Source organism: Dromiciops gliroides, chromosome 1 (assembly GCF_019393635.1).
Source record: "Dromiciops gliroides isolate mDroGli1 chromosome 1, mDroGli1.pri, whole genome shotgun sequence".
NCBI classification, from domain to species: domain Eukaryota; kingdom Metazoa; phylum Chordata; class Mammalia; order Microbiotheria; family Microbiotheriidae; genus Dromiciops; species Dromiciops gliroides.
Genome location: NC_057861.1, coordinates 222,734,295 through 222,806,383, shown reverse-complemented (window position 1 = coordinate 222,806,383; position 72,089 = coordinate 222,734,295).

The following is a 72,089-nucleotide window of genomic DNA, read 5'->3' as shown; positions in this document are numbered from 1 at the left end:
GGAGGGAGGAATTGAGGGTGGGAAGAAAATTTGGAACTCAAAATCTTACAAAAGTGAATGTTGAAAACAATCTTTACATGTAATTGGAAAAAAATGAAATGTCTGGTAAAGAAAAAAAAAAGATATAGTTTCCCTGCTTATCCCTTTTAATTAGGTCTATTTTTGCTTTTCCTTTGCTGGAGATCATGATTTGATTTCAACCCCTGCTTTTTAAAATTCAGCTGAAGCATAATAGATTCTGTTCTAGCCCTTCATTTTAATTCTATGTGTCTCTGTTTCAAGTGTGTTTCTTGTAAACAATGTGCTGTTGGATTCTGGTTTCTAATTTAGTTTTTTATTTGCTTCCATTTCATGGGCAAGTTCATTCCATTCACAGTCATGATCACTAACTATACATTTCCCTCTATCCTGTTTTCATTCTCTCTTTTTATTCTGTCCCTCCTCTAAAGTCTGTTTTGCTTCTGACCATTGCCTTCTTTTATCTGCCTTCCTTTTTATCAACCCTCTCTTTCTCTTATCCTCTTTCCCTTCTACTTTCCTGATGGGTAATATAGATATCTATACCAAATAGTGTGTGTGTGTGTGTATTCTTCCTTCTTTGAACCAATTTAGATATAAGTGAAGTTCAAGTGTTGTTTGCCTCTGTCATCTTCCCCTCCACTATAAAAGCTCCTCCTCGGGCACCTCTTTTATGTGAGACAATTTCCCCATTCTTCCTCTCCCTTTCTTCTTCTCCCAGCACATCCCTCTTTCTTACCTATTGATTTTTTTCATCAGCCTAACATAATCAACTCACTCCTGCACTCTCTTTTTATGTAGAATCTTTTTACTTTCCCTAATTATGATAAAATTCTTAGAAGAGATTTTATATACATACATACATATATATCTTTCCACATAAAAAGGTAAACAGTTTTATTTTATTGAATTCTTATGATTTCCCTTTCATGTTTACCTTTTTATGCTTTTCTTGAATCTTATATTTGAAAGTCAAAATTCTCTATTCAGCTCTGGGTTTTGCATCAAGAAGTCTTGAAAATCCCCCATTTCATTCAATATCCATTTTTTCTCTTGAAGAAATATACTGAGTTTTTCTGGGTACTTAATTCTTGTTTGTAATCCTAGCTCCTTTGCCTTCTAGAATATTATATTCCATGACCTTTCTTCCATTAATGAGGTTGTTGCTAAATCTTGTGTGATTCTGACTGTAGCTTTACAGTATTTGAATGTTTTTTCTCATTATTTGAAATATATATATATATATATTTTGACCTGGGTTCTCTGGAATTTTGTTATAATATTCTTAGAAGTTTTCATTTTGGTATCTCTTTCAGGTGGTGATTGGTGGATTCTTTCAGTTTCAATTTCACCATCTGGTTGTGGATATCAGGGCAGTTTTCCTTGATAATTTCTTGAAATATAATTTCTAGGCTATTTCTTTGATCATGGCATCCAGGGAATCCAATAATTCTTAAATGATCTCTACTCAATCAATTTTCCAGGTCGGTTGTTCTCCCAATGAGACATCTCACATTTTCTTCTATATTTTTCATTCATCTGACTTCATCTTACTGTTTCTTGATGTCTCATGGACTCATTAGCTTCCACTCACTCAATTTTCACCTTTAAGGAATTATTTTCTTTAGTCCATTTTTGTACCTCCTTTTCCTTTTGGATAATTCTGCTTTGTAAGGAGTTATTTTCACCAGAATTTGGTTAATTCTATTTTTTAAGATGTTATTTTCTTATTTATAACAGCTCTTTTTATGGTGGCTAAGAATTGGAAATCAAAGGAATGCCTGTCAATTGGGGAATGGCTAAACAAGCTGTAGTATATGATGGTGATGGAGTATTATTGTGCTATAAGAAATGACAAGCAGGATAATTTCAGAAAGGCCTGTAAAGACTTGTATGAACTGATGTATAGTGAAGTGAGCAGAACCAAAGAACAATGTGCACAGAGACAGCAATATTATTTGATAAAGAACTGTAAGTAACTAAACTATTCTCAGCAATACAAAGATCCAAGACAATCTCAAAGGACTAATGATGAAGCATACTATCCACCTCCAAAGAAAGAACTGATATTGACTGAACACAGACTGAAGCATGCTATTTTTTGCTTTCTTTCATTTTTTCCTTTTATTCAAGTTTACCTATACAAAATGACTAATATGGTAATATTTTACATAATTGAATGTGTATAACTCACATCTTATTGCTTACTGCCTCAGGGAGGTGGGATGGGAAGGAGGAAAGGAGGGATAAAATTTGGAATTCAAAACTACAAATAAAAATGATTATTATTAAACAAATAAGTAAAAAAGATGTTATTTTCTTCATTATTTTCTGCATCTTTTGCCAAGCTATTACTTGTTTTTTCATAATTATCTTCCTTTGATTTCATTTATTTACTGAATTTTTCCTTTACCACTCTTATTTTTCTCAATAAATACTCCTTTATTTAAAATTTTGAGTTCCAAATTTTATCCTTACTTTCCTCCCTCTCCCTGAGGCACTAAGCAATCAGATATAGATTATACATGTGTAATTATGTAAAACATTACCATATAAGAAGAAAGAAAACTTAAAAGAAAAAAATGAAAGAAAGTTAAAAATAGCATGTTTCAGTCATCGTTCAAACAATATCAGTTCTTTCTTTGGAGGTGGATAGTATGCTTCATCATCAGTCCTTTGGGATTGTCTAGGATCCTTGTATTGCTGAGAATAGTTTAGTCACTCACAGTTCTTTATCAAATAATATTGCTGCCTCTGTGCACATTGTTCTTTGGTTCTGTTCACTTCCCTATACATCAGTTCATACAAGTCTTTACAGGCCTTTCTGAAATCATCCTGCTTGTCATTTCTTATAGCACAATAATCTTCCATCACCATCATATACCAAAGTTTGTTTAGGCATTCCCCAATTGACAGGCATTCCTTTGATTTCCAATTCTTAGCCACTACAAAAAGAGCTGCTATAAATATTTTTGTACAAATAGGTCTTATAGGGGCAGCTAGGTGGCGCAGTGGATAGAGCATCAGCCCTAGAGCCAGGAGGACCTGAGTTCAAATCAGACCTCAGATATTTGACACTTACTAGCTGTGTGAACCTGAGCAAGTCACTTAACCCCAATTGCCTCACAAAAAAAAAAAAAGAAAAAAAGAACAAATAGGTCTTGTACTTTTATTGGGGATGTCTTCGGGATATATACCTAACAGTGGTATTGCTGGATCAAAGGGTATGCCCTTTGGGCATAATTTCAAATTGTTCTCCAGATTGGTTGTATCTTTTTACAACTTCATCATTAGTGTATTAGCATTCCAGTTTTCCCATATCCCCTCCAACAGCCAATATTTTCCTTTTCTTATATTTGCCACTCTGATAGATATGAGGTGACACCTCAGAGTTGTTTTTTAATTTGCATTTCTCTGATGTAGAACATTTTTCATTTTTCATAGATAGTTTTGAATTTTTTGTCTGAAAACTGCCTGTTCAGATCCTTTGACCATTTATCAATTGGGGGATGACTTTGATATTCTGATTTTATTTTAAAATGTATTTAGCTCTTCCAGGAATTTTTGTTGGGCCTGTGTTCAATTCATCTCCCTTCTCCCAACACTGAGGCTTTGCTTGTGGCTATTTGGACTTCATTGTCTTCTTCTGAGTTTGCATGGTCAGGTTATTATTTCTTTGTTTGCTTATTTTTCCACCCTATTTCTTGATTTGGAACTTTATCTTAATGTTGGGCTCATTCTTGGCATTGGGGAGGGAATGGCTCTGTATAAATCTTTTTTTTTTGTGTGTGTGTGTGTGAGGCAATTGGGGTCAAGTGTCTTTCCCAGGGTCACACAGCTAGTAAGTGTCAAGTGTCTGAGACCAGATTTGAACTCAGGTTCTCCTGAATCCAGGGAGGTGCTTTATCTACTGCACCACTTAGCTGCCCCCCCCCAACCGCCTTTTTCTGTATCAATCTTAAGGCTTCTTCTCTCTGCTGTTTTCAGAGCTAGTTCGAGGGATTTGGAAATTTTAGTGCTTCCAAGGTGATGTAATCTGGGAAAAGGTGTGATCACTGTTCTCTTGGTCTATGCTCTAGTTTTTACACAGGATAAGCCCTTTATTCCCTGGGGCTACAAGTGATATTGCCCCTCAGGGCTTCCACTCCCTCTTGAACAGAAGTACTCTCTGCCCTTAAAGTATGACCCAGAAATGGGTGTAGGCAATGGGGTTGCCAAACAGCATCTAGTCTTGTATCCAGTACTAGTACAGGGGCTCCACATAATCTTTCTGACCAGTTTCAGATCCCTTTACTATTTCTACCTTGAGAGCTCCCGAAGCTGTTACTGCCTCTGTCCTCATGACCTAGTCCTACCACTGGTGTTTCATACATGTGGGCTCGAGACCAGCCTCCTTCACCATGTCACACTTCTCTCTTTCCCAACCTCTGATGTTGTCTTGGGCTAGATGAATGTCTCCTTCTGACCTTTTGTTGGCTTTGACATTCCAAAATTTGATTTGAGGAATTATTTTAAAGTTGTTTAGAGGGGAATGTTGGGAGAGGTCAGCTTTCTCAGCTCTGCCATTTTGGTTTTGTCCCTGGAACTTTGAATAGATGAACTTTGACTCCCCAAGGGGAGGAGAAGAGGACTATTGTTTCCATAAGACTTGCCTGCCTCTTTTCAGCCATTGAGTGTTTGTTGCTAGGGGCTAGCAACAGTCATACTCAATCAGGCACAAGAAAGGTAGAAGAGAACAAAAGCATTAACTGAGTCTAATAAATGAAAGAAATATTTTGGAAATGGCATGGTTTTGTTTTCATACTTTTCTTTCTATTTGTGGATTTGTTGATTACTTTAGGAAATTCTAATGCTGCTTCTCATTAACAGCAGAATGCTATTGTATACAAATGTCCAGATTGAAGATAAAATCCATTAACATTCATTCCTGTTATGGTAATAATAACAAGCTTAACATATGAGTACACTGAAACCCTGGCCAATAAATACAGTAAATGTGAAAGAATAGAGCTCAGACTGACCTGGTGGATTTCTTCTGTACATTCCAATGAATTGAATTAGGATCACTTCATTGAGCTTCTCTACCTTGGTTTGAGGCAAGTAGAAGTGACACCATCCACATTTCAGTCACAGTAAATAAGTTGAATGCTGGAGGAAATGGAGAGTTCAATAACTAATACAGGTCTACAGAGTAGGAACACGGACAGAGCAGGTCTGGAAAGGAAGCTGAAAATCCACTTTCCAATACCATAAGTCAACTTTGACTATACTCCCTCTTCACTTTTATCACATTCAAGAAGAAATGGAAACCTTGGCAGGGGGCAGTGGAAAGATCATCTTACAATTCATGATAGATAAAGAGGGGAATGATAGAAAATGTTTGACCCTAGACTTGTGTTAAATAGTGTGAATAGTATGAAGGAAGATGCTATCCATCTCCAGAGAAAGAATTGATAAATGAAAGTGTGCATGGTGTGGTTTTACATATATACACATATACATAAATACTTTTTTGTCAAATGGTGGCCTTCTCTAGTGCAGGGAGGGAAAGAAGGAGGGGGACTTATTGGAACTTAAAATGTAACAAAATTAAATTCAATTATTTTTAAAAGAGCTTGATGGGGCCGCTAGGTGGTGCAGTGGATAAAGCACCAGCCCTGGATTCAGGAGGACCTGAGTTCAAATCCGGCCTCAGACATTTAACACTTCCTAGCTTTGTGACTCTGGGCAAGTCACTTAACCCCAATTGCCTCGCTAAAAAAAAAAAAAAAAAAAAAGGACATGTGCATGAGGTAGAGACAAAGGCAAATAAATAACTTGAGTTTGAGTACAAAGGAGTGATGAAATCCTCTAAGAAAAATGTTAATAAGGTCAATAGCTCAGAACAAGCTAAGGCCTACACTAAGTGCCAAGGACAACAAAATAGAGTGATTTTTTTTAAAGCAATGATGGCAACAAAGGGAGGAATAATAATAGCTAGAAAAAGGAAGATAACAATGGATGTTTGAGAGAACCCTGAATCATCCAATTCCTATATTGCTTCTGTTTTTTTTTTTCCTTACCAAAGAGAAGGATCTTTAGACTGGGAAGAATTTTATTGCTGTCAATAATCTTTGAATAACTCTCATGAATATCTATTTATTTATTTATTCATTCATCCATTTATTTATCCATCTATTCATTCATTCACTCATTTATTCATTTGTTTGTTTAGAACTTTCCCCACCTTACATGCAAAAACAAATTGTAACATTGATTCATTTTTTTTAAGTGAAGCAATTGGGGTTAAGTGACTTGCCCAGGGTCACACAGCTAGTAAGTGTCAAGTGTCTGAGGCCAGATTTGAACTCAGGTACTCCTGATTCCAGGGCCAGTGCTCTATCCACTGCACCACCTAGTTGTTTTTTGTTTGTTTGTTTTTGTTTGTTTTTTTGGTAACATTGATTCTTAAAACTATGTTCCAAATTCTCATCCTTCCTCCCTATTCCTCTATTAAGAACTCAAACAATTCGATATAAGTTATACATGCACAGTCATGCAAAACATAGCAGACAAAAAAGCTTTAGAAAAAGGAACTAACAACAACAAAATATACTTCCATTTGTATTCACATACTATCAGTTCTTTCTCTGTAGATGGATTGCATTTTTCCTAAGTCCTTCAGGGTTGTTGTGGATCATTGCATTGCTGAAAATAACTAAATCATTTGAAGCAGATCATCTAACAATATTGCTGTTATTTTGTATAAAGTACATTTCACTTTGCATTAGCTCTTGTAAGTCTTTCCAGGTTTATCTGATAGCATCCTGCTCATCTTTTTTTTAATGGTAAACTACATTTATATTATACTTTAAAGGGATATTTCCTTTGCAAACTGTCAACTGACGAGATTGATTATTGCAACAACAATAATAGCTAATATTTATATAGTACCTTATACCTGACAAATAATTTTTTTCACAATAGCCCAGCAAAGTACCACCACCACCATCATCTTCTTCTTCTTGCCTCTGCTTCAAATTTTTTCACCAGTTACTATCACTAACTGTGTTTCCTTCCATCCTCTTTGTTCCCCATGATATTTACTCTATTTTCTATCTTTTTTTAGCCTATCCTTTCTCAAAAGTGTTTTGCTTCTGACTACCCCTCCCCAATCTGCCCTCCCTTCCTCTCCCACTTTCCTGCAGGGCAAGATATATTACTATACCCACTTGATTATGTATTTTATTCCCTCTTTGAGTAAATTTTGATGAGAGTAAGACTTATTCACTCCTCCACTCCTCCCCCATCTTCCCCTCCACTCTGTAAGCTTTTTTTTTGCTTCCTTTATGTGAGATACTTTACCCACTCCACCCCTCCTTTTCCCTTTCTCCCAGTACAATCCTCTCACACCTTAATTTTATTTTAAAGATGTCATCATGGGACAGTTAGGTGACACAGTGGACAAAGCACCTGCCCTGGATCCAGGAGGACCGAGCCCAAATCCTGCCTCAGACATAAGACAGTCTCCAACTATGCAACCCTGGGCATGCCCCCCAACCCTGACTGCCCCACAAAAAAGACAAACAAAAATGCTTTCCAGATATCATTCCTTCATAATCAATTCCCACCTGTGCCCTCTTTCTAAATTTATTTCTTTCAGCTGCCCTAATACTGTGAAAGTTCTTATGAGTTAGAAGTATCATCTTCTCATGTAGGAATGTAAACAGTTTAGCCTTTTCACATCCCTCATAATTTCTTTTTCCTCTTTACCTTTTTATACTTCTCTAGGATCTTGTATTTGAAAGACAAATTTTCTGTTCAGTTCAGGTCTTTTCACCATGAATACTTGAGAGTCCTCTTTTTCATTGAAGTCCCATTTTCCCCCTGAAAGATTATACTCAGTTTTGCTGGGTAGGTGACTTTTGGTTGTAATCCCAATTCCTTTACCCTCTGGAATATCATATTTCATGCCCTCTGATTCTTTAATGCAGAAGCTGCTAGATCTTGTGTTATCCTGACTGTGGCTCCACAGTACTTGAATTGTTTCTGTCTGCTTGCAATATTTTCTCCTTGACCTGGGAGCTCTGGAATTTGGCTATAATAATCCTGGGAGGGGCAGCTAGGTGGCACAGTGGATAGAGCACCAGCCCTGGATTCAGGAAGACATGAGTCCAAATCCAGCTTCTGACAGTTGACATTTACTAGCTGTATGACCCTAGGCAAGTCACTTAACCCTCATTGCCCCACCCCCACCCCCAAACAAAACAAAACTATAATATTACTGGGAGTTTTCATTTTGGGATCTCTTTCAGGAGGTGGATTCTTTCAATTTCTATTTTACCTTCTCTTTCTAGAATATCAGGGCAATTTTCCCTGACAATCTCTTGGAAGATGATGTCTAAGCTCTTATTTTGATCATGGTTTTCAGGTAGCCCAATGATTTTCAAATTATCTCTCCTGGATCTATTTTCCAGGTCAGCTGTTTTTCCAAGGAGATATTTCACATTGCCTTCTATTTTTTCATTCATTTGGATTTGCCTTATTGTGTCTTGATTTCTCATAAAGTCATTAGCTTCCATTTGTTCAGTTCTAATTCATAAGAAATTATTTTCTTCAGAGAGCTTTTCCATTTGGTTTTTCAAGCTGTTGACCTTTTTTCATGACTTTCCTGCATCACTCTCATTTTTCAATTTGGCTTTTCAAGCTGTTGACTTTTTTCCATGACTTTCTTGCATCACTCTCATTTCTCTTTCTATTTTTTCCTCTACCTCTCTCACTTTATCTTCAGAGTCCTTTTTGAGTGTTTCCATGGCCTGAGACCAATTCCTATTTTTCTTGGAAGTCTTGGATGTAGGAGCTTTGATTTTGTTATCTTCTTGTGAGGGTGTATTTTGATCTTCTTTGTCACCAAAGAAACTTTCAAAGGTCTGCATTTTTTTCTGTCTGTTATTTTTTTTCTAGGCTATTTCTTGACATTTAACTACTTCTTAAAGTGGGGCCCTATCTCCAGGATGCACTGCCCCAAGCTTCAGGTGGGTCCCAGGTGGATTAATTTAAGGAGAGGCAGATTCTTCACTCCCCTGGCCTGTGCTTTGGTCTGTAAATTGCTCCAGGCTTGCTTGCTCTTTAACCCAGAAACAGAATTCTGTCTCAGTATAGTTGCTAGCTTTGGGCATGGCTGTGCTCCTCTCCCACCTGGTCCCACTAATCAAGACTACTTCCTGGTTCCCAGCATGGGAAAGACAACAGAGTTCTTTCTCAGTGCCAGCAGCGACTCCTGTAATCTCCCTCAGGCCAGCTGCTCAACCCTCTCATCAGACTGTGATCTGGGTTTCAGAAGTAGCCACAGCTGCAGCTGATTCAGAAGCTCCAGAGGTCTCTTTCTTTGGTGCAGTCTGCCTGGGGCTGGATCTGTGTTGGTGCGGCCTGAGTCTGGGATCCATTCTCACCCTGGTACAACAGATCTTTCCTGCTGACCTTCTAATCCGTCTTTGGCTGGGAAATGATCTCACCCCACCCTTTTGTGGGTTCTGCTGATCCCGGAATTGTCTCATGGCATTATTTGGAGGTTTTTGGAGTGATTAGTGTGGGGAGCTCTGAGAGGTTACTGCCTTTCCTCCAATATCTTGGCTCCCCCCCCCCCCGCCCCACATCCCAACTCTCATGAATAAGAGAAATAGTATAAGGATACAAGCAGGCAAATGGCCTGATTTGCTAAAACTATAGGCTAGTAATGTTGACATCTTTAGCAGCATATTAGAATTAATTATTAAATCAAAAGCTTGATAGTTTGATAACTTATAAAGGGTAAAGAGGTCCACATTTTTATCTGGTTATGGTGCCTCTGTTTCCACTATATTCACCTTTGTAGTGGTTCAAGATAAATCCTTTTAAATAGCTAAGAGATTAGCAGGAGGATGAATGGATAGGATAAAGAAAACCCTGTGGTCTTTTCCCTGCAGTGGAAGTAGGGCTTGGAGTTGGTAAGAAAGCAGAAATAGTAGCCGCTTGAGTCCCAAAGAGTTGTCTGGAACCATTACTTTATCTGGCTGGTGAAAAAATGATGGGGTCAATTCAAGGAGAACATCTCAGTGCCACCCTGAGTAGATCATAGGTTCATTGTTCTTGTACTGGGAGGGATCTTAGAGGAAATCTAACTCAAATCCCTCAATTTGAGGAAGCTAGGTGGCACAGTGGATAAAGCACTGGCCCTGGATTCAGGAGGATCTGAGTTCAAATCCTGCTTCAGACACTTGACACTTACTAGCTGTTTGACCCTGGGCAAGTCACTTAACCCTCATTGCCCTGCAAAAACCAAAACAAAACAAATAAAACAAAGCAAAACACCCCCCCCAAAACCCCAAAACCAAAACCCACCGAAACAAAACAAACAATCCCCCCTATTTTATGGATGAAGAAACTGAAGTCTAGAGAGATTAAATGATTTGCCCATCACATAGGTAGTAAGTAGTAGAGATGATAAACATCTACAAATTCATTAACATTTTTGGATCATAGGATTATAGATTCAGAGGTGGAAGGAAGTTTAAAGGTTAGCTGGTCTAAACTTCTCATTTTATTAATGGGTAAACTGAGCTCCAGAGAAGTTAAATGGTATACCTAAGTAGCACCTGGATTTGAATGCAGATCTTCTTATTATAAATGCATTACTCTTTCTATTCTACCATTTTGGTAGTCTTTATGAGGTGAAGACTTTTTTAACAGCATGAAAAATCATCCCCAAATTTATCTGTTATCCTGGGCAAATCCTTTAATATCCCTGACCCTCAGTTGCCTTATCTATCAAGTTAAGGGTGGACTTGGTGACCTCTAAAGTCCCTTCCAAATTTCATTCTATGATACCATGTTTTCCAGAAGTGACCATCTCATCTTGCCTTGAAAATCTATAGTCACTAGCATTTAACCACAAGTATTTATTGAGCACTGACACTGTTCAAAGCACTGTGCTAGGCAACTGGGGGAACACAAACAATAGATAGAGTTTCAAGGGGCAGCTGTGTGGTGCTGTGGATAGAGTGCCAACCCTGGAGTGAAGAAGACCTGAGTTCAAATCTGGCCTCAGACACTTACTATTTCCATGATCCTGGGCAAGTCACTGAACCCAGTTTGCCTCATTTTCCCAATCTATAAAATGAGCTGGAGAAGGAAATGGCAAATCAGTCCAGTATCTTTACCAAGAAAACCCAAAATGGGATCATGGAGAGTTGAACATGACTGAAATGACTGAACAGAAAAGGATTTCAAAGTCCATTCTTGACAATAACACTGAAAGGTTGAATGTAAAAGAGGAAACCTAGTCTCAGAGAGTAATGGTTACTTGCAGTGGTTGCATAGCTAGTAAATGTCAGAGAAGGGATTCCAAGCCAGACCTCCAAATCAAAGTCCAATATTCTCCACTAAACCAAGTTAAGGCAAAGTATTAAATTTCAAGGAGTTTATGACCTAGCTGCAGACTTAAGAAATTTATAACTAAATAATGACAATACAAGTAGTATATGACAATCACCATAAGAAAAAAGTGACCATGAGCCATAATATCAGATTATAATATATAATATAATATCAAATATTATCTGATGATTTCCTCAGATAGTGATAAGAAAAAACATACCTCAAGACATCATCTCTTATTCTTTCCATTTGAAATACCTTAAACAGACAAAAAAGGTAAATTGGAACACAGTAGGGTTGTTACTTCCATTGCTAAGTCTTATAAATATTTCTATCAAAGATAGTTTCTAAAGTAAGCAAGGACCTCACTAGCAGAACCACAGAATCTTAGAGTTGGCAGGAATGCATTGACCACCTAGACCAAGCCATGCCTAAATGAGAATCCCCTCCCCACAAAATATTACCAACATGTACTCATCCAGACTTTGCTTGAAGACCTCTTTTTATTTATTTATTAATTTTTTTTGGTGGGGCAATGAGGGTTAAGTAACTTGCCCAAGGTCACACAGTTTTAAGTGTTAAGTCTCTGAGGCCAGATTTGAACTCAGGTCCTCCTGAATCCAGGGCTGGGGTTTTATCCACTGCACCACCTAGCTGCCCCTTTGAAGACCTCTTGTGACTGCATATGGGGTCATGTAAGTGAATGTGGGGGTTGTAAAAAATTTGGCAACAGTAAAAATTCATGTATACCTATAGGTATACTGGGGGTCACGTAAAAATTGTTTGGGTGAAAAGGGGTCAAGAGTGGAAAAAGTTTAAGGAGCCCTGCTCTAGTGTGTGGAAACACACTTACTTCCCATGACTGAAAAACTTGGCTTGTTAGAATTTTTTCCTTTTTTTTTTTTTTTTTTTTTTTGGTGAGGCAATTGGGGTTAAGTGACTTGTCCAGGGTCACACAGCTAGTAAGTGTCAAGTGTCTGAGGCCGGATTTGAACTCAGGTACTCCTGAATCCAGGGCCAGTGCTCTATCCACTGCACCATCTAGCTGCCCTGAATTTTTTCTTTTACCAAGCCTAAATTTCTCTCCTTACCACCTCCACCTGTTGCTTTGAGTTTTTCCCCTGTGGGGCCAAGCAGAATAAATCTAATTCCTCTTGTATAGGGTAGCCTTTCATATGTTCCAAGTCACCTCTCATGTTCCTTCTAAATCTTATCTTCTTCAGGCTAACCGTTCCCAGTTCATTTAATTGATTATCACATTGCCTGGTCTTGCTTCCTTTGAATCTTATCCAGATTATCCAAGTTATTCCTAAATTCTGGTGCCCCAAACTGAATATAATACTTCAGTTCTCCTGACCAGGGCAGAAGATAGCCAAACTATCACCACCCTAGGTGAGGTGTTTGATAGTATACCTCAGTACAGTCTAAGATTGCATACATTCTTTGTGTGGGGGGGTAACCATATCTAATAGTTGACTCATAGTGATAAGAAAGGGGCTCATGAGCAAGTGGTACACCTGCTTCTCTAAACCAGTAATTTACTACCAGGAATGATGTTATGGCAGGAAGAAAGTATCTGTGCAATAACTAAAATAAATAAGCCTCAAGTAAAAACATTTGGCCATGAAGTATTTGCTCAGAGCTTTGCACCTACATCATTAGGCAAAGTGTCCATAAGTAGTTTTGACAGAGTAAGATGGAATTGAGATTTTCTTTTCTTTTCTTTTTTCTTTTCCCTTCCCTTTTCCCTTCCCTTCCCTTTTCCCTTCCCTTCCCTTCCCTTCCCTTCCCTTTTCCCTTCCCTTTTCCCTTCCCTTTTCCCTTCCCTTTTCCCTTCCCTTCCCTTCCCTCCCCTCCCCTCCCCTCCCCTCCCCTCCCCTCCCCTCCCCTCTCTTCTCTTCTCCTCTCTTTTCTTTTCTTTTCTCTTCTCTTCTCCTCTCCTTCCCTCTCTTCTCTTCTCCTCCCCTCTCTTCCCTCCCCTCCCCTCCCCTCCCCTCCCCTCCCCTCCTCTCCCCTCCTCTCCTCTCCCCTCCCCTCCTATTCCTTTCCCTTTCCTTCTCTTTCTTTATGGTTTTAGAGACATTAAACCAGGTGAACTAAGAGCTATTCTGCACCTAAAAGTGATGCCCCATCTGTGGATCTGATGACTAATGAAAAATGACTACCAATGGGGAATTATTCATAATAATAGTCAACCAATATCTACATTCATCCAAGGGTCACCCATTTTATTTTAGTATGTTAGGAGAGACGACATCATGATTATATTACCTCTGGGTGAAAGCTATTTAATATCTGCCCCCTCACCCCCCAGTTCAGTCCTACTGTTGCCAAGGTTCAAGGCTCATCCTCTTGAAAAGTTTCACCAGTTTCATTAGCTCCAATCCAAGGTATGGGAATTTTTCCTTAAGACTCAGCTGTTGCTGTTGTTTCCTAGGTTTCTTAGCAAACCCCATTGTATTATAACCTTGCCAAGGGCTTCAAGGGAAGGAAAATGGAGACCCAGCCCTTTTCAGGTTTTAAACTTGGCTCTGTCAGGCACACAATGACTTTCCATGGCAAGAATTATTACCTTGGCTGAAGGGTGGCATTCCAGGGCTACTATGACCAAGAAGTCAATATGACCTTACAAATGAGATGAATCAAGCTGTCAAGCCTTGGGACTGGAAAGTCAGCCACCTTAAAATTCAGGCTATATTCAATGCAGATTTTTTAAAAAGGGAGGGTGGGAGCCAGGGACAGGAAAAAAAAATAACTGAATTGTGATATTCTTTCTATCAAATCATACCTGTAATTAAACCCACAACAGGCAATTAAATCCACCTGGGGACAGAGAGCAGCTTTGATATTGAACAGTATGATTAAGGCTGAGATTTAGTATTGCCTACACAAATGTAGGGAGTAAGTGTGAATTTCAACCCAATTAGCCTTTAAAAGCAGACATCAAGCCTCCCTTCTCTCCTCCCCCACCCCCATGCCCTGTTTCCCCTCAGTAAAGAGTCCTATAGAAGGGTATTTGGTTACCAGTTTGATCCTGGAGAGAGTTAATGATCCCCATTTGGCAAGCCTCAAAGCCCTCACATTCCGGCTCAGTGACATTTTAGTAGAAAAGCGATTCTGGTTATTCTTCAAATGCGTGAATTGGCTAATAGAACCTTTTCGTTTACTTAGTGCAGATTAAACAAATCTGGAAATAGAAGGTTCGTTATCCAAAAACTGAAGGGGAGGGGGGCTAGTAAAGGAAGGGAGTGGGGAAGCAGAAGGAGACAAAGGAGAGAGGAGGGAGGAGAGGGTGGGGTTTAACTGGAAGAGTCACAGATGGTGAATTTAACCTTTGCCAGAGTTTTCCTCCATCAAAAAACAAAAAAACAAAAACCACCCCCCCAAAACACAAAACCCCACAACATAATGACTGGCATAGGGAAGAAAAAAGGCAATATACAGTCTGTCAAGTTTCTTATAAGACTGTCCCGCATATATCGGTGATTCACGTATACCAGTGTTGTGGAGATATGTGTGTCATTTTTTCATACATTCGTTCAGATTTTTTTTTTGAGGGGGGCAGGGATGGTCACATATGTACTATTAGTCAGTTTTCTCTAGGGACAAGAAATTGGGAGCAATCTCAGCTGAATAATTCACACGGGCAGCTATAGGGTGGATCTGATGATAGCTTTCATCATTGCTTAGCCTTCTGGTGCTTCCTGGGTAAGGGATCTGGAGAAACACAAGCTGTGATTCTGGATGAATATAGACACCTGCCTTCGAGTGTCCTTATAAGCATAACAACACAAAGCTAGGAAGTTTCAGGACCAATCACTGGCACGTCAACCTCTTTACTGTTCCTCAAATCTTAACCTGTCTCTCCTCTGTACTTGCCTGACTTCCTTTCCTGTTCACCAGGTTTAATCCAAGAAAATAATAGTAATAATAACTAACATGTACATAGAGCCTTAAGGTTTACAAAATGTCTTGCATGGATTATCTCATTTGATTCTCACAATGATATTGCAGATGGGGAAACTGAGTCTGAGAGATATATGACTTGTCCATGGTTATATAGGTAGCAAATATCTAAGGTAGGATTTGAACTGGCCTTCCGTACTTCAAATCCAATGTTCCATTCTTCATGTCACTACATCCTATCCAGGTCCTTTTCCATTTCCATGCTCCATATTTTTCCAACTATACTGACACTGAAGCTATTCTGTACCAGTTGTTGCCTTAGACGGTGATGATTAGGTTTCATTGATTTGTCATTTTAAAGGTCTTCCAATGGCTTCCCTTAAAATGACCCTGTGAAATAGTCAATGAAATTGTATAAAAGATACTTGATAGTCCCTAAGTCCCTCTCCCATCCCTTTCAAGTAGTTTCTGGAAGTAGCCTTGGCCTAACTCAAATGGCCTAGTAGATATGTCACAGAGGAAGGAAGCTGGGAATGGAGAAAGAGCAATGAAAAAGAAGATGAACTATTCTTCTGCACTACTTCCCATACCCCACCCTTACTTCTCATCCCCTCATTACACACAAGATAGGAAGGACCAGGTGGGAGGTTGGGGCAGCTAGATGGCTCAGTGGATAGAGTGCTGGGCCTGGAGTTGGGAAGATCTGAGTTCAAATTTGACCTCAGACACTTACAAGCTATGTGACCCTGGGCACTAAGTCACTTAACCTCTATTTGCTTTAAGCTATCAGAGAAAGAAATAGTAAACCACTCTAGTATCTTTGCCAAGAAAACTCCATGGACAGTATGGTTGGATGGGGTCACGAAGAGTTAGATGTGCCTAAGTGAAAGATACAACATCTTGGGGTGGGGAGGAGATAAATGGGATACATTACTCTCAGTTAGGTGTAGAAAGTAAAGATTTGGTTAAAGCAGGGCAAGTCGAAAATGGTTTCCATTCTCAAAGGAAATCCATAAAAGAAAAGCAGAGAGAAATAGCCCAAGTCATTCTGAACTGGGGAGTCAGCAGGTTCATGAAAGACTCTTGTATATTGAACTAGGTGGGGTTTTGGGCCTGATTATAGCATAAGAGTTTGAAATGTGGTGACCAGCCCAGAAGCATGTTGGCACTCCTTGTAAGAACTGTAACACTTTCCTATTAGAGGGGAAGCAGATAGCAATAGGAGATGGATCATTATAATGGCAAGACAGCAGAGCAGTAGGGACAAAAGACCAGGCAAGCCTGAAGAAGGATCTGGATGGAGCAGCAGTAGGTGCCCAAACTGCCCAAGTTGGAAAAGAGTATGATACATCAGAGATCTCTGGATGAAGGATCAAAGGAAGGACCAGAACCACAATATAAAGAACTTAGCCCAAATCACGCCCTTCACTGATTCTATGAATCATATGGATTGCACCAGTCTGGAGGAGAAGGGTCCAATACTCTAGCAAAGTCCTAACTAGAAATTTTTGTAGTGTGGGGGAGGGACCTCAAACCACACCAGAGACAGGTGGCATAAACACACATCTGTGCCGTGATAAACTGTGTGGCAAATCCTGTGACTTCCTTGTGGAGCTAAGACCCTTTGTGTCATCTCAGTATCAAAAACTTTAGCCCAGCCTCCAGGCCACACTTTAATATATATATATATATATATATATATATATATATATAAATATAAAATTTATATTCTAATTTATTTTTCAAGGTTTGGTTTCTTCCTGCTTTCAATATGGACACTGCCTTCAGCACTTTGTATCCCTGGGATCTGGCACCAACTTTGCATAGCCAGTCTGTCCCCTCTCTGAGCTGGAGCATGAGGGTTTATGGTCTTTCTTTGAGTCCTGAACCCCAAGGCTTCAGCTTGTACCATGGAAGAGCCTCAGGCTCATCCTGTAGCAGGTCCCTGGGAGGTTGGGAGGAATAGCAGAAAAGGTAGTGATTAAAATTGTCTGGGCAGATGAAATCCAGTGAGGGTAAGTATACAACCGGGGTTCTTTTTTGTATGTCATGGACCCCATTGACAATCTGTACTTATGGACACATTTTTAGAAGGTGGTGCAGCAGATAAAGCACTAATGCAGCCTCAGACACTTAAAGCTGTGTGAACCTGGGAAAGTCACTTAACAGCTATTTGCCTCAATTCTTCATCTGTAAAATGGGGATGATAATGGCACCTACCTCCCAGAACTGTTGTGAGGATCAAATGAAATAATATTTGCAAAGCACTTTGAAAAATTTAAAGTGCTATAAAATGTTATTTAAGATTATTAATGCTATTTTTAAAACATAAAATAAAATGTCTAGCATTATAAAGGAAACTAGTTATATTGAAATAAAGATATAAATATTCTTCAAGCTCAAGGACCCTTTGAAATCTATCTATAAGGAATGGTGGGAGGGAAGAAAAAAATGGAAGAAAAAAATTTAGGCAACAAATTATTATTATTATGTATTTAAAAGGATTTGTAGTTCCATGTGCAATCTTTTTTTTTTTTGAGGGGGGGGGATGAGAGTTAAGTGACTTGCCCAGGATCACACAGCTAGCAAGTGTCAAGTGTCTGAGGTCAGATTTGAACTCAGGTCCTCCTGAATCCAGGGCCAGTGCTTTAGCCACTGAGCCACGTAGCTGCTCCCATTTCATGTGCAATCTTAAAAAAAATATACTATATTATGGAAATCCTTATTTTATTCCATATATTAAAAATAAAATAGATAATTTAAAAAAGAAATCTATCCAGACACTTGGGCAGGGGGCTGTCCGTGGATCCCAGGTGAAGAACTTTTGGTAAAAGAAAGAAGTGAGGGCCAACTCCAGAGATTTGGAGTTAGAAGGAATCTTAGATATCTAGTCTAAGCACCTCATTTTACACAAGAAGAAAATGAACTGCAGAAATTTAAAGTGACCTGCCTAAGGTCACACAGCCAGTGATTGAACCCAGACCCTCTGGTGCTAAATCTATTTAGGGAGAAGTGTTGCTGGTAAATGAACAAAAAATGAGGCAGGCAGAAATCCAGGCAATGTGGAAGTTAGCTTTTCTATGACACTGGCAGGTAGGATGTGGAATGAGTCATGTTCAGTGCTCAAAGCCGCTAAATTAGACCTCTGAATTGGATGCTAGAAGCCAGGTCAAGCAACCAGTGACATGTAGGATACCTTTATTCCTCCACTGGGTATGAAAATATCTCAGCTGTAACCTTCTCCAGAGAACAATTTCTGATATGACTGCTGCAAGACAAGAGGAAAATGGACAGGTGTGAAATTACTGCTTACATATGTGTGCTTGGGCATCTGAGCCCACTGCTGGGGAATTGATGGTTAATACAGAAAGCCCCACACTGTCATGACAAAAGTATTTCTACACATTTTTACCACTTCCAGAGTATTTAAATGCTCAGCTGCATAGATCTGGGAGGCAAAGGATAAATCTGTCTTGGAGAAATAATGGAATTTTGGCTTTTAACCCACTCTTCATCCTGTATATTAAGTTTTCTTCTATGACATCATATAGCTATCAATAAAATGAACACAGAATAGCTTTGCTTTGCCATGCCATTCCCGATGATGCTGTGAGATTAATTTTGCACACGGTCATTCCTTAATTGCTACTGCTTGGGTTGCCAGAAAGCATGAATGTTTTTGGACATTCCAACAGCAATTGGTTTAATTTACTAGGGATTTTCAGCGGTTCAACCTTCATATTTTATGTGAGTTCAGAAATAGGGAGGGGAAGGAAAAAGAGGAGAGAACGATGAACTGATTAGGGAATTCTTTAAAGGGGAAAAAGTGAAGAGATTCATGAAATTTGGAGACGGAGAGATCAGTTAGGTCATCATGTCCAGGGCAGTAGGGCTCCCTACAGTATATTCATGAAGGTTTCATCTAGTCCTGCTTTAAATGATTCAGCTAATGTACTTTCCATAATCTGTCTTTGGAAAACTGTCCCACAGTTTCAAAGGTTTCATGATTGGGAAATGTTTTCCTCAAGAGTCAGCTGAACCTTTGCTTACAGCTATTCTCCTTAAAGCATCCCTTTCATCACTGTAAACACTGTGCTTCCTGCTGGGATGGTTTGAGCCTGTGAACTTACATACAGATGGTTATCATTTGCCACTGAACAAATTAGACATGTCATTGTTTGTTAGTTCTCTCTTGCTCTTGAAATTGCTTTCTGTTAATTTGTCTCTTTCTGTGGACACACTGTATCCCCTCAGGATGTAAGCTCTTGGATCGGCAGAGCCAGCTTTGTATCTGTCTTGGTAGCCCCAGTGGTTAGTTCAGTTTCTTTTGCTCAGAAGGATCATGGGAAAATAGATTTAGAGTCGGAGGCAGCTTAATCCTTTAGTCCAACACTGTCATTTTACAGATGAGGAAACTGAGGCCCAGAAAATTAAGTGATTTTTACCTATATCACACCAGTATCATAGGAAGAACCCAGGGTTTGAGCTCAGGTTGTTTTGGCTTTTTACCACACCATGCTAATCTTCTCTAGTCTAGCTTCTTGGAATGATGAGACTCAGAAAGTGAAGGAATTTTAGAGCTCCTTTTCATCATTGTTGTTCAATCTTTTTCAGTTGTGTCTAACTCTGTGGCAAAGATACTGGAGTGGTTTGCCATTTCCTTCTCCAGCTCATTTTACAAATGAGGAAACTGAGGCAAACAGGGTGAAGTGACTTGCCCAGGGTCACATAGCTAGTAAGTGTCTGAGGTCAGTTTTGAACTCAGGAGGATGAGTCTTCCTGACTCCAGGCCAGACACTCTATTCACTGTACCGACTAGCTTCCCCCTTAGAGCTGCTCTTGTCACTCTCAATCCCCACTTTATAGTTGAGGAAGTTTGGTACTCAGAGAAGTTAATTGAATTGTCTAAAGTCACCCAACTAACAAGAACAATAAAAATAATAGTTAGCATTTATACAGTGCTTTAAGGTTTGTAAAGTGCTTTACATATGTTATCTCATGTGATACAGCTACCTTGTGAGGTAGATGCTATAATTTATTTCATTTTACAGATGAGGAAACTGAGGCTGAAAGAGGTTTAAGTGACTTACTTAAGGTCACACAGTTAAGTAAGTGTTTGAGGAAGATCTCCTATCCATCTTCGCTGTGCCACCTACTTAGTAAATGACAGATCCAAGGCATGAAACCCAAGTCATCTGCTTCCAAACCAATGTGGTTCCCACTACACCATGCTGCCTCTTAAAACTTAACTATTTTGGCTGAGTGCCTCTAAATTCCCTTCAACTATCTGATATCCTTCTGACTTCTTTAAAATTCATAAACAGATTCATTATTTTAGCTGAAATTTCATCTATGAGAGATGTGGTTCTCAAATCCCTGCACAGCAACAACAATAACAAAAAAGCTTTGAAGGGTCTGATGAAAGGAAGTCTCCCTTACCGTCAGTGAATGTTTTCTGTATTATTACTTTCCAGTGGGGGCACTTGAGCTATGACTCATCAATGGAGAACAGTTGGGAAATGCATGGATTTGTCAGGAAGGTGTGGAAAGTTAATTGGACCCAGCTCTTGTCAGTTATTCAGAGAACCAATGCATCCCCCCTCAGGTGTGTCTGAGAGAAAAGCACCAGTAGGGAAAGCACTGAAAGTGGAAAGGAGGGTTAGATCAATGGGGCTAATAGGAGATGCTGTCTCTGGCATTTTTTCCAGGAATCATGATGGCTGGTTTTATGGTGAGACCAAGTTAAAATAACGATGATGATGATGATGTGAGTTCAGAATAATATATGTATATGTGTTGATATGCATGTATATATGTGTAATAATATATATGTATATGTGTGTGGTAACATATATAACATATATAGTAACACATACACATTCATATATATATATATATATATATGAATATATAGAAAGAGAAACACACACACACACACACACACACACACCCTGAGAAAGGTTTACAAAGCTCTTTATATATATGAACTTGTTTGATCATCACAATAGCTCCATGAGGTAGGTTTTATTATCTCTGTTTTATAGATGATGAAATTGAAGATTAGAGGTTAAGTGACTTGTCTAAGACCACACAGCTAATAAATGTTTGAGGTAGGATTTGAACTCAAGCCTTTCTGATCGCAAGTCCAATATTTGTTCCACTGTACCATTCTGCCTTACTCTAATAATAGCAAGAGTCAAAGAAGAGCTTTACTTAAGGATAAAATCAGCCTTAAGGGTGGTTGAGGTAGGAAGAATGGGAGACTGTGACCCCTTTGGAAGCATGCCAGCTATTTGTCACCAGTTCATATGATCAAAGAAAAGTATTTCTATTCTTTCACAAATACACACATAGACACAGACACATATATGAACATACATGTCTATCTGTATATTCAGGGGCATGGAACTTTGTGGCCAGGAATAATTCTTAATATAAGCTTTCTGTGTTTTATCATTCTATCAGCTCTGGTTTCCATTTGTCATTTTCTATTTGTTGCTAGTAAAGTCCTGGGGACAGCTGGGTGGTATGGTGGATAGAACACCAGCCCTGAATTCAGGAGTACCTGAGTTCAAATCCCGCCTCAGACACTTGACACGTTTTAGCTGTGTGACCCCGGGCAAGTCACTTACCCCTCATTGCCTTGCAAAAAAAAAAAAGAAAAGAAAAAGAAAAAACAAAACAAAACAAAAACCCCCAAACCATAGACTAGTAAAGTCCTGTTTGCAAAACTTTTGTCATAGTTGATCCAAGGGGAAAGAAAGGTTTTCAATTATCCCTAGGTGGAAAGATTCTGGTTAAGAGAGGCTAGGCAAAGACCAATGATAGTAAAAGGAAGAGAAATAGAGCATGACTTTAATCAATCTGGAGTCTTTAAGAAGTGAGGAAAATCTCAAACAGATTAGCCTGGGGTTCAGCTATCCCATCCTTCTCTCACCCTTCAGTTTGGGGATATTATTTTATAGAAGATCAATGAAGAAGGAGGCTGTCATATTTTATGGAATGCATATGAAAGTGTTGGGATAGAAAGGTATTGTTCCAGAAAGACACCCAGGATGTCTTAGAGCAACCCCTGTCCCAGAATGAACTTGATGCTGGGCTACTAGATTTCTCTGTGACTTCACCAATATGGGTACTCCCTCCAATGGTTCAGGATGCAACCCATCCATACCTTCTCATCCTGTCTAGCTCTTGTCCAGAGCACTGAATTTGGGATTATGACTTTAGATCCAGAATTTGCCTCTGTAACTCACTTCAGCAAGTAATATATCTTATCTGGGTCTCAGATTCCTTATTTGTAAAATGACCATCAACCATCCTTTCAACTCTATATCTAAGATCCTATGGTCATCCCACAAGGATACCACAGAGGATCTATCCAACATGAGATTATCCTTCCTGTAGGTTTTTTTTTTCTTATTAGCTTTGGTGAACAACATTGTAGCTTGTGGGTTATTCTTTACATAGACATTTATTTTTGATTATTCAGATTAATTCAGACCCTATCCTGTTATAGTGGAGATAGCTGTGTTAAATGTAGCTATTTTTCCCACAAAAATTATTCTCAATTACTACCAGTATGTAAACCATGTTAAGCCAGGTCAATTATGCCAGCATAGCCTTCTATAATATACCACGGGTTGGGGCAGCTAGGTGGCACTGTTAAGGGCTAAAATTCTAGCTAGTCTGTCTAAAATATCTAATAAGTGGTCACCAATAAATTATAAGTTTTAGCAAGAGTTAGGCTTTTAAGCATTTATTAAAGAGAATAAGAATTTGGTAAAGAGAGAAGGAAAGGCCTACATTCATCTATCTATTAAAGGGAGAGCACATTTTTAGCTCCGTTCTCCACCAGAGTCCACAGGAAAGAGCATCAGAGCGCCAGGCGCTCCCCCTTCTTCCTTCCACAAGCAAACGTCACTTCCTGACGCCAAAGAAAAGATTCATGGCCTTGTCCTCAAAGACCTTCTCCTCATGGGCGGAGCTCTTCTACAGTAAGTCTCCAGCAGGTGGTATTATTCCAATCATTACAGTGCGGTGTATAGAACATCAGCCCTGGATTTGGGAGGACCTGAGTTCAAATCCAGACTCAGACACAACATTTACTAGCTGTGTGACCCTGGGCAAGTCACTTAAAAGTCATTGCCCTGCCCCCCAAAAATATACCATGGGTAAAGTAGATAGATGACTATCTGATTTTCAGTATTATTTCCCTGCATTCTGTTTCAGCTACTGATTAATTTCTAGACTAGGAATCATGGTGCCATCTACTTAGTCACTTCATTTGGCCTCCTGTTCAAGTTCTAAATGGAGTTCTTTGAGCTTAAAAGTCACCTAAAGAAACATTTTCTACCCTAGGTCATTGGGGTATCTCCTTTCTCATCTCTTCTGTCTCCGATGGGCCAAAATTATATTTCAAGACGTAATGACTTTACTTTCTCCCAAATCCAGATCTCAGGGAGGGTGGAGGGCGGGTGTCAGATTATTCCTACATGTATATCCTGATCCTTGGTATCCTACGATCCTTCAAAATTGTGCCCTACATGCCTGGTTTTGTCCAGTATGAATACTAATGTAAACTTCAGAGCAAAGTGTCTTACCAGATAAGGTGAGCTGGTTATGTGGCAAGGGCAATGTGGATGGACAGCTTGTATGCTGAACCGATCCCCATAGAATAGGAGAAGAATTGGAGAAAGGCCCCAGATGCATGTGGTAGAGCATTGTGCATCACTGACAGAGGACCATGGACAAGATTCATACCTCATAAGAGGGTGCTAAATGGGCTGTAGTCTGTACCTTTGGAGAGAATGCCTACCACAATGAGATGACAGATCCATAAAAGTTATTGAAGTAAGAAACATGTTATTCAAGGTCTTCATTCAACACCTCCTGAAATCTCTGTATAAGCTGATTCAGCCTTGGATTTTTCTGCCACTGTTTTTGGCAGGGGATGAGGGTACTACAGGGCTGGGGGTCTGAAAAATAAGAAAAGCTTCTTTTGCTACTGTGTGTAATACAGAAGAGGGCTCCCTATGCTATACTTCTCATTGGAGGCTAAGTTAACTCTGGTGGGGGTGGTTGATTACACCAGCTTTTCTAATAGGGTATTTAGGGATGCCAGATAGCAATAATGGGGCTGATAGAAAAGTGATTTGGTGTATGCAGAGACCAGCCATCATTTCGGGGTGCACTTGGCGGTATAATGTAGAATGAATTGGCTGGTGGCGATATAGTCTTTGATGAAGGCAGTGGAAGAACATCACAGATGTGGCAGAGAGAGACTGATAGTCATAGGTGGTGGTAACTGTCCCATAGGTATCTGATTTTGGGTCTCCTTCTCTTGTGTCTCACTGAAGCAAGTAAGAAAACAAGCATTTATTAAGTGCCTACTATATGCCAGGCATTGTACCAAGTGCTTTACAAATATCATTTCTTTTGATCCTCATAACAGCTATAGGAGAGAGTTGCTATTCTTATCCCCATTTTATAGTTGAAACTGAGGTAGACAGAGGTTAAGTGACTTTCCTAGGGTTACATGATTAGTTTGTGTCTGAGGCCAGATTTGAACTCAGGTCTTCCTGACTCTAGACCCAGCTCTACCTCCATGCCATGTTTAAGGGTGTTCACAGTTGCATGCTTTGCATTAGGTCCATGGCTTATGCTACTCAAGAGCCTATTGGAATGGTTTTGTAGGGATGACGTACTCACTGGGGCTGTTAGAGGTGTCCTGGCTGGCCCTTCTTTGAGCTTGGAGCCCATAGAGCTCTTTATTATTGAAATCTCCTTCTGTAGACTTTCCAATGAGTACTTTTCCTTGGAGAATTCTTGCTCTTCAAAGTTAAGTATTCCCTGCTTGGAGCTTGACAGCAAGTGAGAGATCATGTTAATCACCCATTATTATTTGTGATTTTAAAACAAGACCTTTAATCATTTTTTAAAAGATGAAAATGTTGCTGACACATTCAGTTCTCAATCCAGCATTGCCTACCAGAGTTAATCTGGGCTCCTGTTTCTAGCTCAGCTTGTTGGAGGTGCCTTTGGAATTGGTGACCTTTCTCTGTAAAGAAAGCTTGCTCCCAATGGCCCATGAAAACTCCACATCCTTCACTGTTTGACACGCATGGTCACTTTCTTTCCCTTGGTGTCCTGCCCAGCCTTCCCACTCACATCCGAAGAGAGTTCTTATCAAATCTCCTTTTTCATCAAGCTTTGGGAGATCCCTGTAGGGCATCAAGGTCAATTGAAAAATGGATCCAAAATAAGTGTCACCTGATATTGCTACTCCCACTTCTGATATGTTTGGCCTTGCTCAAGAGAAATGGAAAGACATTTGAACTAGTGAACACTGTTATTGAGGATTAGATGTTTCCTTTCCCTCCCTTGTTTTTGGACATGATGTGGATGCTAGTGAGAGAACTAGTCCTAATTAGCATTTGCAGTCCCGTGGGATTTGTATGTGGTTGCAGCATCTCATATGACCCGGCCATTCTCTTATTCTGGTTTCATCTCAAAGGCATCTCATTTCTTTAAGTATTCTGTGGTTGTAGCATAGCTAATCCCCATCTCTTTTTAATCATGTGCCTCCTTTCCCACTCCAAACACATTTTAAAACCAGGTTTCTAAAGCTATTCTACATTTTTATTAATTCTCCTTTCAATCCCTTATTCATCCAACATATAGCCATTGAGCATCTAATGAGTGCAAATCACTGGCTAGGCACTGGGGAAAATCCAAAGATTAAGACACAAAACCCTTTTCACATGGAACTTCTTGTCTATGAAGCCTTGGTTGATCATATGAATGTAGGACAGATCTGTGATTTCTCTTGCTTTTGTTGGAACCCTCTCCATCAACAGATAGCACAACCCTTCTGTGACTCTGAGGAAGAATCCTAGAATTTTCTGAGACACACAACAAAGTGACTTGTCTAGGGTCAAAAAACTATTAAGTATCAGAGGTAGAATTTGAATGCAGGTCTTCCTGATTCACAAGTACTGTTCATTATTCCAAAGTGCCTCTCATAATGATTTTGTTGTTGTTGGGGCAGCTAAGTGGCACAGTGGTTAGAGCGCTGAATCTGGACTCAGGAAAATGTATTTTTCCTGCATTCAAATCTGACCTCAGTTACTTACTAGCTATGTCACCCTGGGCAAGTCACTTAATCCTGTTTGCTTTAGTAGCCTCATCTGTAAAACTAGCTAGAGAAGGAAATGGAAAACCACTCTAGTATCTCTGCCAAGAAAACCCCAAATGGGGTCATAAAGAGTAGGACATGACTAACAACATTTTACTGTGCCTCCGACTCCTGTTCCCAAGCCCAACACTTTGTCCATTATTCCTAAAGGCCCTTGATCATATGGCACAGTAAAATGACAGTTTCCTAAATGTCTTTAGTTTTTACATCTTTTTGCTTGGAATTCCCTTAGTACCAAGTCTTCTTTGGTCCTTACTCTGAGATGGTAAACTCTGAAGACCTTTCATTTCAAGAAGGTTATACTGGATTCTCTGAAGTTTTCTTCCAGAAATTCTTCCCCATCTCCTTCTCCTCCTCCTCCCCACCCACAAGCCCAAATTAGATGGTTGCTTAGGCCACTTCTAACTCTCATGTCCTGTGAATCTGTGAGTTCCTTGGCTGAGGTCACACAGCAAGTCCACTGCATTTCTTTCTAAATAACCAACTTCTTTTCATCTAAAAAACAATGCAATTGAAGCCCTGATGATAAATTCCAGATTTGCTTTTTTTCCCTTAATAGTATCTAATTAAATTACATTCTGCTGCATCCTCTGATTTATGCCTTGTTCTGAGGTCAGAATTTTCTGTTTTGTTTTGTAAAGGAATAATTCAAAGTTTCCCATGTTCTTTGCAAGGACAGTCTATTCTCAATGAATTTTATGTGAACCAGATCTCAAAGTATGGGCATAGAAATCTATTTATCTACAGCTGTCAATAGCTTCAAGTACCTAGGGACTTGTTGAGAAATACATTTTAATCTGTAAATTATCATAGTGATGATAAGAAGTCCTGGAGAATGGAAGACGATTATTAGCATGTGGTTAATTTCTTCAGGGTTGCTTAGGGGGCCCCAGAGAGGAAAATGATTTGTGTCTATAGAAAATATACAGTGATAGTGGGAATGAAAAGGGTGAAGAAGATTGAGATGACATTTAGACATGGGAGAGAGATCAAGTCAGAACTGGCTCCTTAGGATCATAGATTCAGAGATGGGAGAGACTTTAGAAACCATCAAGTCTAACCCTCTCATCTTATAGATGAGGACCCTTGAGATCCAGAGGGGTTAGTTGACTTGGCCAAAGTGACACAGGCAACAGAAGTGAGATTTTAAAGCTGTCTGCTGACTCGAGATTTAGTGCTTTTTTTTTTTCCGACCATGTCACTTTGCTTCTCTGTTTGCTCACAGATGATCATAACCCGAGCCTTTTATTGAAAAACTGCCTGTTGGGCTTAGAGTCAAGAGATTTGGGTTCAAATCCTGACAACTTTTACCTATATATGGCGATGGTCAAATCCCTCTCCAAACCTTGGTTTCCTTCTCTGTAAAATGGGGCTATTAATATTTGTACCACCTATTCACACAGCTGATTTGAGGAAACTGCTTTGCAAACCTTAGAGCCTATATAAATATCAGATTTTATAGGTCTAGTGTTTTGGTCCATTGTTTGCTGTGATGGGAAAAGGCTATTTTCTTACTTGGCAAGGTCACATTTATGTATTACAGTTCCTGATTCATGGGAGCAAAATATTCTTGTAGTGAAAACAGCAAACTAGCATTCTTCCCATGGATAGTCAGGAGCTTGGGAGGAAGGCAGCTTCTGCAAGCTCATGGTTATTTTGTGGGCTCACAAGATGGTGGGGGGTGGGAAAGAGAGAAAGCAGCCAGAAAGCCAGAGCTGTCCCGAACTTGGTGTTCACTGTTGAACAACACACCAATTAGCAGTTTTCTAAACAAACCATGAGAACCAGTTATGAGGAGTGCACGGAGAGGGGATGCCAGGAGCTGAAAAACTGATAAATCATTTCAGCTTAGCCTTGGTGCAGAAGAGAACAAGGAACCATTTTTTACTTTATTTGAATATTGTAAATTGAACAATGGCCTTAGTTCTCCTTTGAATCACCCTGGGAATTCCTTAACTGGCCCTGATACTGAGCCAGAAGAGAACCTTGGAACTGAGCTGTTTTAAATGGGTGGGAGAGTTTAAAGGAATATAGAGTTCCCCCACTAAGTGCAAGGTCTGCTCAGGTTTATAAAAATCAGGGTTAGGGATGGATGGGAGTTCTGTATGGTGCCTCCTAGGGGTCTGTGGATTAGAGCAACCCACCACTAGGTGGGCCACTGAGTGCCAATTACCCCAAGACTTATGTAATCAAATTGAAGGTTGTGAAGGCTGACCTTGGCCCAAAGCTTACCCAAGAGAGCAATGAGCAGGGGCAGCCCTGGGTAAAATTGTGAAGTCTGCAGCAAAGGCTGTTCTATTCCATATCTCCCCAATCTGGGCCCTTTATCCTTCTCACAATCTGGAACCTACTCTTCTTTCTACTCCAACAAAACCTGGTCTCCCTGGGTGTGGTGGCCCATGTCTTCAATTCCTGCTACAGGGGAGGCAAAGACTGGTGGATCTCTTGAGCTAAGGAGTTATGAATCGCAGTAAGGCTAAAGCAGTCAGCAGACTAGTTTAAAATCTCACTTCTGTTGCCTGTGTCACTTTGGCCAAGTCAACATACTAAGTGTTACCCCAATATGGTGAGGCTCCAGGAGCAGGGGCACACAAGGCTGCCTAAGGAGGGGTGAACTGGTCCAGCTCAGAAATGGAACAAAGCTTCTGTGTTGACCAGTAGCAGGGATTGTCCCATGCGCGGCTATGATACTTCCAGCCTGGGAAAGATAGGGCAATCCAGTCTCAAAAAACAACAGCAACAAAGCAAAACAAAAACTTGCTCTTCAGAAAGGGGCCTTTATTAGTCACTAACACATGAGTATGAATTTTCTTTCAGCGATAGGGGTTAAGTGATTTGCCCAGAGTCACATGGTTAGCAAGTGTCTGAGGCTGGATTTGGACTTGGGTCCTCTTGACTCCAGGGCCAGTGCTGTATCCACTGCATCACCCAGGTGCCCCTCTGAGTATGAATTTTCTAACTGCTACTTCTCCTCTAGTTATTCTATCCTGGCCTGAGTTACTTGGTCATTTCTCTAGTCTGCTCCCTTTAGGCTACTTTCGGTATCTCCAGGAGTGTGGTCCCAGTTCTGACAAGAAGGAGGTCAGAGGGAGTCTTAGTCATTCTCTTGGAGGTGCCCAAAAGGTAGGGTTAGTTTGGGTGCAAGGGAGGTATCAGAGCTGGGTAGATCCAGGGTCATTAGACAACAGCTGTGAGAAAGATATACTATACTGTATGTAAAAGGTGTCAGGTCTGAAAACTGAGTATGATTAGAACCAAATTAAAATGTACTTGAAAAATGTTTAATAAAAGAAATAAAAATATGATACAACATAATGTTAATTTGTGTTTTTCTAAGTCAGGTCTTGGCCAGCAGTGATCCTTTCTATTTGAGTTTGTTGTTATTCAGTCATGTCCAACTCTTCATGATCTCCTTTGGGGTTTTTTTGCTTTGCCATTTCCTCCTCCCTTCATTTTATAAATGAGGAAACTGAGGCAAACAGGGTTAAAAGATTTCCCCAGGCCATATTTGAACTCAGGTCCTCCTGACTTTGGGCCCAATGCCCTACCCACTGTGTCACTCAGCCACCCCAAGTTTGTCACTACTGTTGTATATATTTCAGCCAATAACCAAGAGACCTCTGATACAGTCAGTTAGCTTTTCACCGGAATGTAGAGGCAAGAGATGTTTCAGATGCATCTGCCCAGGAACTTTGAGGTACCTTTGGACTCTGAAAAAGCCTGTGTCAGTATCACATTCAGACTGGTTCAAGGGGTGTGTTGGTGGTGAGAGGGTGTGTAGGGAACATTTAAGAGGCCCATCGTATTCCAACTGAGCCACAACCTCTGGCCTCCACTAGGAGGCAACATTTTGATACTCTGATTATACTCATTGCTTTGTGACATCACTGATTTGGAACCTGACTCCAACAATGCAGATTTCGACCTATTCATGCCCGCCCATCTGCCCATCTGCCCATCTGCCCATCTTGTGCAACCTTTGTCCATGCGATGGAGGCATTCCTCACTTTTTCCTGATATCAGAGGATGGGGGAGTGAGGGGGCAGGGCCCTGTGGCTCTCTTCCTGTCTTCTCTTGCTCAAGCCACAGTCCAGCCTATTTTTTCTTTCCAGAAGCCCAGTGTGCTCATTGCAGTTAATTTGTTCAATGACTTGTCTTGTTTCCTCTTCCACATTCCAGCGCCCCCTCCAGGTAGACCAGGAGGCAGAATGAAGCTATTACCCTCTCACTTCAAAAGAAATCATTCTTGGGGGGCAGCTAGGTGGCGCAGTGGATAAACCACCGGCCCTGGAGTCAGGAGTACCTGAGTTCAAATCTGGCCTCAGACACTTAACATTTACTAGCTGTGTGACCCTGGGCAAGTCACTTAACCCCAATTGCCTCATTTAAAAAAAGAAAGAAAAAGAAATCATTCCTTTAATCTATTACTGTGAGATTAGGAGGCCAAGCACATTGGCTTGCCTCTGAGTGCTTTCAACATACACTGGTGGAAAACCACAAACAGGCTTTATATGAAAAGTGACTATTAAAAAAAAAAAGCAATCGGCTCTCCCATAGGAAACCATGATACTGATGTTTTCTGTTGATATTGTTTGCATGGATCTATCAGCCAGATTTACCTTGGTAGATTAAATAAATATCCCATTCTTTTATCCTCTCCCCCCTTCATCTTGAAGATAAATGTCAAAATATAATGTTTGTAGCATGATGCTTATAAGATTGCACCAAAACATGTGTTGTCACTTTTTACACAAGTTTTAGTCCTAAAAATGGGAATGTATATTGAATTTTAGCACATCAAATCATTAATCAAATGTTTGAGTACAAGTCACTAAACTAGTCTGTGTGGATGATAACAGAGGAAAATAAGATACTCTGTCCTCATAGAACTTAAAAACTGTGCCAAGGTAGCACTTATTGATAGGATTGTTATACATTGTTATGCACTGGTATCCCTTGAGAAGGTAGCTATGTGGTTCAGTGGATAGAGCATTGGGCCTGGAATCAGGAAGACCTGTGTTCAAATCTAGCCTTAAAAATTTATTAGCTGTTTTGTTTGCCTTAAAGTGCTGGGGAACAGTGCTATGGTCCATGGAGTCAGAGAGTCAGATATGCCTGAACAACTGAACAGCAACAACATCCCTAGAAGGTCTAAAAATCTAGCCGAGGGCCTCCAGTACATTGGATACTTCCTCTAAAAAGGGTTTATGGGAAGACACAGACAGACATGAAAAGGTGGGGGTAGGTTGCAATCCGTACCCTTGGAAGGACCATTCACAGCAATGAAATCAACATTTCAAACTGAAATATTAAAGTATGTTGAATCCTTTTGTAAAGCAAATACTCTCAATTTTCCTATGTTGGATTGCTTAAAGCAGAGCACTTATAAATCTGTAGTTATGGTCCATATATTAAATTTTCTTTCCATTAGTCCAATATTAGTGTAAAGGCAGCAGTAGTTTAACCTGATGCAAAGATAAATCCAAATTTTGCAAAGGAAGAAAAATAGGGTGAATAAGATAAGAAAAGAGCTGTGTACCACAGGAATTCAACATGAGGATTGGATAAAATGACTGAAAATAGGAACTCATTACGGGGAAGTATGGACAACAGGGAGAAATTTTACAGCTCCAAAAACTGAAAATGATCCATAGGTGATATCACAAGGATACAGCATGGAAAAGTGAAAAGATCGCTACCTAAGATCAGAGGACCTGGGTTCAAATCTTCCCTCAGGTTTACAATCTGTATGACTTCAGGCTTACTTAACCCTCCTGAGTCCAAATTTTCTCATCTCTAAAATGAGAAGAAGCTTAGATTATATGGCCCCTGAGGTCCTTTGCTAGATCTATGTTATGAAGAAATCACATGCAGTAAAGATCAGAAGAGGAATGGTATCCCCTGGTGAATGGGGAAATTTTGCCTTGACTTTAGTAAGAGGTAAACTAGACTGGACTGTGTGTATCCAAGGGCATTAAAATAATTGGCAGTTGTGATTGGTGAGCCACTTTCACAAATTTTTGTGAGAATGGCCAATGTGTGTGTAGGTTCTACAGAATTGGAGAAGAGAAAATTGTCCCTATTTTCAAAAAAGGGGAAGAGAATCAATTCTATGCTTGAAAGGCTAATACGTTTTGCCAAATGTCTGGCAAAAGGGAAAAAGGGACTATTTATATTTATAGCAGCTCTTTTTGCAGTGGTAAAGAACTGCACATTGAGGAGATGGTCACCAATAGGGGAATGGTTGAAGAAGTTGTAGTATATAATTGTGATGAAATACTATTGTGTTATGAGATGTATCATATCAAGAAATATCGAGATGCATAATATCTAGAAGAAGAAGGTGACATCCTTCCCCGTTTTTGCCCTGGTCACTGCACATATGGAGCACTGTCGTACTTAATGCCACACTTTAAGGACATTGGTTGGCCATAGAGCACACCTAGTAGGGCAACCAGAATGATAATGATTTTGAGACGTCACAAGATTCCTTGAAAGGAGTAGGGATATTTAGTTAAGAGAAGGGACAATTTTTAGTAATGGAGGGGAATGGGGTATGAAATTTGATTTCAAGTATTTGAAAGGCTGTCTCTTATGTAGAGGAGCAGATGGGTGGCAAGTGGACAGGCTACTGGGTCTGGAGTTAGGAAGACTCATCTTCATGAGTTCAAATCTGGCCTCAGACACTTACTAGCTGTGTGACCCTGGCCATGAAACTTAACCTTATATGTCTCAGTTTCCCCAAGTATAAAATGAACTGGAGAAGGAAATGGTGAACCACTCCATTATCTTTGCCAAGAAAACCCCCAATGGATTCACAGAGTCAGATAAGACTGAAACAACTGAACAACAACAACAACAATAACTATCATGTAGAAAAAAAAATATTAGATTTATTCTGCTTCGGTAGAAGTTGGAAAGAGACATTTAAAACTGAAAGGAAAAAATTCCCAATAGTTAGAGATATCTAAAAGTGGAATGGACTAACTCATGAGGTAATGGATGCTCCCTTACTAAAGGTCTTCATATAAAGGCTAGAATTCAGGGCCAAATCTACCCCACCACTTGTTTTGGTATGCCCCGTGAGGTAAGAAAAAATACGTGTATGTATGTATGTATGTATGTATGTATGTATGTATGTATGTTGTATATTACAATTTAAAATAAAGTTTTGTTGTATTTAAAAATACAAAACCATTCTTAGCCCACTGGTCTTACAAAAACAGGTAGTGGGAAGGATTTGGCCTGTGAGTAAACTAGACTCCTGGGCTAAATGGATACTGGAGCTATTGAAGAAAGGGTTTCCTTGGTGAGAATTGGGTTATTTGGACTAGCTATCCTCTGAGATATCAATAACTGCAACTATTGAAACTATGTTGATTCCAGTCCTAACATATTTGCATGGGGAGGGATTATGCAAGAGGCTACATGGACACAAAGAGACCGAAATGTCAGTTTTAGAGTTTTCAAGCTATTGATGTGCATAAAATGAGAATAGAATCCAATCTCAAATCCATCAGGACAAAAAGGGAAATGACATAAAATTTCATTTCTTCTCCTAGTTTGTTGATGTTTCTCATTTGGATCAGTTCTATTATGTCTTGGGCAGTAAAGACACCTAAGATTTGTTTTCCTTTGATTATTTTTTTTTCTTTTGTGGGGAGGGGTTGGAGAGGGAAGAAGGCTGGGAGACAAAGCTTTCTTTGGCAGCTCGAAACCTGAGTTCCCAGTAGGTGCTGAGGAGGTGGGATTTCTCCAGGAAGGCCTAGAGTAGTAAGAACTGTTTTCCTTTTACATGTGAATGAATATTTGCCAGCAGCTTATAGGCATCAAAATTGTGTATTTGCTTTTAGAGTGTGATCATTCTTTTTCCTGACAATGGGATCCCAGTCAGCTGGAGGGTTTTTTGGCCTCTTTTCTCACTGGATAAATGACCACTGTGGCCTAGAATAATGTTTTCTTCTTTTCCTCACTGGGTCTCCATGATGTTTCCTGTAGGGATGATTGGTGCTCAACCACCTTGGACCCCAATTAGAAGAGGGCAGCCAAAAAACCCACCAAACTATTCCTCAAGGACAAAGGGGCTTCTTGGGGTAGGCAAATTATGAGGTGACCAGTAATAGAGCTAGACAAGTCTCCAAAAGGTTAACTCTGATGCTCAATTGGAACCGAGTCCTGATCAAGTGGAAATGGCTTATCTGTCTTAGTCAGGCCCTTGGAGTCACTTCAAATGGTAGTTAAAAGAAATGCCATAAGTGGATTAGCCTTAGAGATTAGTCTGAGTATCCTGTGTTGAAAGGCTTGGATTTTCTTCTCTCCAGAGACCCCGAGGATTTGCTAGAGGGACCTGGATTTCTAACAGGTTTCCAAGCAGCTGTCACACAGAACTGACTTAAGCAGGAAACAGCAGTATCTCTAAAGTACTCAGGAGAGGGGCATCATTCCCTAGGAAGTTTGGATGAGATTCAAGGGAAACAGGTGCCATTCAGTTGGTTTCATTTTGAACAAAAATTGATTTGTTTGAATTCCTTTTCCATTTACTCTCCAGGCTTGGTTTAGAAAACAGAAGTGATATAAAGTTTTCTCACTTATTGTAACCTTCTACTCATTCATAATAATCATCTATACTTTCATCCATACTTGGATTGTGCTCCAGCCTGCAACCCTTGCAAGGTTGCACCTAGTAGGTGCAAACCTTGAATTTCTGTGGCTAAAGGAAATTATCATCTGGTAGTCAACCATTCTGGTCACTAGCCTTTCTGACCTTAGCTATTCTAGGCTGCTACTTAGATGACAAGTATACGATCAGTGGCCAGGCAGATAGTTTTTCCAACTTGCTTACTCTCTGCTGGAATAACCTTCAAGAATGCAGGATCACCCCCTTGGTAGAGTGGGTCATTGAATTTAGTTGTAATTTAGAGCTGGAAAAGACCTTAGAGGATAGTGAGTTCAATCCCCTTATTTTATAGATGAAGAAACTGAGGCCCACAGTGGTTAAGGGACTTGTCCGAGGTCATACAAGCCAGCAAATATCTGAGGTGGTGTCTGAACCCAGGTCTTTCTGATTTCAAGTTTATCAGTCTGGGGGGAAGCTAAGTGGCACAGTGGATAAAGCACTGGCCCTGGATTCAGGAGGACCTGAGTTCAAATCCGACCTCAGACACTTGACACTTACCAGCTGTGGGACCCTGGGCAAGTCACTTAACCCTCATTTCCCTGCAAAAACAAAAACAAAACAAAAAAAATCAAGTTTATCAGTCTATCCATAATACTATACATGCTACCTTTTGAGAAGGATTTTAGCAGAGACTTGTTGTTTCATGGAACATTATGTCTGGAAAGGACTTGAGAGATAATGTAGACAATTTCCTCATTACATATGGGGAAACTAACAGCCAGAGAGGGAAAGGGACTTGCCTCAGGCCACACTGTAAGCTAGAGGATGAATGGGCACTAGAACACAGGTCTCCTGACTTAGGCTGTTGCTCTCTCTACTCCATAGACTCTCCATTATGGCCCAGGTAAAGATACCAGAAAGATGGAATCCCTTCCAATTTACTGTTTCAGGATGACATGGTAGTAAAAAAGAAAGTTAATGGAATGTTGAGTTGTATCAAAAAGACATGTTGTCCTGAATGAGAGCCAGCCTTGGTGAGGGTTGTCTTTCTGGATCAGACGTCATTTGTGTTATGTTTAACATAGGTTAGATATAAAATGAAAATGTTGCCAGGCTATGTACAGAAAATTGTGTTCCCTCTGGTGTATATTTCACTGTAGGGTAGACATGACAGTTAGGACAGAATCCAGAAGAAGGCTACCAGGATGATGAGAGGATTGGGGATTGGCTTGTGTGAGAAACAGTTGAAAGAATAAGGGATGTTTTGTCCTAGAGAAGAAAAGACTTGGACTGGGGAAGATATCAATCAACAATTGTTTATTAAAGACCTATCTCATGCCAGGTGCTATGTTAGGCACTGGATAAAAGTTGCCTTCAGGTTTTTGAAAGGCTATCCTATGGAGTCAAAATCAATCAGTCGTGGAACCTCTGAGTTGAAAGAGGCCTCTGAGGACATCTAGTTTAGTGATGTCAAACTCAAATATGAGAAAGGACTTCTGAATCACACATGACACATAGGTAGTGCATTGGATAGAGCAATGGGCTTGAAATCAGGAAGATGAATCTTTCTGAGTTCAAATCTGGCTTCAGACACTTACTAGGTGGGTGACCCCAGGTAAGTCACTTAACTCTGTCTCAGTTTCCTCATGTGCAAAATGAGCTGGAGAAGAAAATGTCAAACCACTCTTTACCAAGAAAACCCTGAATGGGGCCATGAAAAATCAGACACAACTGAAGCAACTCAACAACAAACCATACATAAGGATTCCTGCAGGCTGCATGTTGACTTAGAAAACCAAATATTCACACTATCTATGTTTTGTTATATTTTTATACATTTTGCTGAATATTTCCTAATTTTATACACACACACACACACACACATATATATATATATATTTTTTGCGGGGCAATGAAGGTTAAGTGACTTGCCTAAGGTCACACAGCTAGTAAGTGTCAAGTGTCTGAGGCTGGATTTGAACTCGGGTCCTCCTGAATCCAGGGACATTGCTCTATCCACTGTGCCACCTAGCTGCCCCCCTAATTATATTTTAATTTGTTTCAAGTTGCAATTTAGAGCATTGTGGGCAATGTGCTTGATTCCTGTGATTAAGTTTGACCTCTACTTGAATTATATCCTCTTACAACACACATAATGAGTCCTTACCCTGTCTTTACTTGAAGACCATAAATGAAAGGGAACTCATTACCTCTCAAGGCCGCCCATTTCACTTTTACATAACTTGCATTATTAAGCTGATTCTTTCTTATGTTATAGTTAAATCTGCCTTAAAGTAACTTCTACCCATGGCTAGGGACTTTCTAGTGCCTGACAGTGTAAGCTTAGTCCCTCTTCCATGTGGCAGTCTTTGAAATACTTGAAGAAAGCTTGCATCTCTCTTCTTGCATTCTCATCTTCTCTTTTCTAGGCTAGATATCCCCATATCCATTTTCCTTATATGGCTTGAACTAAGCAGTCTGCACCATCCTAGCTGCATGTCTCTTCACACTTAATAGCTTATAAATGTCCCTACTGAAAAATAGCAGTCATACATGAACTAGAAGAGGGATTAGACTGCATCTGCTTGAAACCAGAAGGCAGACCTCAGATGAACTGATGGAAGTAATGGAGAGACAGATTTCAGCTCAAAATTGGGGCTGAGAGTGGAAAAGGCTAACTCTGGAAGTAGTAAATTCCTTATCACCGGAAATGCTCAAGTGAGGGCTATGTGACAAGTTCTTTTTTCTTTTCTTTTCTTTTCTTTTTTCTTTCTTTCTTTTAAAAAACTTAATAGTATCTTATTTTTACCCAGTTACATGTAAGGATAGTTTTCAACATTCATTTTTATAAGATTTTTGACTTCCAAATTTTTCTCCTTCCTGCCTTTTCCTCCTCCCTCCCCAAGACAGCAAGCAATCTGATAGTGATTATACATGTGCAATCATGTAAAATGTATTTACACATTAGTTGTATTGTGAAAGAAGAAATAGAACAAAAGGAAAAAACACATAAAAAACCAATAAAAGTGAAAATAGAATTCCTCAATTTGTATTCAGAATCCATCAATTCTTTTTTCTGGATGGGGATAGCATGTTCCATCAAGAGTTTTTTTGAATTGTCTCAGATTATTGTATGGCTAGGAAGAATCGAGTCTACCATACTTGATAATCATATAATGTTACTGTTACTTTGTACAATGTTCTCCTAGTTCTGCTCACTTTATTCAGCATCAGATTGTGTAAGTCTTTTCAGGTTTTTCTGAAAATTTCCTGCTCATCATTTCTCATAGAACAATAACATTCTATTTTTTTTTTAAGTGAGGCAATTGGGGTTAAGTGACTTGCCCAGGGTCACACAGCTAGTAAGTGTCAAGTGTCTGAGGCTGGATTTGAACTCAGGTACTCCTGAATCCAGGGCCGGTGCTTTATCCACTGCGCCACCTAGCTGCCCCTAATAACATTCTATTACATCCATGTGTCACAACTTGTTCAGGCTTGTTTTGTCGATTGATGGGCATCCCCTCAATTACCCATTCTTTGCCACCACAAAGAGAACTGCTATAAATATTTTTGTACATGTAGGTCCTTTTCCCTTTTTTATGATCTCTTTGGGATGCAAACCTAGTAGTGAAATATTTGGATCAAAGGGTATGCACAGTTTAATTGCCTTTGGGCATAGTTTCAAATTGCTCACCAGAATGGTTGAATATTCACCAGTGTCCCATGTTTTCCAAATCTTCTATAGCATTTATCATTTTCCTTTTCTGTCATATTAGCCAATTGGATAGGTGTGAGATGGTACCTCAGAGATGTTTTAATTTTCATTTCTCTAATCAATAGTGATTTAGAGCATTTTTTTGATATGACTATAGATAGCTTTGATACTGGTACTTTGATTTTCTTTTTTCTTTTTCTAATCAAAATAACCAATGGTTTATCTATTTTATTGGGTCTTTTTCATAAAACCAGCTCCTATTTTAATTTATTAGATTAATAGTTTTATTACTTCCAATTTTATTAATATTATCTTTGTTTTTCAGGATATCCAATTTCTTCTTTAAATGAAAACGAAAAGGATGAATCTACCACCAATGAAGAAAAAATTAAAGAAATTATTAGGAGCTATTTTGTCCAATTATATACTAAGAAATCTGACAATCTAAGTGAAATGAGTGAATATATACAAAAATATAAGTTGTCCAGACTAACAGAAGAGGAAGTAGAACACTTACATAACTCCATTTTAGAAAAAGAAACCATAAATATGCTCTTCAGAAAAAATCTCTAATGAATATTCATGTAAACATTTTAAATAAAATACTAGCAAGGTGATTACAGCAATATGTCACAAAGGTCATACTATTAGAAGGTGGGATTCATGCCAGTAATGTAGGGTAAGTTCAATATCAGGAAAGGTATTAGCATAATTGACCACATCAATAACAAAACCAACAAAAATCATATGATTATCTCAATAGATGAAGAAAAAGGATCTAAAAAAATACAATATGCATTCCTACTAAAAACTCTAGACAGCATAGGAATAAATGGAGCTTTCCTTAAAATAATAAATAGTATTTGTCTAAAACCAACAGCAAATCTTGTCTGTAATGGGGATAAGCTGGGAGTCTTCCCAATAAGACCAGGGATGAAACAAGGACATCCATTATCACTTCCATTATTTGACATTGTACTAGAAATTCTAGTTATATCAATAAGAGAAGAAAAACAAATTGAAGGAATAAGAATAGGCAATGAGGAAACAAAACTATCACTCTTTGCAGGTGATATAATGGTATACTTAGAGAATCCCAGAGAATTAACTAAAAAAACTAGTTGAAATAACTATGTTGGCAAAGTTGCCAGAATATAAAATAAATCCACATAACTGACCAGCATTTCTGTATATTATAATCAAAGTCCAGTAGCAAGAGATAGAAAAATTCCAGTTAAAATAACTGTAGACAATATAAAATATTTGCAAGTCTAGCTGCCAAGAGAAACAAAGGAATGACATGAAAACAATTATAAAACACTTTTCACACAAAGTCAGATCTAAATAACTGGAAAACTATTAATTGCTCAAGAGTAGGCTGAGCCAATATAATATTATGACAATTCTACCTAAACTAATATACTTATTCAGTGCCATACCAATCAAACTACCAAAACCTATTTTATGGAGGTAGAAAAAAAATAAAAACAAAATTCATCTGGAAGAACAAAAAGTTCAAGAATATCAAGGAAATTAATGAAAAAAAATATGAAGGAAGGTGCCCTAGCTGTATCAGATCTCAAGCTGTATTACAAAGTGGTAATCATCAAAACAATCTGGTACTGGCTAAGAAATAGAGTGGTGGATTGGTAGAATAGATTAATTATACAATAAACAGTAGGAAAGGGCCATAGTAATCTTACATTTGATAAATACAAAGATCCAAATTTATTTGACAAAAAATATTATAAAACACTTTTCACACAAAGTCCGGTCTAAATAACTGGAAAACTATTAATTGCTCAAGGGTAGGCTGAGCCAATATGATAAAATGACAATTCTACCTAAATTAATATACTTATTCAGTGCCATACCAATAAAACTAGCCAAAACTATTTTATGGAGCATTTTGACAGAAACTTGGCATATACCACACTTTATACCATATACCAAGATAAGGACATGATTTAAATATAAAAAGGGATACCATAATCCAATTATAGGAGTGTGGAATAGTTTACCTGTCAGCTTTATGGATAAAGGAAGAATTTATTGCCAAATGAGATAGAGAATGTATGGGATGTAAAATGGATAACTTTTATTACATTAAATTAAAAAATGTTTTGCACAAACAAAATCAGTAAAACTAGGATTAGAAGGAAATCAGAAAACTGGGAAAATAATTTTTACAGTAAGTTCTTATGATAAAAGCCTCATATTCAAATATATAGAAAACGGAGTAAAATTTATAAAAATAAGAGCTATTTCCCAGTTGATAAATGGTCAAAGGATATGAACAGGCAGTTTTCAGATGAAGTAATCAAAGCTATGTATAGTCATATAAAATGCTCTAAAATCACTACTGATTAGAGAAATGCAAATTAAAGAAACTGTGAGATTCCATCTCACACCTATCCAATTGGCTGATATGACAGAAAAGAAAAATGACAATGTTATGAGGATGTGGGAAAAATGGAACGCTAATGTACTGTTGGTGCAATTTTGAATTGATCCAACCATATTGGAGAGCAATTTGGAATAATACCCAAAGGGAATACTACTACTAGGTCTGTATCCCAAAGAAATTTTTTTAAAAGGGAAAAGGACCTATTTGTATACAAATATTTATACCTGTTCTTTTTGTGGTGGCAAAGAATTGGAAATTGAGGGGATGCCCATCAATTGGGGAATGTTTGAACAAATTGTGGTATATGATTGTTATGGAATATTATGCTATAAGAAATGATAAGCAGGATGGTTTCAGAAAAACTTAGAACGACTTCCATGAACTGATGTAAAGTGAAGTGAGCAGAACTAGAACATTGTACACAGCAACAGCAATATTGTACAATGATAAATGTGAATGACTTAGCTATTCTCAGCAACATAAAAATCCAAGGCAGTTCTGAAAGACCTGTGATGAAAAATGCTAACCACCTCCAAAAAAAGAACTGAATCTGTATGCTTATTGAAGCATACTTTTTTTTTTACTTCCTTTATTTTCTTGGGGTTTTTTTGTCTGTTTTCTTTCACAAGCTGCCTAATATGGACATAAGTTTTACATGACTGTGCATGTATGACATTACATATGCAGTCATGTATTACATTTATAAAATTGCTTCTCAATGAGGGGATAGGGGAGGAAGGGTAGGAGATAATTTAGAACTCAAAATTGTAAAAATATGAAGGATAAACATTGTTTTTACACATAGTTGGAAAAATATTAAATCTTTTTAAAAGAATTTGGCATTCTCAGGGGAAGCTAGGTGGCGCAGTGGATAAAGCACCGGCCCTGGATTCAGGAGTACCTGAGTTCAAATCCAGCCTCAGACACTTGACACTTACTAGCTGTGTGACCCTGGGCAAGTCACTTAACCCCCATTGCCCCACAAAAAACAACAACAAAACCCCCAAACCAAATAAAAACAAAAACCAAAAACCAAAAAATTTGGCGTTCTACTGAAACTACCCTTTCCAAAGTTACTAATGATCTCTTGATCACCACCTTTAAGGGCCTTTTCTCAATCTTCATCCTTCTTTACCTCTCTGTAGTCTTTTACACATGATTATCTTCTCCTCCCAGTTATTCTCTACTCTCTTGGTTCTCCTCTTACTTTTCTGGCCACTCCTCAATCTTTGCTGGGTCTTTATCCATGTCATACCATTAATAATGAATTTCCTCAAGGCTTTCTCCTAAGCTGCCTTCTTTTTTTCCCTTTATACTAGGTTGCATACTGAGCTCATCAGTTCCTATGGGTTCAGTTATCATCTCTATGACTATATCTATCTCTATCTATCTCTATCTCTATCTCTGTCTACCAGTCTCTCTCTTGAGATCCATTTCCATTTTACCAATTGCTTTTTGGATAGCTCTAACCAAATGTTCTTTGGCTATCTCAGACTCAACATGTCCAAAACAGAACTCATGGTCTTCTGAAACTCTCCCTTTCTACCATTCCTGTCAATAGAATCAACATCATTCCATTCATCCAAGCTCAAAATCTCAGCACTGTCCTTGGCTCCTGATACACATTTGCTTCATATATCTACTCTGTTGTCAAATTTTGTTGTCTCCACTTCAAATATAGTTTTCCATTCACAAAGCCACCACCCTAGCGAGAACCTCATCATTTTTTTCCTGGGTTATTGTTATAGCTTTGTGATAGATCTCTGCCTCAAGTCTCTCCCCGCTCATCCATCCATCCACTCAGCTTAATTTTCTTCAAGTTCAAGTCTGACTATGTTACTCTACTACTCAATAAATTCCAATGCTTCCTTATTACCTCCAAGACAAATATAAAGTCCACTGTTTGGTATTTAAAGCTCTTCTTAATCTGTCCTCTAATTATTTTCTACACCTACCCTCCATGTACTCGATAACCCAGTCATATTGGCTTACTTTCTTTCTTAGCACATAGCATTCTATCTCTTGACTCTGTGCTTTACAATGACTTTCCCTCCTCACTTCTACTTCTTATCTCCTATCTTACTTTAAAACTAATCTCTAATGCAAACTTTTTTTGTATTATGCATTGTATATGTTGTATTATATTATCATACAACAATATATTATATATATTGTGTTTTGTTGTATTATATATAAGGCCTTTCATGATCCCTCAATCCCTTTCAACTCCTCCATGTTTTCCTTCTGAAATTATTTTCCATCTATTTGTTTTTGTTTTTGTTGCTGTTGAGTCATTTCTATCATGTCCAACTCTTCATGACCCCTATTTTGGGCAAATATACTGGAGTGGTTTGCCATTTCCTTCTCCAGCTCATTTTTACACATGAGGAAATGGGGTCCACAGGATGAAATGACTTGCCCAGGATCATATAGCTAATAAGTACTTGAGGCCAGATCTGAACTCAGATCTTCTTGACTCCAAACATGGAGATCTAGCCACTGCATGGCTAGCCCTTCTATTCTTTGCATACCTTATATGTACAGGATTGCTTACGTGTTGTTTTTTCAATTAGAATGCAAATTGGTTAGGAGCAAGGGCACTTTTCCCCTCTTATCCCCCATGCTTAGCTCCATATTTTGCACATAGAAAGTTCTTATTTTTAAATTTATTTTTGCAGGGCAATGGGGGTTATGTGACACACAGCTAGTAAGTATCAAGTGTCTGAGGCCGGATTTGAACTCTGGTACTCCTGAATCCAGGGCCGGTGCTTTATCCATTGCACCACCTAGCTGCCCCCAAAAGTCCTTATTAAATGCTTTCTGAGTAAATGATTTTACTATCTAAGGGGTGCTCTGAATAGAAATAAGCATGTACTCTAAAAAGTGACTTTAAGGGATTTCCCCAAGAACCAACCAGATAAATAGAACCAGAGCCAAAGATATAAGCATTTTCTACATTCCCTTCACATATATCCTTCTCTTTGTTCAAGTAGAATGTAAGCTTTTTAAAGATAGGATCTCTATGCCTTTATACCCTAGTGCCCTGGACATAGTAGGCACTTAATAAATCTTTGATTTATGCCTTAACCTATACAGGGTTACTACATTGAATGATAAAAAACACTCACCAGTCTAGTTAAAGAAAGTATGAATGGAATTGGTTACCTTCATCCTCATGATCTAGTCACGTCAGTAAGCATTTATGAAGGATCCATTATCTTCTACACTATACTAAGTCATGGGGACAGCTAGATGGTACAGTGGATAGAGCATTGGCCTTGGAGTCAGGAGGACCCAAGTTCAAATCTGGCCTCAGACACTTGACAATTCTAGCTGTGTGGTCCTGAGGGAAGTCACTTAACCCTTCTCCAGTTGTCCTGAAATATATCTTGCCACTGGACCCAGATGGTTCTGGAGAGAGAGTGAGGTTGGTGACCTCGCACAGTCCTTCCTCACTTAAATCCAAATCAGTGCAAGTCATGACATCACCTCCCAACGTCATGGTCCTCTTCAAGAATGAAGGACAAACAATAACTAGAAGTCATGGAGTTTACTATCTAATGGTGGAGACAATATATAAATAACTACGCACAAACAAGGTATATACAAGAGAAATAGGAGGTAATCACAGAGGGAAGACACAAGCATTAAGGGAGATTGGGAAAAGACTTCTTGCAGAAAGTGAGATTTTAGCCAAGACTTGAAAGAAGCCAGGAAAACTAGGGAGTAAAGGCAAAAAAAAAGGTAGCAGGTCAGGGAGGATCAACTGAAGGCTTTTGAGGATGTGATAGACATGGATATGATTTTAGGCAACATTGAAGAAGAGAATAGCAGAATGGGAAAAATTGAAGATTAGTGACCGTGGTAATGCTGGAGGAGATGAGTTTCCTTGGCAAGGAAAAGGGCCACATCTTCACATGAGGTTGAAGGAGGACATAGTGGGAAAGGCAAATGAGTGTGAGGTGTAAAAAGTCATTTAATCCTGTTGGCCTCTGTTTCCTCATGTATAAAAATGAGTTGGAGAAGGTAGGGAGGGACAACGTTACAAAAATCTTTAAGTGCCTCAAACAAGATTTTATGAGAGGAAGAGAGGGGAGCTCTTAGAAAATGACCTCAATTCGTTTTAGTGAAGTATGAGATAAAGTTGAGAAGGTAGAGTGAGGGGGAACCATGTTAGTTTTGAAAAGGGATGGAAAGGTTTGAATAAACCACTGTAGCAAGTTGGATAGTGGATAAAGAAGATGCAAAAGTATTGCCTTTGCCCCAGTAAGATTATGTACATAAAAATGTACTCATCCCAGTTACCAATAGTTTTACAATTTTTGATCAATCAATCAATATTTACTAAGCATATACTAGATGCCAGGCACTACGTTAAGCTAAGCTAATACAAAAGGAGGCAAATGACAGAACCTGTCTTCAAGGAACTCACAATCTAATGGGTGAGACAATGTGCAAATAAACATAAACAAAGCAATCTCTCTCTCTTTCTCTATGTGTGTGTGTGTGTGTGTGTGTGTGTCTGTGTGTCTGTGTGTGTATGTATGTATGTGTATATATATATACATATATGATAAATGGGAAATAATTAATGAGGGAAGGCATTGGAAGTAAGAGGGATTGGGGAAGTCTTCCTATAGAAGGTAGGATTTTAATTGAGACTTAAAGGAAGCCAGGGATGTCAGTAGTCATTCCAGGCATGAAGGACAACTAGAGAGAATGAATGCCCAGAGCCAAAGGATAGAGTGTCCTGTTTGTGTAACAGCCAGGGGGCCAGTGCCACTTCCATCCCTGGATGGAAGAGTATGTGTTGGGGGTGGGGTTGGGGTAAAGCATAAGAAGACTGGAAAGCTAGGAGGCATCAAAGTTATGAAGAGCTTTATATACCAAACAGAACATTTTGTATTTGATCCTGGAGGCAATAGAGAATCACTGGAGTTTGTCGAGTGGGTGTGGGTGTGTGACATGATCAGACTTATCCTTTAGGAAAGTCACTTTAGTGTCTGAAAGGAGATTGAATTGGAGTGAGGAATGAGGCAGGCAGAACCACCAGCGAGGTACCAAAGTAATCCGGGCATAATGTAATGAGGGCCTTAACTAGAGTGGTAGGAGTGTCATGGGAGAGAAGAGGAAGTATTGAGAGATGTTAGAGAGGTGAATTTGATATTCCTTGGCAATAGCTTGTATATGGGGGACAAGAGATAGTAAGGAGTTAAGGATGGTTCAGCAGCATATGGTTGGGGAATGAATAATGTGTGCTCTGCAATGGTATTGCAAATAGCTGTAGATTTAGAAATAGAAGACTTGGGTTTGGATCTTAGGTCTTTTACTATTTGGGTGACTGGGCAAATCACATCACCTTGTGGAAGTTTTCTAAGCTTTGAAATGAGGAGGCTCGGCTAGATGCCCTAGGAAGTTCCCTCCACCTCAAAATGCCATAGAGTTGAATTCTCTGCATGTTTCCCCAAAAGAAAATGGAGTCAAACACCCTTAACAATAAAGTTCTAGTGGATACCATTTAGTCTTTCATGGATGTTTCAAAAAGATTTTGATCATCTTCCAGTACTTCAGAGTATTTGAAGAGCATCAATGTTCCAATCCTGGATCTACTCCTAACTGATTCTGTGACCATGGGGAAATCACTTTTCTGAACCTCTTTCATCATGTATAAAATGAGGAAATTAGTGCCTGGCTCACTGGATCATACAAGGCTTTTGTAAGAATTAAATAAGATAATGTGCTTCAAGAAGGAGCTTTCAAAATTATAAAGTTTTGAAATTGGGGACCCAAGAGTATCATCAATATTTGTCTCCTTCCAGGTAGTATTGTTAGCATTATCGTATAGCATTGCATCTGTACAGTAATGGAGAATTCCAGTTGATTATTAGGCAAACCAGAGCTGATGGTACTTCCTTGGAACAGAACATTATAATACAAATATTAATTAAAATGTTAGTCCATGGGGGCAGCTAGGTAGTACAGGGGATAAAGCACCAACCCTGAATTCAGGAGGACCTGAGTTCAAATCTGGCCTCAGACACTTGACATTTACTAGCTCTGTGACCTTGGGCAAGTCACTTAACCCTCATTGCCCTGCCCCTCGCCCCCAAAATGTCAGTCCATCCTGAGAGCTTCACCAAATGCTTTTTTGGGAAAAGCATACTACTGAAACATAATCTTATAATGGTGAATAAAATTATAAATGAATATAAAGTGACAAATAAAATTATACATATATACCATGTGTATGTATATGTATACATATATGTGTATATATGTAAAATTGAACACAAAGCCTCTAGTCAGGGATGAGCTTTTGTCACTCAGATAACTGCAAAAAACCTGCAGAACTGACATATAAATTACAATGATCTTACCTTTTAATCAATTGTTTTTATGAAAAGCTACAATAAGGAAGACATTTATACTTTTCTTTCTAAAAACAGAGCATACTGGCAAATAACTTGTTTATCTACTTTCCTAAGAAGCAAGGCTTTAAAGAGATGGGGAAGGTTCATTTCCTACAAGCAAAGTAAAATTGAAAATATTAATTGCCTGCATTAGCAAACCTGCACATAGAGACTAGACACAAAAACGCTCCTTTTAGCTTACTATTCTAAGTTGGCCTGGGCATGTCGACCACACAATGAGTCACTGTTGGTTCTGCATTTACAGAAACAAGACCACCAGGATCTTTAATCTTGCACCAAAGGTGGGGAAACTTGTGCTTGGATGAAAAGGAAACATAGCTGACAGTGAATGCTTGGAAAACCATTTAAAAACCAGATCATCAAAGAAACCTGGTATAGCCCCATAATTGAATGCAATTAAAAAAGAAAATCTCAAAACATTTTCTTTCTCATTTCCAAAGTACATTTTCTGTTCTTTCCACATCTTTGATGAGTTACACAGAGTTCATGATTTAGTAGTAGGAACACCCTACCTATTGAGTTGGTCCATCAGAGGGTCATATCCCAAGCACACCAAGCAGGATGGTTGAGGAGAACATGCCATCCAAGGAATTTAAGGAGACTGAAGACATTGGAGCAGAGAAGACAATACTCAAGATGGGGCAGGGAGGATACCTTCACTTACTGAAGTTGTGTCCTATATATAACAGACATTTGACTTTTTATCTTCTTAACTCCAGAAGGGAGAATTAGGAATAATGGTTATAGAAAGTCACTTAAAGACTTGATGGAACAGAAAAGTCCTTAGCAATTAGAATTGGAACAATGGACACTCTTGGGAACTAGTAGGTTATCTCCTTGGAGGACTTCATCCAGAGACTGAATGACCACTTCTCTGGGACATTGTAGAATTTATTTCTATTCAGCTAGAACTTGGTCTGGACATCCTATAAGATGCCAACTCAGATTTTGCATTTTTTGAAAGGGTCAGCATTTAGTGAAAATCCCTTATGTGCCCAGAAAGACATCAATTCTTGCTTAAAAATATAAAGAAATTAAAACAGGAATAGAATACTGAGGAACCGAGATGGCTGAGGAAAGACAGACCATAGAAAGTTTCTTTAGTGACAAGGAAGATCGAGGTACACCCTCAGAAGAGGATAACAACATCAAGGCCCCTACATCTAAAGTTTCCAAGAAAAATATGAATTGGTCTCAGGCCATAGAGGTGCACAAAAAGGACTTTGAAGATAAAATCAGAGAGGTAGAGGAATAAATGGAAAGAGAAATGAGGATGATAAAGGAAAGACATGAGAAAAGAGTCAACATCTTGAAAAGCCAAATGGAAAAGCTCTCTGATGAAAATAATTGCCTAAGAGTTAGGATTGAACAAATGGAAGGTTGTGACTTTATGAGAAACCAAGAAACAATAAAGCAAATCCAAATGGATAAAAAAATAGAGGGCAATGTGAAATATCTTCTGGGGAAAACTGCTGACCTGGAAAATAGGTCCCGGAGAGATAATTTGAAAATTATTGGACTACCTGAAAACCATGATTAAGGAACAAGCTTAGACATCATCTTCCAAGAAATTGTCAGGGAAAATTGTCCTGATATTCTAAAAGCAGAAGGTAAAATAGAAATATAAAGAATCCACCAATCACCTCCTGAAAGAGATCCTAAAAGAAAAACCCCTTGGAATATTAAAGCCAAATCCCAGAGTTCCCACATCAAGAAGAAAATATTGCACACAACCAGAAAGAAGCAATTCAAATACTGTGGAGCCATGGTCAGGATAGCACAGGATCTAGCAGCTTGTACATTAAAAGATAAGAGGGCATGAAATATGACATTCTAGAGGGCAAAAGAATTGGGTTTACAACTAAAAATCACCTACCCAGCAAAACTGATTATAATCTTTCAGGGGGAAAAATGGGACTTCAATAAAAAAGAGGACTTTCAAGTATTTGTGATGAAAAGACCTGAACTGAATAGAAAATTTGACTTTCAAATGCAAGAGCCTAGAGAAGTATAAAAAATAAACAGGAAAAAGAAATCATGAGAGATGTTAAAAGGTTAAACTGTTGGGGCAGCTAGGTGGCACAGTAGATAGAGCACCAGCCCTGGAGTCAGGAGTACCTGAGTTCAAATCTGGCCTCAGACACTTAACACTTACTAGCTGTGTGACCCTGGGCAAGTCACTTAACCCCAATTACCTCACTAAAAAAAAAGGTTAAACTGTTTACATTCATACATTGGAAGATGATATGTCTAAGTCCTAAGAGCCTTCTGAGTATTAGGGCACATGATAGGAAGAAATTTAGACGGAGGGCACAGGTGGGAATTGATTATAAGGAATGATACTTGTAAAGAATTTTTTTCTCTTTTTTGGGGGGGCAGGGACAGTTGGAGTTAATGAGTGTCTTGTGGCTGAGGCTGAATTTGGGCTCGGGTCCTCCTGGGTCCAGGGTGGCTGCTTTGTCCACTGTATTATCTAGGTGCCCCATGATGATATCTTTGGAGTAAAAATGAGGGAGGAGAGGAATACATTGTGGGAGAGGATAGGGGAGTGGTAGAATGGGGTGAAATTTCTCATGAAAGAATCAGGAAAGGGCTTATGGAGTTGGGGGAGAGATGGGGGAAGTGTGTGGAAGTGAAGGAGCCTTATATACATCAGAATTAGCTCAAAGACCTTAATCACATCAGAATTGGGTCAAGGAGGGAATAACATAGATACCCAATTGGGTGGAGTAAGCTATCTAAACCTGCAGGAAAGTAGGATGGGAAGGAGAGAAAGGTGAAAGAGGGGAGGGCCAAATGGGTGAGGGGGCAGTCAGAAGCAAAACATTTTTGAGGAGGAATGGGGTAAAAGAAGATAGAAAATAGAGTATATATTGTGGGAAGGGAATAGGATGGAGGGAAACAGTTGTGATGATTGATTATAATGGCAAAACATATGGTACCTACTTTGCTGGGCTATTGAGAAGAAAATTCTTTGTCAAGTTTAAGGTACTATATAAAAGCTATGATGAACAGGATGCTATCAGAAAAACCTGGAAAGACCTACATGAACTGAAGCAGAGTAAAATATTTTGTATACAAAAGCACAGCAGGAGAGAATGGATTGGAGTGGAGAGAGAATTGGGGCAGGCAGGCAGGCAGGCAGGCAGACATTAGCAAGCTATTGCAGAGGGTCAGAGATAAGAGGTCATATTTGAGAGAGGTTGCAAGGATGAAATCAACAGGCCTGGCAACAGATTGGATATGGGGGTGAGAGATAGAGGAATCAAAGATGACTCCTAGGTTGTGAGCCCAAAGGACTAGGAGGATGGTGTTGCCCTCTATAGTAATTGAGAAGGTGGGGGAGGGGAGTTTTCAGAAGGATGGGGGTGGGAAATAAGTTCTGTTTTGGACATATTGAGTTGTTGTGAGGAAATAACTTTGTAAATCCTGAAATGCTTTATAAATATGGTTTATCTCCAAAACCAAAGATACAAAAATACAATTAAAAAAAAAAGAAAAAAGAAAATAGAAGGACTTGTCATGCTCTAGAATTATTTATGTGCCTCTTAGGACAGAATGTAGTATCTGGAGACAGGAACACCTAAGTTCAAATCTAGTCTCAGATACTTACACGTTTGTGACCTGGAGAAAGTCACTTAATTGCTGTATGTCTCAGTTTCCTTATCTGTAATAGCACCTACCTTCCAGTGTTCTAATGAGGATAAAACAGATAATATCTGCAAAGCATTTTCCAAACTTTAAAGCATGATAGAAATGTTAGTGATCATCATCTAGTAGGAAAACACCTTAAGCATTTTAACAAAGCATATCATCAATCAATCAGACACAAGACTCTTATTTTGTGCCAGACACTGTGCTAGGTACAATGGCAATTAGTGAAGGGAAAGTTCGGGCTCTTAGGGTAGTTCACCCTGAACTTCACTAAAAGTCCTCAATTCATTGGATAATCAAATCACAGAATCTCCAACTTAAAAGGAATCTGTGACTATCCATTAATTGTCAAACATTTATTAGATGCCTACTGTGTTCTTGGCATTGTGCTAAGAACTTAGGTTTCAAAGACAAAAATAAGACATTCCTTGCCCTCAAACAGCTTCATTTTTATGGAGGATACAATATGTACACATGTCAGTGTATAGAAGATAACTTTCAAAGCAAACACGAATAACCTGAGATGAGAAGGCATTTGCTGTTGGAGCAGGGAGGGAGGTCAGTTCAAACCATAACTGAAAGGAGGTAGAGACAAGAATGCAGAATAGAGTCAGATATTCACCAGGACTTTCCCAAATCTCCTTCCAAATAACTTTGCAATAACTTCTCACAACAAAAGATTGAAATGGTTGGAGTGAAACAAAAGGTTCAATGAAGTGGCAGAGCCAACAAAAGGTTGGAGTGAAACAATTTTCCAATCCAAGAAAACTTAGAGAGTCAGTAGGAAAGGTCTGTCCCATTGCGGTGGTTGGGCCCAGAGTGCAGTGCAGGGCCCATCAGCAATATTTAAAGAACAATTATTTCCAATACTATACAAACTATTTGGAAAAATAGACAAATAAGGAATTCTATCAAATTTCTTTAAGACACAAATATGGTGCTGATACCTAAACTGGAAAGATTAAAAATTGAGAAAGTAAATAAACCAATTTCCCTAATGAATGTAGATGGAAAAATTTATAAAAAATATTAGCAAGGAGATTATAGCAATATATCACAAAGATCATATATCATGACCATGGTTCCAAGTTGCTATCTAGAATGATTGCATCAGTTCTCAATTCTACCAATAGTGTATCAGTATACCAATTTTTCCACATCCCCTTCAGCATTTGTTATTTTTCTTTTCTGTCATGATAACAAGTCTGACAGGTATGAGGTGGTATTTCATAGTTGTTTTAATTTGCCCAGGGTCACATAGCTAGTGTCTGAGGTTTTCTTGACTGCAGGCTCGGTGCTCTATCCACTGTGCCACTTAGCTGCCTGTAAGGTAGAAAATACACAGTGGTAAATGATCATAATAATATAATGTTTGCTAAACCAAAGATTCAAACTTTTTGGACAAGAATTCTCTATTTGACAAGAATTGCTGGGAAAATTAGAAAACAGTTTGGCAGAAACTAGTTATAAAGCGATGTATCACATCATATACCCAGATAAGGTTAAAATGGGCACATGATTTAGATAAAAAAGGTGCTATCCTAAACAAATTCTGGGGATATGGACAATTTTTATCTTCCAGATCTATTGATAAGGCAAGAATTTGTGGTTAAACAAGAGAGAGAGCATTATAAGAAGGAAAATGATTTTGATTATTAAATTTAAAATGTTTTGAACAAACAAAATGTATACAGCAAAGATTAGAAGGAAATTAGGAAACTGGGGAAAATGTTTTCCAGCAAATTTCTCTGATAAAGGACTCATTTCTCAAATATATAGGGATATATAAAATATATAAGCCAAATTTATTTTAAAAAAAGTCATTTCCTAATTGGTAGATGGTCAAAATATATGAACAGGCAGTTTTTAGGAGAAGAAATCAAAGCTATCAATAGTCACATGAAAAATGTTCTAAATCGCTACTGATTAGAGAAATGAAAATTAAAACACATATGAAATAAAACCTTATGCCTGTCAGATTGACTAACATGACAGAAAGGAAAAATGATCCCAGATAATTTTGAAGACATGATGAAAAGGGCAGCTATGTGGTTCAGTGGAATACTGGAGTCAGATAATTACTAGCTGTGTGACCCTGGGCAAGTCACTTAACCTCTGCATTAATCCACTGGAAAAGAAAATGGCAAACCACTCTAGTATTTTTGCCAAGAAAATCCCTTAGGGAGTCACAAAGTGTCAGACATGACTGAACGACAACAAATATAATGAAAAATTCTATGCACCTCCATAGAGTCTGAATGCAGATTGAAGCATACTTTTTAAACTTTATTTTTCTTAGGTTTTGTCTATGTTTTCTTTTGTGATGTGGCTAATATGGAAATATGTTTTGCATGATTTCACATTTATAATCTTTGTCAAGTTGCTTGCCTTCTTAAGGAAGGAGCAGGGAAGGAAGGGAGGGAGAGAATTTGCAACTCAAAATTTTCAAAAATGGATGTACATTTTTTTTTACATGTAATTGAGAAAAATATAAAATAAGAGATAAAAATTAAAATTAAATTCCATTTCACTTTTGGATTTCTTGGAAGTCTTTCCTGACATTCTGTGGAATGTCTTTGATTCTCTTTACAACTTCCATCCATTGTTTCTAGCTCTGTTCTCTGTGGCCAAGCAGAAGAAATCTAATGCCTCTTCTATAGCCACAGCTTCTCCTATACTTGCAAATGGCTCCCATGCCCCCATCAGATTTTCACTTTTCCATGCTAAACATCCTCAATTTCTTTAGTGGATCAGCTTATGATGTGATCTCCCGTCCTCTCATTATTGGTGTGATATAGCGGCAAGTGTTCTGAAAGTGGAATCAGGTAGATCTGAGTTCAAATCCTGATTCAGATACCTTCTCTATTGTGTACTGCTGGGTAGGGCACCCTCTCAGTTTCACCTGTAATGGGATAATAATTTTGGTAGCACTTACCTCTAAATATTCTCTCCCTCTAAGGCAACACTCTAAGTTTCTGTTGCATAGGATCACTCAGAGCCAAGGGTTCAAAAAACCAGTTCTTTTACTAAAATATATATCCCAATATCTCCACGTAGCAGTAATTCACCAGGCAGTTAAAAGCAGTTCAGGAAAATACAGGCAGATATAGAAAAGAGGGAGGAGGAAGGGGGAGAGGGGAAGGGAGAGGGGAAGGGAGAAGGGGAGGGGGAGGGAAAGGAGAGGAGGAGGGAAGGAGAGGGGGAAGGGGAAAGAGAAAGGGAGGAGGAGGGGGAAGGGGGAAAGGGAGGGATAGGGGGAGGGGGAGGGGGAGGGGAAGACAAAGGGAGGAGGGAGGGGAGGGGGAGCAGAGAAGGGGAGAGGGGGGAGAGGGGGGAGAGGGGGGAGAGGGGGGAGAGGGGGGAGAGGGGGAGGCATCCCTCCTCCTTCTTAAGTCCTAAAAACTGCTTTCATAATCTTTATCACCTAAGGATTCACACCTGAATCTCAGAACAACCCATCTGAGGACCATGTTAACCTAAGGTGCCTAACTACGCCAGGTGCTAAACCAGGACTTGCTTGGTCTTAGAGTAGGGAGGTGGGGTTAAATCACACCTCCCCAGGTCCACCAGTATGCTGACTTGCGCTAAGATTATAAAATTGTAGAATAACTGCTTATCTCCATTGGTAGAGGGAGGAGTTTCCTCACCAGGGAGTTACCTCCACAAATAAAATGACCATTTGGAACAAAAACAAAGTACTTACTTCCTTGTAGGGTTATTTTGAGACTTGAATCAGATTTTATATATCTGATTCAATATATGCATATATACACATGCACACACATACATACATACATATATATATATATAGTCTTTTTACTAAAAGCACTCTCTATAGATAGAGAGTGGTTTGCAAACCTTGAAGCACAACATCAATGTTAATTTCTAGTCATCCTTTTATGGATGAGTTCCAGCTTATCTATGGACATAGACAACTACACAATTCAGTGCTTTGTTTTGGCTAAGGAGAAGTAGTCTTAGAGTTCATATTTAATACATGACTTGACCTTATTAGCATAGGAGTAATATAGACAACAAGGAGTCCTTGGTGATGAAGATGTCATCAGAGCATCCCCTCACTATCACCGTCACCATCATCACTGGCACTACCATTACCATTTATTAAATCCCCTTTTACATCGAAAGAATGACACTGGCTATCAGAAGACACTTGGGGCTAGGTAATCCCAAGAGATCTCTTGCTCCTTCATTACTCAAATGAGATATTTTTAAAGCACTTAGCACAGTGTCAGGCACATATAGTAATGCTTATTCTCTTTCCTTTCCTTCCTTTCATTGTGAATGTTTGTGCAGGAGAGCAATTAGAAAACAAGAAAAAGCCAGATTAATCGAAATTTGTAATCTAGGTTGGAGGGAGAAGTCAGGTTGGCCCCTAAACTTCAGTGTCAAGTCAATAAGCATTTATAATATGTGTGAGGCACTATGCCAACAGAGGAATACAAAATAAGGTAAAAACACAGACTCTGCCCCCAAGGTGCTCACATTCTTATGAGAGAGATGACATGCAACTAACTGCATGTGTACACGATATATACAAGGAACTTAACTCCAGCCAGTCAAAAGCCTAACAAATGACTAGGTGATCTGACTTAAGGAAATTCATATTAAAAAGACCTGGGCTCTGATAGTGTGTTTCTAAATCTATTTGCTGGGTTCTCTAGTGCAGAAATAATCTTGACTTTACAGGACAGACCTCTCTTCTTAATTATGTCATCTCTGAGAAGAGACATGATTCACTTCAATTCAGTTCAACATTCATTCTTTTTTTTTTTTTTTTTGCCAGGCAATGAGGGTTAAGTGACTTGCCCAGGGTCACACAGCTACTAAGTGTCAGGTGTTTGAGGCTGAATTTGAACTCAGGTGCCCCTGAATCCAGGGCCAGTGCTTTATCCACTTCACCACCTAGCTGCCCCCCACCACCACTGCCCCCAGTTCAACTTTTATTAAGCAGCTATTACCTGTCAATCTTTGTGGCTCTGGCAATACAATGAGAAAAAAAATGGTTCCTGTCCTCAATGAGTTTACATTCTATTGAATGTCTCCAGGCATTGAAAAAAGAAAATGAGTGCTGTTCACTGATTTTAGCTAAAACGTTTTTTAAATGCAGGAAACATATTCCTCTAACATGTATCAGTTGAGAGTAGTCTAGTAATCTAGTTGAGACATCCTATCTGAATTGTAATCATATGCTAGCAACCATTTAGTTTTGTTTAGGACTGGCATAAAATACACAGCCTTTTGCTTTCATTAATTAAACAAAATGGAAGAAAACACCAAAGAAAAGAAAGTTGGGGTTTTGGTCTTAAATGATGGGGTCCTTTGGTCCTATGTATATAATGTGTCTGTCTACTCTAATTCACTTGATGGAGTTGTACCAGTTCTGTGTATGAAACCAATAAACGGCTTTCACAAATCCATAGAGTCTCATTCCCTTCCAAAGTCTCCATATCATCATCTTTTAGGCTTTATTTTCTTTTCTTAACATTGTTAAACCTGAGACCAGCATTTTCCAGACTGCCAGATGAAATCACACAGAAGGAAGAATGAGTTGAGAGAGGATGCTGGAATACTCCTCTGTGTGTGTGTGTGTGTGTGTGTGTGTGTGTGTGTGTGTGTGTGTGTACCCTTCCCAGACTTGTGGTTGAAGAAATGTTTTGCATAAGAAAGCTTTTCATCTTGGGCCAGGCTCTTGATCTGCTCTCATTTCCCTCCCCCTTCCCCTTCTCCCTCCCCCCACCAAAAAAAGAACACCAACTAGGAAAGGGACAGGCAGATGGTAGGAAAAACCTTGCCCTGATTTCATGTGAACCAAGTGCAAGTTGGAACCATTCCCATTATATCCTACAGTGTCCTGATGAATTCAAGATTAAGGCTAGCCAGGGAGAAAAGAAAAAGACCACTGACATCAGATGCAGGTGTTTGATCAGATGAACATTTTGAAAGAATATACAAATTTTATTCAGAATTGGATAGGACTGTTTTCACCACAGAACAGAGCATTCAATAATGGAAATAGAATTCATTCCACTCATTCCTTACCCTATGGAATCAATCCATTGATCAACAGGCTTTTTTATTAAACCTCTACTACATGCCAGGTGCTATGCTTTGAAGATACAAAGACAAAAGTAAAACTTCTTGCCTTCAAGGAGTTTATATTCTGTATGTACAAATTGCGGGAGAGAGCACTTAGATCAGGTGGAGAACCAGAAAAGGCCTCATACAGAAGGAGATGCATCTGTTGAGTCTTGAAGGAAACCAGGGATTCTGAGAGACAGAAAAGAGGGTTCTTGTTAGGGGCACAACCAAAGGTCTAGAGGCTGGAGATGGAGAGATTTTTATGAGGAGAGGCAGGTAAGAATGTAACTTTGGTTGGATAGTAGAGTACATGGAGGGAAATGAGGTTTCGCAGATGTAGAAAGCAACCATTTTTGGGTTGTCTCAATATGTGGTTTTTCTTTTAGATCAGGCATTGGCAAACTATGGCCTGGGGGTCAAATCTGGACTTCCTTCTGTTTTTGTACTCCTAGGTTGTTAAGAATTTTTTTACACTTAAAAATATAATAAAACTATTTTTAAAAGAACCCCCACACCAATCTTGCCTTGAGGGGTTGTACAAAAACAGGTGGTAGGCAGGATTTGGCCTGCAGGTCAGTTTTCTGACCCCTGTTTTAGATCCACTGAATATAACTTCAGTGGTTTCCAGTTTATTAATAGTTCATAAGCTTATGTAGGCAGACGCATAAACACACACGGGGACATTCCTATACATACATATATATATATATACATACATATATATATATATATATATATATATATATATATATATATATATATATATAAGTTTTCTAAACACCTTGTGTATATAGAAAACCTCAATCAGTGACTGCAGTGAACATTTGGAGATCTGGATTACAATCTAATAACAGTTCACATTAGCAAGTTCTAACATAACAATTACAAGTATAATAATTGCCCTTTAATTTTACCATAGCCAGGCTTTCTTTAAAGCAAAGGCAGCCACTAAATAGTAAGCCAGCTTAAAGCACATGTGCAAAATTTTTTTAGGAAGTGTCAGGGAAAGTTAACGTGGTTTATTTGGGAAACATGTAGGTTGTTGCAGGTGTGCCTTTGGCTAGTGAATGAGTTTAAAAAATTACAGTTGAGCCAAGAAAATATTGGCTCAAAGGATAAGGGATTTTTTAGATATAGTACTAAAAAAAGGGGGAGTGAAGATCAAGTCATGGAGAAGAAACCTTTATGATTGTTGAAAAGCTGTCTTCTGACTTAGGAAGATCTGGGTTCAAGTTCTGCTTCTAACACATGCTGCCCTGAGAGTACAATGTCTTAGTCAACAGTTAAGAATTAATCAATGAGGGGGCAGCTAGGTGGCACAGTGGATAAAGCACCAGCCCTGGATTCAGGAGGACCTGGGTTCAAATCTGACCTCAGACACTAGACATTTACTAGCTGTGTGATCCTGGGCAAGTCACTTAACCCTCATTGCCCCAGGAAAAAAATAATCAATCAATCAACAAACAAGGGTAAGGTTTGGTAAGGAGTAAGGTCCCTTCATCCTGTGAGGAGATGTCTGAGTGATAGGAGATGAGGAAGAGGTGGGAAGGAAGAGTCAGTTCACTGTGAATGGCCTCAATTTTTACTATAAAATATGAGGTAAGGTTCTCAGCTGAGAAAGTGGGGAGAAGAGGAGTCATGGGAGTCTTGAGGAGCGATGAAAATTTTTGGAAGAACTGCTTTGGAGAGAGGGATGGCGAGTGGATAAGAGAGGTTTGGTAGTATTGTCTAGCAGCCATGAGGTCCCATTTGAGGTTGTATAATATAAATTTGTAGTGGGCCCAGTTAGTATGGTTATGGGATTTTCTCCATCTTTGTTCAGCAGCACCTATGTAGGAATGAAGGCAGCAAATGGTGGAAGTGATCCTAGGCTAAGGTATACTTAGGTATAATGAGTGATGTGATAAGGGATCTAGGGATTCAAGAGAAGAGGTCAGTGCAGAATTGACTTGGTTCATGAAGGAGTCAAGATGGGGAAAAGAGGAGAAAGTGGTTAGTGCAGAGGAGATGGCCTGAGAGACAGGAATCGAGGGACTGGAGTCACAGTGGAGAGTCAGATTTTGTAAGGGAAGGCAGAGAGAGAGAGAGAGAGAGAGAGAGAGAGAGAGAGAGAGAGAGAGAGAGAGAGAGAGAGAGAGAGAGAGAGAGAGAGGTGAAAAACCAATAAATTCTGGTCAGATAAGGGGATTTCAGAATTCTTGAACACAGATGTGGTACATTGGATGGCAAGATCAAGAGTATAACTATCTTTGTGTGTGGATAATGTGGGGTGGAGTAGGTTATCAGAAGTGAGTAGGTTGAGGAACTGAGTGTTTGAGGGAGGATAAATAAATAAAAATATGTAAATATATGTTGAATAATATATATGTGTATATGTGTATATATGCATACACACACACACACACACACACACACATATATATATATATGTATATATGTTGAATTTTCTATATGTTGAAGTCCCCTAGAATGAGGGCAGGAGAGAAAAAAATTTGAGCCAGGTACCAAACACCTGAGGAAGGAAGGGGAGGACATGGAAAGGGGATCTGTAGACAACAGCTATGAGGATTTTGATTGGATGGTAGAATTAAATAGTACAAACCTCAAAGGAAGAGAGATTTCTGAATGAGGAAGGTAGGGGGAGAACCTAGAAGTGGTATTGAGGGACCAGGGAGTATTCCAACTAACTCTCCTCAACCAGTGAGCCAAGGAAAATGAATGAAGGTACAACCTGTACTGGAAAGGGTGGCCAAGGAGCCTGTGCCATCAGGGTGGAGCCACGTTTCAGTAATATCTAATAGACGGAAGAAGTGAGCAAGGAAAAGATTTAAGATGAAGGGAAGTTTGCTGCTTATGGAACAGGCATTCCAGAGGGCACAGGAGAAGGGCTAAGTGGCATTTGGTTGAAACTTCAGGGTGGGAGGGTTGAATAGGATGGCGATGATGCCTCAGGTGGTGAGGGGAGTGGAATGGGTTTTAGATGATCATCTATAAGAGTTCAGAGTCACTGGGATGTGAAGGGTATGGCCAGGTATAAGAATACTCATCATTAAATATTCCCCATAGAGGCTTAGAGATGAGGCTTCAACAGTCTATTAGGAATAAAATGACAAGAACTATTTTACTACCTAATTTTATTACCTATCAGTTCAGAATAGCTTTGAGCCCACAGTCTCACAGGACTTGAACTATTTATTCTTGATGGAAACCACCACAATTTGAATCCTCCTCAAAAAAGGATAACATTATTATTTTTATTTTGGACCAAAAGATTAAAAGTTCCTAAACCTACAAGTATTTTATTATTATTTTTCTCCTTTTGGAACCCAGGGGGTGGGAGGCATGTTGGTAGGACTGTAAATGATTATTGTGTTTAAAAACATGCCATTACCTGATCCCTTCCCTTGGTTCCAGCTGTCTGAGAATGAAGAGTAAGGCCAGCACAGCTGGATATTTGTTCCATAGATGACATATCACCCACAATTTACAAGCCCAGTCTTACAGCTCTGGACTACTGCCAACCAAAATAGTTTTTTTTTTTCCTGTTTGAGGGAAGAATCAGCTGGTAAATAGGCACCTCAAAGGCCATTTTCTTTTTGTCACAAATCAACTTTCTTTCTCCAGAGGTCACTTGTCAGGCATCAGACTTCTCAACCAAAAAAAAAAAAAAAACAAAAAACAACAAAGCAAAACCCTCAGGGGATAGAAAAATAAAAGAAGGAAGGAGGGAAAGAATCAACTGGATCCACAGGTGCTACCAACTTGGACCACCCCTTATTCTAAGTTGCCTTTGGGATCTATTGTATCCCTAGGGAATATACTTATCTACTCTCAGACACCAAGAGTCCAGGTTTTCAGTCAAACTCTTGGAAGGAAAATTAATTTTTAATGAATTAGGAAAAAAATCTGATCTAATGTACACTCCTTGAGGGCAAGGATTGTTTTCGTTTGTTTGTTTTGTTTTATTTTGTCTTTGCATTTCCAGCACCTAGCATAGTTTTTTTTGGCACAATAAGTTATTGATAAGGGCTTATTAATTGATTGATTAAAGGGAGAAACACTGGCTTTGCTGGCAGAAGAATAATAGGCTATTGACTGAAATGAAGCTATTGCCCATATTCAATGGATAATAGATCTAGAGTTGTACAGGTCTTTAGAGGTCATCTAGCCCACTCTCCTATTTTATAGATAAACAAATTGAGGAATACAAAAGGTAAATTATTTGCAAGGTCATTTGATCAGCCTTTGTTCAGTTTATTGAATGCCTATGGACACTTAAATTCAATAATGCTAAGCACTGAATATTGGTTGGGTGGGAAGATCCAGCTTCTGTTCTGAAGCTGATTGTAAATAGTAACTTCTGTGTTTAGTGCCTATTCCCATCCCCTCATTCCTCACCTCAAAGAGGACTGATGATTGGTGTTTATCTATAAATTATGTGTAAGAGGACTTTGTAGTAATGGGCTGTCTTAAATGGTCACAGGTCCTTGCTTACTAGAGAACCACAAGCCCAGGCTGAATAATCACTTTTCAGATATGATCTTTATTCTTTTCCAGACTGCACTGCCCTGATGTCTCCACAGGGCTGTTTCTAACCATTCCATAAAGAATTCTTCATCCCTTGGGGCAGCTAGGTGGTGCAGTGGATAGAGCACGGGCCCTGAAGTCAGGAGTACCTGAGTTCAAATCTGACCTCAGACACTTGACACTTACTAGCTGTGTGACCCTGGGCAAGTCACTTAACCCCAATTGCCTCACAAAAAAAAAAAAAAAAGAATTCATCCCAGAAGCTCCCTCTACCCCTGAACTACTCACATTGGAAGTACTCACTGACTCTGGTGTCTCTTCTTCTGATTGACTAGTTTCTCAAGAATCTCCATTATAAGTAGGATGCCCAAGCCAACTGTGTCTGATCCTCTCTAGGCTTCCTAAGTGACTCCTCTCCACAGGACTTTCTCTATCATGCCCTCTCTCTGGGTCCTTCATCCTTCCCCCACTTTCCATCTCCCATTTATGTGTTATCTTACCCACCCGCCACCCTCTCCATTTTCCTCCCCCAAGAAATGCTTTCACTTCTTAAAATTCTACCATTAGAGTTTCATTCCTTTAGCTTAAGGCTCTGAGTGATACTGTTTTCCTCAACTGGGGAATATTTAATGTTAATGGATACCTGGAGACAGAGAGGCTGTGAATAGGGTGTGGGGGGGGAAATGTTGCCAGTTCACAATTATTTTTAGGGAAGGGTGGTTCTGTTGGTCACCAACTCTTCTGAATCTTGTTAGGAACCAAAGTATACTATGCCTACAAGTTCTGTCTTCTGAGCAGTATCTGGTCATCCATTGAAAGGTTGGTCAAAAGAATTGGAATTTCTTAGCATGAGAAAGAAAAGATTTAGGACTGGAGATATATATATATATATATATATATTTTTTTGCGGGGCAATGGGGGTTAAGTGACTTGCCCAGGGTCACACAGCTAGTGAGTGTCAAGTGTCTGAGGCCGGATTTGAACTCAGGTCCTCCTGACTCCAGGGCTGGTACTTTATCCTGGATATATATTTATTATTCTTAGACTCCTAGATTTTGATCTGGAAGTGATCCCAGTGGTCATCCAGTCCAACCCTCTCATTTTACAGGCCATGACACTGAAGGCCAGAGAAGTTAAATGGCTTGCCCAATCACATGGTTAGTTAATGGCTAAGCTGGGATTTGATTCTAGGTTAGTGATCTCCAAATATAATGTTAATGTTCTTTCCATTTGAAGGGTAAATCTATGGAAGAGGGATTAGCCTTTTTTTTTTTTTTTTTTGCAAATTTTGGAAAGGCTAATCATGTGAGATATCTAAAAGCAGAATGAACATTCTCAAGAAGCAATGATCCCTGTCTCTCTCCCACCCTCACTCCCAAGTCTTCAAGCAAAGAGATGATGTAGGGAGGAATCTCTACTTAGTTATATATTGGACTACTTGAATTCTCAGGTCTATACATCATCAACATTCCAATGAGGTTCCCAAGCATCAAGTCATCTGATAAGCCTTATGGAGTTCTTACTTTCATCTTCTTATTACTTTAGGAAATTCTCTTTTCAAAAAGGCTTGTATTTTCACCCTTACTATATTTTGTGAAAGAAGGTGAAAGAAGGTGACTGCCCCAAAGTCACTTAACATTTCAGGGGCAAAATAAGGTTGAAACCTCATGTCTTTGAATGCTTATGTTTCAAGGGTTGTCTGTCATCTTGCCCAAGATCCTTGAGGGAATGCCCCCACACTGACCATCTAAAGAATCTCCAGGTGATTAACATAGTATATTAAGCTTACCAAATGCTTTCATATACACTGAGAGGTCATAGAGCTGGGAGGGACCCTAGAGAATATTTACTCTTTATATGGATGTGTCAGTCAACAAAAATTTATTAAGCACGTACTGTCTATGCCAAGTAAGCACTGAGGATACAGAGAATAGCAAAGTGAGTCCCTGCCTTCAAGGATCTCACATTATAACATAAACAAGCAAGGACACTGAAGTTCAGAGAGGCTAGGTGTCTTGGCCAAATCTGTAGTTGCACAGCTGGGATTAGATCATAGGTCTCCTTCCTTGTAGGGCAGCGAGGTGGCACAGTAGATCGAGTACCCGGCCTGAAGTCAGAAAGATTTACCTACCCAAGTTCAGATCCAGCCTCAGATACTTACTAGCTGTGTGACCCTGGGCATACAGGGTTTCACTGAACCCAGTTGGCCTCAGCTTCCTCATTTATAAAATGAGCTGGAGAAGGAAATGACAAACCACTCCAGTATCTTTACCTAGAAAACCCCAAATGGGGTCATGGACATGGGCATGGGCATGGACAGAACTGAAATGACCAAACAACAACCCCTTCCTTGTGGTCCAGGCTTCTTTACTTAAACACACATCCTCTTAGAATTTCATTTGGCCCTCACAACAATCCTGTGAAGGAGGTAGTTGGTTCAAGCACAGTTCCTTGGCACTCAGTTGGCACTTAATAAGTGTATATTGATTTAAAGATATGATTCTAATTCCAACCTCATGCTCTTTCCACCATATCATACCATCCTTCTAAGCCTAGAAGTCATTTTGGGGAACCAGTACCACCTCATTCCTTTCCCCTTTTCTCTCCCAATTGCTCATCTCTGGATTTAGCTAGGGTTGTAATCTCATCCGCTGGTACAGGATTCTGACATTAGCTTTTGGAAGATTTTCAGAAAGGAGTTAAAAGACTTTGGCTGGCAGCCCTGTGATACAACATCATATATTCTCAGTCTCACACACATCAGTCTTTTTCTGAGCTTGGCCCTAAATGTCACCTGCACTATTTATTACTAGTTGTAAATATAAATGGAGCAAAGAAAAAGGAAGGGTTTCACCTGTTGGGCTTCTTTTTCTTCTTTTTTAAAAACTCAGATAAAACAGGTCAAACACCAGGTACCAAGCAGAAAATGTGAATCAGGTGGTAAGTGCTCTAGGGAAAATGTAAGGTTTTTGTTTGTCTAGAAAAGACATTATTTCCCTGGCCTGGCCTGGCCTGGCCTGGCCTTCCCTACTTTCTTCCTGCGACCCATAGAGGATATGAAAGTGTCAGGGGAAAAGGCAAAATAAATAGTCATAACTAATATGGAAAAATGAAACTTCGTCCAAGGGTGCCTACATGGAGGGGGTGGTGAAGAGGGGGTAATTTCCTCCCTAGAACATATACTTCCTCCTTGGGAGGTTATGTTTCTTCCACTGCCATCCCCTATGAGTATGCCTACAGATGAAGCTCTGTGGTTCAGTGGATAGAGTCCTGGCCTGGAGTCAGGAAAGTCTGAGTTCAAATTCCATCTCAGTTATTTACAAGCTGTGTGACCTGGGACAAGTCATTTAACTTCTGCTTGCCTAATGTTCCTCAACTGGAAAATGGGGATAATAATAGCATCTACCTTCCAGGGTTGTTGCAAAGACCAAATGAGATCATATTTATAAAGTACTTAGCACACAGTAGGCACTTAATAAATGTTTGCTCTCCTCTTTTCCTTTTTGTGTTCTAGTGGAGCCACCGTCTCTAGGGTTCCATCTTTGTGGTACCCTTCTCTCTTGAGCTAGTCTTCCCTTATAGCCCTTTCCTATTTTCTGACTCAACTGTACCCCTGACTACCACAGGCACTTCTTACTCTAAGTGTTTATAATATGTTTCTATCTTTAAGATGGATTTCTTTGTTCAGATTGCTGTAGGCAGCTGAGTCTCATGATGGTCACATTCTCAGCAGGAGAAACTAAAGACTTTTAGACCACACCCTCACTGATATGTCCACCCACTCATGATTTTCACCTGTCAGGGGCACCACCTTTTCCAAAGACATTTAAGCATTTATGGGCCTCCAAAGACCAAACCTTGGTCTTTGGTTCTCGAGAGAAACCACTGCCTATCAATTTATTTATTATTTGCTAGCCTAATTACTAAATTAATGATTAATTGCCCAGAAATTCTGTCTCTCAAGTTTTTCTTCATCTCAGAATGAAGGATGGGAATGTCAGTTTTGATTAGAAGGGGTTGTTGATTAGGGTGTTGGGGAGTGAGTTAGGAACAAAGGCTTCAAGGTACAAAAATATTAAGAATTTCAATGACTTCAGAATTTTGACCAGGATTGGTTCAATAATGGTTAGTCTCCAGGCAGCTGGGTGGTGCAGTGGATAGAGCACTGGCCCTGGATTCAGGAGGACCTGAGTTCAAATCCGGCCTCAGACACTTAACACTTACTAGCTGTGTGACCCTGGGCAAGTCACTTAACCCCAATTGCCTCACACACACAAAAAAATGGTTAGTCTCCATTTTGTCTCCCTGGGGTATAGTATTACTCCTTCTTCCAGCCCCCAAGTGTTCTTCCTAAAAATCAGTGGGTCAAAAAAGTCTCAGAGCTTTACTATAACTATGCAGGCTTTAGCCCTATGGCAACTGATTTTCATAGAAGTAGGTCAGGGACATGGGGGCCGATAAACTGGTAGGCCAGAGTATTTAAAAGGGAAATAAAAATGGAAATTGAAGTCCTCAAATATGAAGGAAGGGGCTAAGGTAGAGAAGACAGTTATTTGGCAGTAAGGTGCTAAGCGGCTTGAGAAATGAGGGAATTTGACCTAGAGGACAACAGATTACTCATGACAACAAAGACCAGGATGGATTTTCTGGATGGATAGAGTAAACTTCAAAATGAAGGTTGAAAGGTTATGGCAGCAGAGGTAGGGTCTGGAAGCTACAGTGGTAGGAGGGGATGGGGGGGAAGGAGCTCAGTGACTCTTCCTCCTGGCCAAGTGTATCCAGAAGTGTGTTACAAGGACCAAGCATCACTGGTCAGTGTGACAAGTGTGGTAAACAGGGTCTCCTGAAGAGATCCAAATTTCTGTGTGTTCTGAAAGATGGAAAGTGTGAAAGGAAGTGGACTAGGATGCAGGGGAGTTTGTTGACAACAAATGGGGGATTCCAGAATCCAGAAATAATATAAGCTCCAAGCCTTGTTGGAAAACAGAAAGAGTCATCAAAAGGGCCACTGAGTAAGAATGCAACTAACAGGGGATTTCCTGATTTGAGAGGGATAGTTTGACCCATGCCAAGTATAATTAAAAACTTATTTGTAAATGCATTTTTGTCTTTAAAAGCAATCCTGAAGGTTTTTTTCCCTTTTGGTTGTTTTTTGTTTGTTTGTTTTTTCAGTCTTTCTGGGAAGTTAAAGGTTGTTACATTGAGAAGAATGGGAATTATTTCTCTGAAATTTCTCACTTACTGATGATAGCTAGTAGAGGATGTACAAAACCTTCTTTAGTGGAGAAATGCTGTCATTCTTCTGTGACTTGTTTGAACATTTGAGTTAAACGTTTCTAGATTTTAAGCCTTGAGATAAGATATGGTAGCTCATCTAAGGTCTTCCTTCTTTTCCTAAGACCTTAACTTTAGACTTTATAAAGACTTTGCACTTTGGTGGTGATTTATGCTGGTCCTCAGAAAACGTGTCTTGTTAGAATGCCAGCTCCTTGTGAATAGGGATTTCTGTATTCATTGTATTTATATCCTCATTGCCTACACAGTGCCTAGTATACAGTAGGTGTTTAATAGAGGCTTGTTGATTGATGATCACTGGGCTCATGCCACAACTGTTCCAGATTGACAAGACCTTAAATATGGGCCATTCTATTGCTCATCTTTAATCTATCCTTCCTTCCTGGGTTCCTCCCTGATGCCTACAAAAATGCTGAGGTTTCCTCTGTCCTTAAAATGATCCATCCTTCCTTTTATCAAGCCAGCCCTCAAACTCTTGTCCTCCATCCCCCCCCCCCCTTGCCCTGTGCAGGGGACTCAATGTGATTTTTGTTTTGTTTTTGTTTTTGTTTTTGCAGGGCAATGAGGATTAAGTGACTTCCCCAGGGTCACACAGCTAGTGTCAAGTTCAGATTTGAACTCAGGTTCTCCTGAATCCAGGGCCAGTGCTTTATCCACTGCGCCACCTAGCTGCCGCCTGACTCATTGTGATGATTCACAATGGAGAAAGTGAAGAGGGCATTTATTGGATTGTATAGTGCTAGACGGAACTCCAGATGCTATCTAGTCTAACTTCCTCATTTAATAGAGGAAAATGAGGTCCAGAGATGTTGTTATTTATCCATGATCATGCAAAAAATGAGTGTCATAGGAGCTTTCAAAACCTTGTTATCGGACTCTAGAGGCAATGTTCTTTTAACTTGTTCCATGATTTCTCCATTATATATTGGCTTAACAAGGAGACTTCACTCTTTCCTTTAGGCCCTTGGATGAGGGCAGCAGAAATGACTAGCGGTGAAAGCAGGGAACTTATTTCTGAGGTGTATTTGGTATTTCAAGGTAGGACATAAAAAGGACTTTCCTTTGCTCATTTATTTTTCCAGTTTAGAGAACTATTCCAGAAGAGACTGCTATAAGTTAGTCTGCTTAAAATAGAAACTATTTTCATCTGAACAACATCACATTGTGTTTTTGATGGATCAAACTGGACAATAAAGCAAACCTATGCACTAATTTCCTCTTATTTTGCAGCTGAGAATTTTTTATTTTTTATTTTTGTGGGGCAATGAGGGTTACGTGACTTGCCCGAGGTCACACAGCTAGTGAGTGTCAAGTGTCCGGATTTGAGCTCAGGTCCTCCTAAATCCAGGGCTGGTGCTTTATCCACTATACCACCTAGCTGCCCCCTGATAATTTTTTAAAATGGTTTCCTTTAAAATCACATTTAGATAAATTCTAGAATTCTCTCAGTATTAAAATAAGTATTAAACTGATCTCAACTATTATCATTTGTCTGGTCCGTGTGCTAGTTTTTGGATTGGTTTTAAAAACACATGCATGTCCCTTGAATCCCTTTTAGGAACTCTGATGCTTCAGGGATAGGCATATCTGGGCCAGAGCCCCCAAATGGAAACATCTATACACAAAGATATACTTGGGATTGGGGATTGATCTACTCACATGTGGCACTTATAGACCATTTGAACCAGAGTTTAACATTTTTTATCCCTTTTGGGCTTGACAAAATCCATAATGCATTTTCCCAAGCACTTTTGCCCCTTCATTTTTCTCAAGGAAATGCAATCCGTCTGTTACTGACTCATTTACACTGAGCTCATCAGATCACTGCTGGAGGAAAGCTATCTGATGTCCAGGGGGCCTGAGGAGATGTTCACAAAGTCTTCACAAGGTCTGAAAATCACAATGATGCGGTTCACTAACAGAGGAACTACTCTCCCAACCTTCCCAGTATTTGGGAATTTCTTTGACAACTCAGGACCCAATGGTTTTGAATAAAACTTCCTTTCCTAAAAGTTGTGCTTAAGTCTTTTTAAACCCTCTTAAGGAGTTAATAAGAAAAACGTGAGCCAATTTCCCACCTCCCACCTTTCTCTCTTGCCACTTCCCTTACTCTTAGAATTATATAGTGTTTTGAGACAGATGGCTGCAAGGGAACTGGGCTTAGAGTTGATTAGAAATGTTTAGGCTAATCTTGGGCTCTGCCAAATAGGATTTCTGCCTCTGGCTCTGCTGGCTTCTTAATAGGGGACAACTAATGTGTATCACAAAGAAAGAACAAACAGAACCTCGAATGACTAATTGGAATCAAACTAGAACTTCAATGTCCTATAATTCTTTTCTCAGCCTCTATAAATCTTCATTCTATTTTCATTAGAGAAGTAAATCCAACAACAATTTAATTTAATAAACATTTATTTAATACCTACTGCAAAGGCGCTGTACTTAATGCTGGTTATTGTTAATCCTTCATTTTTTTTTTAGTAGATCAATGACATCACAGGGTGATGACTTGCATGTGAATTGGATTTAAGTGAGGTAGAGCTCTGTAAAGTCATAAGCCTCGCTCTCTTCCGGAGTCATCAAAGTCCAGTGGCAAGTGAAAAATTAGGACTACTGGTGATGGCCTGGGATGTTGTGGATGACCTTGGTGAATTCTTTGTTTGACTGACTGATGAAGTGGTGATGGCCTAAACCCGGGTGTTAGTAGTATCCAAACCTGGGTAGTACAGGCATTGAGGATAGCTTGTACAAATGCATGGAGGTGAAAAGAGAATATAATTGGGAATGGCTAGTAGTTTGCTCTGTCTGAAAAATAGAGTGTGGATTCAAAGCCATGTGAGATAAGGGCACAGGAGCTGGAGCCAAATTGATGTGCTTCATATGCTAGGCTAAGTGGTTTGTATTTTATCCCACATGAAATAGGGAATTGAAGGTCTATAAATAGAAGAGTGACATGATCAGATCTAGATATTAGCAAGGTTAATTTGGCACCTGTATCAACATTAAATTTAAGAGGAAAAGACTGAAGGGAGGAAAACCACTTAGAAGGCTATTGCAACAGTCTAAGTGAGAGGCAATGACAGTCTGAACTAGGGCGAACCACAGAATCGTAGATCTAGGAAACTAAAAGATCACTTTATCCTTTCACTTTACAGATGAAGAAACTGAGGCCAAGGAATTTAATTGACTTGCTCAAAGCAACAAAGATGATAAATAGCAGAGTCAAGATTAGAACCCAGTTCCTCTGATGGTGTTTTGGCAGTATGAGTGGAGACAAGGGATAGATGTGAAAAACTTTGTGGAGGTAGAATTAATGTCTTCAAAACCAAGCAGAGGAAGGTGACAGGGGAAGATGTAAAGAAAGGGAAGAGTCAAAGATTGTGCCGCTCTTTTCACTCCCATGGATGGAAGGATGATATTGCCATCAACAGAAGTGAGGAAAGTGGGAAGAGAAACAGGTTTGGTGGAGGAAGGGATGAGTTTAGATTTAGGATATATTGAATTTGAGATACTGGTGAGATTGAGAACCACAAATTTATGAAAACAAATACATTTTCCAAAGGTCACATTATATTGCGATCCCTCACACTTTGCACATCTGTATCCAAGGCCTGTACAACAAAAATTCTTACTTTCACAATGACCATCCTGAAACAAGATACTCAATTCTCATGGAAGGCTCACTTAGGTTTTGCATATTGCACTTACTGTGGAATAAGCACCAGACTTGAAATTGTGGGACCTGTTTTCAAGTTCTGAATTTATCATTTATCAGCTGAGTGACCATAAGCAGGTCACTTAAACTGCCAACCTCATTTTCCTATCTCTTATACAGGGATAATGATACTTGCATGGCCTGTTTGGAGTAGTTGGATCAAAGAAAGCCGTTTGTAAACTTTGACACATTATGTCAATATGAATCGTTACTATTATGTTTTAGAAAATATTTCAAACAATGAAGGTTTAAAAATATTGTCTAATTTCACTTTATTGATATCACCTTTTTTTTTGGTGAGGCAATTGGGGTTAAGTGACTTGCCTAGGGTCACACAGCTAGTAAATGTTCAGTGTCTGAGGCTAGATTTGAACTCAGGTACTCCTGACTCCAGGGCTGGTGCTCTATCCACTGTGCCACCTAGCTGCCCCCAAATCACTTTTTATTTTTAAGTCCCATCCATTTCCAAATACATCACTCCCCTTTTCCTACTCAGGGAGCTATCCCTTGTAACAAAGATTTAAAAAGAGGTGGGGAGGTGAAGAGTCTAAGCAAAACAAAACAACATAGTGACTATGACTGACTGTACATGCAAAATTCTATATCTAGAGTCCTATACTGATTTAGAAGCAGGAGGTAGTAAAGTAGATAGGGCTCTGGGCCTGGAGTCAAGAAGACTTGAGTTAAATGATTACTAGTTCATTGTACATCTTGATTCCTGCCTCTGCTTCCTTCAGGAATAACATACACACAAATGGAGTCAGAATTGGAATTGGTTCCTCCTTTTCTTCTATAAAATGGTCCATAACAATTTTGGGGAGTCTGCATTCATGGAATTGCTGTAGTTTTAGTCCAGGCTCAGAATTTTAGTCAAACTAGTGGTTTTAGTCACTCTACCTGGTAAAAATATATATTTTTCCAATCTCAGAGGCCTCCTGGTACCTGGGAGTTTTTCAAAGAGACTAACATCTTTAACTGCAGAGACTCTCCAGTTGAGAACTACAGGTAAGTAATCTGGTCTGGTCTGCTGCTCTGGAATTTAGTCATTAAAAATTTTAACACTTTGTACTTTCTTGATCAACTGTTGTTGTTGTATATCCTTAGTTGTTTTGTCTTT